At 36.2% G+C, this 72,089-nt stretch overlaps 2 protein-coding genes across 5 annotated transcripts; both read left to right on the forward strand.

Annotated features, from left to right (window-relative positions):
- Positions 1-18,478: 18,478 nt before the first annotated feature.
- On the forward strand, positions 18,479-25,940 carry LOC127127090 (acyl-CoA hydrolase 2). Its single transcript, XM_051056207.1, has 17 exons — positions 18,479-18,628; positions 18,745-18,837; positions 19,168-19,235; positions 19,485-19,566; positions 20,829-20,875; positions 20,987-21,112; positions 21,304-21,381; positions 21,461-21,548; positions 22,783-22,895; positions 23,949-24,011; positions 24,098-24,153; positions 24,287-24,391; positions 24,613-24,669; positions 25,084-25,185; positions 25,326-25,374; positions 25,591-25,659; positions 25,768-25,940. The coding sequence occupies exons 1-17, from the start codon at positions 18,613-18,615 to the stop codon at positions 25,843-25,845; spliced, it is 1,290 nt and encodes a 429-aa protein (XP_050912164.1). The 5' UTR covers positions 18,479-18,612; the 3' UTR covers positions 25,846-25,940.
- On the forward strand, positions 18,489-47,414 carry LOC127127088 (acyl-CoA hydrolase 2). Of its 4 annotated transcripts, none has more exons than XM_051056203.1 (17): positions 18,489-18,628; positions 35,871-35,963; positions 36,278-36,345; positions 36,595-36,676; positions 42,457-42,503; positions 42,615-42,740; positions 42,932-43,009; positions 43,089-43,176; positions 44,409-44,521; positions 45,579-45,641; positions 45,730-45,785; positions 45,927-46,031; positions 46,255-46,311; positions 46,567-46,668; positions 46,809-46,857; positions 46,961-47,029; positions 47,138-47,414. In XM_051056203.1, exons 1-17 carry the CDS (start codon positions 18,613-18,615, stop codon positions 47,213-47,215), a joined length of 1,290 nt encoding a protein of 429 aa, XP_050912160.1. In that variant the 5' UTR covers positions 18,489-18,612; the 3' UTR covers positions 47,216-47,414. The 4 variants fall into 4 exon arrangements, with proteins under 4 accessions (XP_050912160.1, XP_050912158.1, XP_050912161.1 ...); XM_051056201.1 differs by lacking the exon at positions 18,489-18,628 and adding an exon at positions 35,410-35,752 and having other exon boundaries at positions 36,580-36,676; XM_051056204.1 differs by lacking the exon at positions 18,489-18,628 and adding an exon at positions 35,411-35,752 and having other exon boundaries at positions 36,561-36,676.
- Positions 47,415-72,089: the final 24,675 nt, after the last annotated feature.

Below are 72,089 nucleotides of genomic sequence, written 5' to 3' on the forward strand. Positions count from 1 at the left end.
TGTAGAGTTTGTGGTTTTTGGATACCTGGTTGTTGAGATATGAATTTTTGAATAGAGGTGTGACAATTTGTGTCACACCAAGCTTGATGAAGTTCATGATTTTATTTGCCTGGCTTAGGGATGTTGAATTGAGCCAATTTTTTGCATGAATGATCATATGTATGTTGAGATAACATGTGAATTTCTCTGGAATTTTTGTTGGCATTTTCTAATTGATTGAGATTTTTCCCTCTGTTTGGTCATTTTGTTGATTGTTTGTGACACATGTTACCATTTGTTTTGTGAAATGCTGGTTATTGATTGTATGAGTGTGAAATTTGACATGGGGATTATAGACACATTATAGGTTATTGTGGTTTTGATCCCATTCATTTATCATGTATTGTCACTGTTTTATGATTTTTGGAAGTTGATGTTTGTTTGGATACCATGTGTTGGCTTGCTTGAATTTGTCTGAACTTTATGAATTTAATTTCCCTACTTCCTTTTGTCCAATTGAGCTGAAATTTGATATGCTATTCATTGGATATGTTCTGTTTAGACTTGAATTTTTGTGAAATTAATTGAATTGTTTTGGTATGCTTTTGATTGAGATCTTTCTGTTTGGTCTTTTGAAGTTGCAAATTGCATGTTTGATACTATTTTGTGCATAAAATGATAATGGTGATTGATATGAACCTGGGACCAATTGCATTGGTTTCTAAATTGTTTGATTGTGATTTTGGATAATTTTCACTTGCTGTTTTGAATTTTTCACCTCCTTTGGACCCTAGGCTTGGCCTAGTGGTCTTGTTTCTCACATTTGGTTTGGATTTTCAGGTTGAGATGCAAAAGCCTTAAGGAGAAAATTGCAAGTTGATTGAATTGACTTGTGAATTGTTTATGACTAACATTGGTTTTGTGTTGTAGGGTTTGATGCTTGAGTTTGAGCTCATGGCTTGCACTTATGTGCATTAACTTGTGTTGACTGTACAAATTGACTGTTTGACTTTTGCTGTTTACTGTTGGTTTGTCTGAGTACTGATGATACTTGATTGATTTCAGGTACCATAGTCGCTTTAGTTCTTTAAGAACTTGCTGTGCTGCTGCTTGGTTGTATAAACCAGTTGAGGTAGACTCTCTTGTCTCCATGTAGTCTGGAAGACCTGGCTTGTTATTTAGCCAGGCAACTGTCTGAAGTCCTCCTTAAGAGGCGATGTTTGTGATTGTTTACTTTTGTCCCCAAGCAGGTAAAGACCTCTATGAGGCAATTGGCGGAACCCAAGGGATATGCAATCTATCCCCCGCTATTCTGTTGAGTCGTCCCTCTGCTCACACCACTGTGTTGATGCATTGGGACACAAACCCAGGATCTTGTACTTTGTACAGTCGAGTCAGAGTCATGAGTGTAGAAGGGTTCCTCCTTTCTGGACCCACGCTCATTTGTCTGAAGCTCTCCCTGGTCAGGGATAAGAGCTGTGAAGTCTCATCTTCACTCACCTTTCATCTGCTTCACCCTGACTCTCAATGTCAGGGTTAAGAGCGAACACTACCTTGTACAGTTGACTTGCCTCGGCAGTCCACCCTTGTTTGAGCCTCACTTGACTGGATATAGTGTGTGCTATGTGAAATGTTTGTTTTATTTTGATTGATGCTTGCATGCTTGTTTTTCCTGGTTAGGATTAGCTTGCTGTGGTGCAAGTAGGTAGAAACCATAACATAGGGCAATGATGCATGATAACACTAGGCTCGAGTACAGCTCCCTGGTAGTGTGTCTTCCCTTTGTCTCTGGCTAGAATTTCTTTCCCTTTCAGGGGAACTACGCTGCCCTGATCCTCATACCAGATGAGGTACGTAGGCAGGAGACCGTGCGAGGTCTCTCCGGGCACTTTTCTTTCTTTTTGTGTGTGTGCTTGACAGTTATAGGCTCGAGTTCCCGACTCCCTATTAACTTGTTGGTTGTTGTGTGCTTGGAAGCTGATGTAAGTCCATCGAGTGGCATTCGGGTTCCAGTGTGCGTGTGTTTGGTTCGGATGCCGATGTAAGTCCAGTGATTGGCTTCCGGGCTCCACGTTTGCCTTTTTGTGTGTGTTTTGGTTCGGATGCTGATGTAAGTCCAGTGATTGGCATTCAGGCTCCCAGTTTGCCTGTGTCTGTGTTTGCTTGTTTGGCGTGCGTGAGCCGAACTACGGCAGCTCTGATTCTCGTTCCAGACGAGATACGTAGGCATAGGATGCGATGTCCTAGCGAGCCCTTTCCTCTTTTACCCCACTTGTGTGGTCTTCAGTGTGTGTGTGTGTGTGTGATGTTTGTTTAGCAACCTTTTCTTTCTTTTAGAGCGTGGATCCCGTCGAGTACGACGGACGTGAGGGGTGCTAATACCTTCCCCTTGCGTAATCGACTCCCGTACCCTTTCTCTTTGGTCGCGAGACCATGATTTTCCCAGCTTTACTCTGAGCGTTTCCTTTCCCTCTTTTGGGATAAATAACGCACGGTGGCGGCTCTGTGTTGTTTTTGTTTCAGCCCGCCGGTTGTTTTTCGCGGATGCGACACCAACGACTATGAATGTGAATATTATGTGATGAGACATATGTTTAATATTTTCACCAGAGGCACTATCAATTCAATGACTAAGGTATTAACTATACATTTAATTTATGTATATTTGTTAAGTTAATGTTGTTGTTGTTAGTTTATCATAATTTAAATTTTGTTCAAATTATAGGGGTTTAACGACAAAACACTATTCTCACGAGAAGATATATATGACATCCGATCACATTGGATCGGTGCCTTCATATCATATCATGAATCTCATAAACACTAGTCATTTTTATTTACATCTATACGCTAGTATTGTGTAGAGGTTTTATCATTATAGGTGCAAATATGTATAGGTTCTCTTGGTAGAGGTTTTGTGTATCCCAAATGTCATTATAAATATTGTAAGCATTGTATATTTGGTTTTGTAAACAATGTAAATTTTCTATTATGTGTTATGTTCTGTATAAAATACAAATGATATGATTCTATCATATTATTATGCAGGTTCTGTGTAAAAAAATGACCAAGGTCACTGAAAATGGATTTAAAATAAAAAAAATGGTTATACCCCTCGGTTATTTACAAAATCCGACGTAGATTGTAACACCCTTCTAAAATACCCCAAATATATAATTAAAATAATAAACATATAACAATCAGAGTAATTATGCCCTTCAAGGGTGTCACACACAATATTCCACAATATTCAACAATATAACGGTCATGCTCTTTTATTAATTCAAACATAAACATTTGCATAAAACGCAACGGATAGAGATCTCCTCAATCATGTAAAACATGTAACATTCACATGTAATTTATTCAACAACATAAAACATCCCATCCCGATGTTACATCTATCAGAGCACGACCCACTAAGGAGACTACACTAGACTCCAAGCATTCGCTTCTACTCAACTCATTTCTCGTTACCTGAAAAATAGTTGTAAGGGTGAGTTCCTCAATCAATATAATAAGCATTATAGAATATAATGTCATGTTAAGTAATTTAACACATTAATCACCCTAATCGCAACATACAATCAGTAACAGCACATCAGTTCAACATCATACTCAACACCAACATAAAGCACAAGTATAATCCCAAATCATACTCCACAACAACACAAACACACGTATAATATTGGAATACATCCATTCATATTACACGCCATACATACATTATGCAATGAGACTCCACACATGCGGTACCGACTATTCTTGAACATATAGTTCAACTTCACCGACCAATCCAGGTACGGCTACCAAGCTCACTAGTCCCACTCATTTGAGACCTAGTGACTCACATCACTAATTCCTCACTATGGGAATTAGCTACCACCCCAAGGGCCATGCTATGCACGCTAACTCACCTAGCATGCAAACATCAACAACAGTCCAAAATGACTAACATCACTAATTCCTCACCACGGGAATTAGCTACCACCATAAAGGCCACAATATGCATGCTAATCACCTAGCAATGCAACATCCACAACAATTCAGGAATAGACATATGCTCACACTCTAAGCCATAAAACAGTCTATTCACAAATGCATACACAACTGATACATTCACAGCATTATGCATACAATCATACATTCCTCAACACATGTATCAAAACATTATATCACGTCAAATAATTAATCACAGTATTAGCACACTCTACTAATACCTATACTGCTCAAAACAGCGGGATATAATCCCTATTACATCATACGCCAACATAGGCTAACTCTCAGTTATGTACACAACATTAAAAGCTAATTTTTCCACTCTGCAACAGTGTTAACCGGTTAACGCCCTGGGTTAACCGGTTAACGCAGGCAAAACATATTTTCTGGCAAAACGTAACAGTGTTAACCGGTTAACGCCCTGGGTTAACCGGTTAACGCAGGCAAAACAGCACATTTTCACAAATCATAACAGTGTTAACCGGTTAACACCCTGGGTTAACCGGTTAACGCAGACAAAACAGCAGTTCCTGCGCTAACACAAGGCAGAACGCAGAATTCTCCGCATTTTCCGCCGTTGGAGGACTTCCGGACCTCCGATTCCGATTCCGTAAAAAGCTATACGTTCGGAATTTCACAACTAACCCAAACACAGATTCAATTACAGTCTAAACACAATTTATCCAACATAATTCTTCAGCATCAACAATCCCAATTAGGGTCAAATTAACGGCTTATCACTACCCATCACATATTATCCCATAATACCCATTAATCAACGATCAACCCCCCTTACCTGATTAATCCGGCAAATCTTTGAGCTCCAAGCTTTTCTCTCTTCAACCTTCAGCCCTTGCTCTGTCTCTTTGCCCTTTTCCTCTTTCACGCTCGTTCTCTGTTTTCACGTGAAACTTCTTTTTACCAAATGGGATTCTTTCTCTTATTTCCAACATATATATATTTTCCGAATAATAATAATAATCCCAAAAATAATAATAATAAAATTTCCAATTATTTAACTAAATTAATAAATAAATTATTAACTCAATTTAAATAATTATTTTATTATTATCGGGGTGTTACAACTCTCCCCCACTAAAAGAGTTTTCGTCCTCGAAAACATACCTCAAACGAACAACTCTGGGTAAGATTCCTTCATCTTACTCTCCAGTTCCCAAGTCACATTGCCACCTGCTGGTCCTCCCCAAGCTACCTTCACCAAGGCAATCTCTTTACCCCGCAACTGCTTCAACTCTCGATCCTCGATCCTCATAGGTGATGTCTCAACAGTCAGGTTATCTCTCACCTGTACATCATCTACTTGGACTACATGCGACGGATCATGGATGTACCTCCTCAACTGAGACACATGAAAAACCTCATGCAAATTCGCAAGCGACGGCGGTAAAGCGACACGATAGGCTACCTCCCCTATCCTCTCCAAAATCTGATAAGGACCAATAAATCGAGGTGTCAACTTCTTCGACTTCAAGGCTCGACCAACACCAGTTATCGGAGTAACACGAAGAAACACATGATCTCCCTCTTGGAACTCAAGTGACTTCCTCCTCTTATCATGATAACTCTTCTGACGACTCTGAGCAATTCTCATCTTCTCCTGAATCATCTTAATCTTTTCTGTAGTCTGTTGAACAATCTCCGGTCCAACCACAGCGCCCTCACCGGACTCATACCAACATAACGGTGTCCGACATCTCCTACCATACAAAGCTTCAAACGGTGCCATACCAATGCTCGAATGAAAACTATTGTTGTAGGTAAACTCAATCAAAGGTAAATAACAATCCCAAGCACCTCTCTTTTCCAAAACACAAGCTCTCAAAAGATCCTCTAATGACTGAATCGTCCTCTCAGTCTGACCATCAGTCTGCGGATGATATGCAGAACTCAATCTCAGCTTAGTTCCCAAAGCCCTCTGCAAACCTTCCCAAAACTTCGATGTAAATCTAGGATCTCTGTCCGAAACAATACTAGACGGAATACCATGCAAAATTACAATCTTCTCAATATACAACTCGGCTAATCTCTCTAACGGATAATCCATTCTGATCGGAATGAAATGAGCCGACTTCGTCAATCTATCCACAATCACCCAAATAGCTTCAAAATTCTTACTTGTCCTCGGTAAACCAGAAACAAAATCCATACTGATACTATCCCACTTCCACTCTGGAATAGCCAACGGTTGCATTAGCCCAGACGACTTCTGATGCTCAATCTTTGACTTCTGACAAGTCAAACAGGAATAAACAAAACTCGCAATTTCTCTTTTCATTCCCGGCCACCAAAATAACTTCTTCAAGTCATGATACATCTTCGTAGCTCCAGGATGAATACTCAAGCCACTACGATGTCCTTCCTCCAGAATACTCTTCTTAAGTTCGGTAACATCCGAAATACACACCCGATTACCAAATTTCAAAACACCATTCTCATCAACTCTGAATTCACCACCTTGACCTTGATTCACTAAAGTCAACTTATCAACCAAAAGCACATCAGATTTCTGACCTTCTCTAATCTCATCCAGAATACTACTCGTTAACCTCAACATTCCCAATTTAACACTATTGTGAGTACTCTCACACACCAAACTCAAATCTCTAAACTGCTCAATTAAATCCAATTCCCTAACCATTAACATAGACATATGCAATGATTTCCGACTCAACGCATCAGCCACTACATTTGCTTTACCCGGATGGTAATTCAAACCAAAGTCATAATCCTTCAGAAATTCTAACCATCTCCTCTGTCTCATATTCAGCTCTTTCTGATCAAACAAATACTTTAAACTTTTATGGTCACTGAAAACCTCAAATCTTGACCCGTACAAATAATGTCTCCATAACTTCAGAACAAATACCACAGCTGCCAACTCTAAATCGTGCGTCGGATAGTTCCTCTCATGAATTCTCAGTTGTCTCGAAGCATAAGCTATAACCTGCTTATTCTGCATCAACACACCACCCAAACCCAACAATGAAGCATCACAGTAAACCTCAAATGGTTCCGACGAACTCGGTAATATCAGAATAGGAGCACTAGTCAACCTTCTCTTTAATTCTTGGAAACCTTCTTCACATTTTGAGTCCCAAACAAACGCTTGCCCCTTTCTAGTCAACATTGTCAGTGGTAACGCCAACTTAGAAAATCCCTCAATGAACTTCCTATAATAACCAGCCAAACCAAGAAAACTTCGAATCTCAGCAACAGACTTCGGAGCTTCCCACTTAGATACCGCTTCCATCTTAGAAGGATCAACAGCAACACCACCTCTTGAAATCACATGACCAAGAAAACTAACTTCTTCTAACCAAAATTCACACTTAGAGAGTTTAGCAAATAACTTCTTTTCTCGTAGAACTTCTAAAACCACTCTCAAATGCTCAGCATGCTCTTCTTCAGATTTCGAATACACCAAAATGTCATCAATAAACACCACAACAAACTGGTCTAGGTACGGATGGAAAATTCTATTCATATACTCCATGAATACTCCAGGCGCATTAGTCACACCAAAAGGCATTACAGAATACTCATAATGTCCATACCTTGTTCTGAAAGCAGTCTTCTGAATATCCTCAGTTTTTACACGTATCTGATGATACCCAGATCTCAAATCTATCTTGCTGAACACACTTGCACCCACCAACTGATCCATCAAATCATCAATCCTCGGCAAAGGATACCGATTCTTGATCGTCACTTTATTCAGTTGCCTGTAGTCCACACACAACCTCATAGTACTTTCTTTCTTCTTAACCAATAACACTGGTGCACCCCACGGTGACACACTCGGACGAATAAATTTCTTATCCAACAGATCTTCCAGCTGACTCTTCAATTCAGCTAACTCAACAGCAGACATACGATACGGAGCCATCGATATCGGTCTAGTACCAGGTACCAAATCAATCGAGAACTCAACTTCACGCTCTGGCGGCAATTCATTCACTTCTTCAGGAAACACATCAGGAAAATCACACACCACAGCTAGATCGCAAATCACCAGTTTATCTTTAGCTTCCAAGGTCGCTAACAGCATAAACAACTCTGCCCCATCTGCTACTTCCTCATTCACCTGCCTCGCTGATAGAAACAAATCCTTTCCTTCCTCAATCTCAGGAAAAATCACAGTCTTATCAAAACAGTTGATAGAAACTCGGTTAAACACCAACCAGTTCATTCCCAAGATAACATCAATCTGCACTAGTGGAAGACACACAAGGTCTATCCCAAAGTCTTTACCAAAAATACTCAAAGGACAATTCAAACAAACTGAAGTAGTAGTCACTGAACCCTTCGCAGGAGTATCAATCACCATACTTCCAAGCATCTCAGATATCTCTAACTTAAGTTTCACAGCACAATCCGAAGATATAAAAGAATGAGTAGCACCGGTGTCAATAATAGCTACAAGAGGGAAGCCATTAATATAACACGTACCTCGGATCAAACGATCATCTGCAGAAGTCTCAGAACCCGATAAAGCAAAGACCTTGCCTCCCGACTGATTCTCTCTCTTTGGCTTAGGACATTGTGGGCTAATATGACCCACCTCTCCACAGTTGAAACAAGTTACAGTCTTCAACCGGCACTCTGCAGCCAAATGACCACCTTTGCCACACTTGAAACACTTCATCTCAGCACTGGTACACTCATGGACACGATGTCCGGCCCGACCACATCTATAACACTTAGCAGGGGCACTAGAGTCTCCCCCACTAGGCCTCTTCATCCCACTCTGCTTCTGGAAACCTTTGCCAGCTGCATACGGTTTCCCACGATCATTCTGATTCTTGCCTTTCCTATCAACTCTCTGTTGATAATTCTCTGCTCTGGCTTTGGAATCCTGTTCAAAAATCCTGCAACAGTCAACCAAGTCAGAAAACACTCTGATCCGCTGATATCCAATAGCCTGTTTGATCTCAGGACGCAACCCGTTCTCAAACTTCACACATTTCGAAAATTCTCCAGCAGCCTCATTATAGGGAGTGTAATACTTTGACAGCTCTGTGAACTTAGCAGCATACTCAGTAACAGACCTGTTACCCTGCTTCAATTCCAAAAACTCTATCTCTTTCTTTCCTCTGACATCTTCTGGAAAATATTTCCTCAGAAATCTCTCTCTGAACACAGCCCAAGTGATCTCAGCATTCCCAGCATTTTCCAACTCAGTGCGGGTAGCAACCCACCAATCATCAGCTTCTTCTGACAGCATATGCGTACCGAACCTGACCTTCTGGTTATCGGCACACTCAGTTACTCGGAAGATCCTCTCGATCTCCTTCAACCACTTCTGAGCGCCATCTGGATCGTATGCTCCCTTGAACATTGGAGGATTGTTCTTCTGGAACTCACTCAGTTGACGAGCAGCTCCCATTCCCACAACATTCGGATTCCCTCCAAGTACTCCAGCTAGCATACCCAGAGCCTCAGCAATCGCAGCATCATCTCTACCTCTTCCAGCCATCTCTATTCTGAAACCCAAACAACTAAAACAATGAGTACTGATAGGGTTACACAACACCTATCCCGTACTGGGAAACAGAATAATTACGACTCGACTCGACCGACTATGCTCTGATACCACTAATGTAACACCCTTCTAAAATACCCCAAATATATAATTAAAATAATAAACATATAACAATCAGAGTAATTATGCCCTTCAAGGGTGTCGCACACAATATTCCACAATATTCAACAATATAACGGTCATGCTCTTTTATTAATTCAAACATAAACATTTGCATAAAACGCAACGGATAGAGATCTCCTCAATCATGTAAAACATGTAACATTCACATGTAATTTATTCAACAACATAAAACATCCCATCCCGATGTTACATCTATCAGAGCACGACCCACTAAGGAGACTACACTAGACTCCAAGCATTCGCTTCTACTCAACTCATTTCTCGTTACCTGAAAAATAGTTGTAAGGGTGAGTTCCTCAATCAATATAATAAGCATTATAGAATATAATGTCATGTTAAGTAATTTAACACATTAATCACCCTAATCGCAACATACAATCAGTAACAGCACATCAGTTCAACATCATACTCAACACCAACATAAAGCACAAGTATAATCCCAAATCATACTCCACAACAACACAAACACACGTATAATATTGGAATACATCCATTCATATTACACGCCATACATACATTATGCAATGAGACTCCACACATGCGGTACCGACTATTCTTGAACATATAGTTCAACTTCACCGACCAATCCAGGTACGGCTACCAAGCTCACTAGTCCCACTCATTTGAGACCTAGTGACTCACATCACTAATTCCTCACTATGGGAATTAGCTACCACCCCAAGGGCCATGCTATGCACGCTAACTCACCTAGCATGCAAACATCAACAACAGTCCAAAATGACTAACATCACTAATTCCTCACCACGGGAATTAGCTACCACCATAAAGGCCACAATATGCATGCTAATCACCTAGCAATGCAACATCCACAACAATTCAGGAATAGACATATGCTCACACTCTAAGCCATAAAACAGTCTATTCACAAATGCATACACAACTGATACATTCACAGCATTATGCATACAATCATACATTCCTCAACACATGTATCAAAACATTATATCACGTCAAATAATTAATCACAGTATTAGCATACTCTACTAATACCTATACTACTCAAAACAGCGGGATATAATCCCTATTACATCATACGCCAACATAGGCTAACTCTCAGTTATGTACACAACATTAAAAGCTAATTTTTCCACTCTGCAACAGTGTTAACCGGTTAACGCCCTGGGTTAACCGGTTAACGCAGGCAAAACATATTTTCTGGCAAAACGTAACAGTGTTAACCGGTTAACGCCCTGGGTTAACCGGTTAACGCAGGCAAAACAGCACATTTTCACAAATCATAACAGTGTTAACCGGTTAACACCCTGGGTTAACCGGTTAACGCAGACAAAACAGCAGTTCCTGCGCTAACACAAGGCAGAACGCAGAATTCTCCGCATTTTCCGCCGTTGGAGGACTTCCGGACCTCCGATTCCGATTCCGTAAAAAGCTATACGTTCGGAATTTCACAACTAACCCAAACACAGATTCAATTACAGTCTAAACACAATTTATCCAACATAATTCTTCAGCATCAACAATCCCAATTAGGGTCAAATTAACGGCTTATCACTACCCATCACATATTATCCCATAATACCCATTAATCAACGATCAATCCCCCTTACCTGATTAATCCGGCAAATCTTTGAGCTCCAAGCTTTTCTCTCTTCAACCTTCAGCCCTTGCTCTGTCTCTTTGCCCTTTTCCTCTTTCACGCTCGTTCTCTGTTTTCACGTGAAACTTCTTTTTACCAAATGGGATTCTTTCTCTTATTTCCAACATATATATATTTTCCGAATAATAATAATAATCCCAAAAATAATAATAATAAAATTTCCAATTATTTAACTAAATTAATAAATAAATTATTAACTCAATTTAAATAATTATTTTATTATTATCGGGGTGTTACATAGATAGTGGCATATTTCCCTCGATTATAAAAAATTGATAGGTATATGGCACGCACTACATTGTTTTGAAAATAAAAAAATATTTTTGTTGGGGATTGAGCCAATGATCTTTTCACCTATTCCCTCGGTTATTCATAACCGAGGAGTAAGGTGGAAGTTTAAGCTAAGCGGTGCACCGATTGATTGAAGCTCAAGAAAATAACTAGTTGTAGCTCTGTCATCATGTGAGGTTGAGTACATAATTGACTCTCTTTGTGCATGTCAAGCAACATGGATGGTGAATCTGATTAGGAGATTGCAGGTAAGAATCATGGAGCAATGATCATGAAGATTGATAACACGTCTGCTATCAATTTGGTAAAGAACCCGATAGCACATGAAAGAAGCAAACACATAAAGATAATATTCCATTATCTTAGAGAGCATTTAACAAATGAGAAGTTGAACTTGGAACACTGTAGAATTGAGAACTAGATTGCAAACATCATGGTAAAGGTTGTGCATGTGGAGTTTTTTAAGAGATTGTTAAATATGATGAATATAGATAGGTTAGACATAATGAATTAGGTTGTGTGTTAAATATATAATTCTTTGTGTTAAGCATGTTTGTAAAATGCAGGGTTCGACAGGGTCAAAGTTGTATATATTCGATAGAGTCAAATATAGTTTGTAGTAGTTGAATCTGCATGTATTCACTAGAAAGTCGAATACAATTTATAGTAGTCAAAACTATGTGTATTCGACAGAGTCGAATACATTCTGTCCAGGTTAGTTAGCTATTTTTTAGATTGTTTGATGTACAAGTAATTTCATTATAAATGGGAAGGCACCATGTGTTTGTAAAGTGGTGAAAAGTGAAAACACATAAAAAGTTTCAAAGAAGAGTTTTATTGACAGTTTGGTCTATAAACATTATTCCTTTTACTTCCATACATTCTTCTTATTTTCTATTTCAAAATTATTACTTTCTCAATTTTTTTTATTTTACAAATCGTTGTGCAATGAGAATCATCTTACAATCTATATGTGGTTGGTTTACTCGAGTGAAGAGTTAAGAACAAAGATCTTGAATCAATAAAAAAAGTGATTGAATCTTGTTCTATCAAAAGCGGTTTTAACATTTTGATTATTGAAGATATTATATTAAAATCATCAACTGTGTTTTAAATTGTCTTCCTTTCCACTATTAAATCTTTGAACATTGTATATTCCTTATTTGTTGGGACCCTGTCATTCAGTGTCCAACCATCTGACATGTACTTATTTTTTTTCTCAATCATGTGATGTTTGGTTACCTTGCTAAATAAGAATTATCTATCTTTGAGTGTTCTAGTGAAAAATTCTTTCAAGAATACAGAGAAGTTGTTGATGTTCGTCTTGCTTCATATGAGGATGGGAGGTTTAAAGGATTTAGACATGTTGAGTTTGCGATTGCAGAGGCAGCCCAACATGTATGCTTTTAACATTTTGTCTAATTTGTGTAATTGATGAGAACTACTATTCATGGGTTTTATGATGGTTTATATACTATCTCAATCTAAGTTAGATTATTAGCAAATTTGACGATGTTTTAACATATCTTTATGACAATGCAGGATAATGTCAAGAGTATGGTTGGAAAGTTTCTTGAATATACCATGAAAAATTACATGATATGTATAGAACACATATCAATATTACAGGCTTTTCAATCATCTTTGGTGAGAATGTTTTCTTTGTTTTTCTTATTCAGTTTTCTCCCCCCTGTATGGTGACACATATTTTTATTACAATCCCCCTATTTATGTGATTGTTGGTAATTCAATGTAAATTGTATAAGTTGATTGTGTTTGTGGTCATGTTTTCTTGATTGTTTTCATGTCATGTAAGAGTTGTTCATTGACAACTTTGCTGCATTTTGTTTTGCATCTTTTGGAACTTGATTTGAATGGTTGCCTCCCCTCTAGAATCCTACCAAATTATAAAGTGTATTATGCTTTGTTGGTTTGATGTTGCATAAGGGGAATTAGATATGAAACTGTTCATGTCCCTCCATCTAATATCTTAACCTGTAAGGAAAGTTGACCATTAACTATAATAATAAGCTTTGTTTTAAATCTCTTATTATTTTCAGGATTTGTACTTATGCTATTATTGTGTGTATTTACTTGTATATTGTTTACTCAATTTTGAATGAAGTAAGTTTCTTGGAAGTTAGATCTATTTCACTATTTGGATGACTTAATCATTTTTGAACTTTATCGGGTTGATTTTAATTTTCCCAAACTTTTCGACATCACATATGTTGATTCAAACTCTGGAAAAAAGAGAGACCTATAGTGGTTCATAGAGCAATGCTTGGATCATTGAAAAGATTCTTTGGTGTTCTTATAAAGCATTATACTGGGGATTTCTCATTATGGCTTTCTCCGAACTTTAACTGTTACTGATGCACAGGTAACCTTTGATTACTTAAGAAATGTTTGCAGATTTGTTTTGTATAATGGGTAGTGACTTAATGAGAATTATTTGTGCATTTGAAATTAGCTTGAATACTGCAAATATGTGATGAACAAATGGCATCCGAGCTGAGGTTTGTCATGGAGAGCGTCTTCGAAAGCTTATAAGAAATGCAGAAAAGTAGAAAATTCCGTTAATGGTTGTTGTTGGGTCAAAGGAAGTTGAAACACAAACATTTACCGTTAGGTATATGTCCGGTGGGGAGCTTGGAACCATGCCAATTGATGAATTTATTAGCAGAATAAAGTTTGCGATAGAAAATCGAACATCACTATGATACTCATTTAGTATCTCACATGTGTATTAGTTTGAAAAAGGTCGAGGGTACCTTTGGAAAACTATGTATTTATATTAAATAATAATTATTCATTCAGTGCCTATGTTCTTCTGGTGATCGTTCATCTATAATAATTATGAGTTTTTTTAAAGAGAGTTTCTATCTCACTCTCTATTTTTCCACTTCTGATTTTGCAGCATTTTCCAATAAAATTTTAATATGTAAAATTCAACATTAATTAAAGGTTTTAACTATAATTTATGCCACTTTATGACATAATAGTACAATCAAATTATCTAATTTATAGACATTATTTAAAAGAAATCAATTTTTAATATAATTTATGCCACTTTATGAAATAACAATACAAACAAATCCTCAACTTTATGGACATTGTTTAGAAAATAAATCAGATTTCAATATTAAAAATCAGATTTGCATTAACGTGTCAAATCCACACCTATTAATTATCATAGTGACATGCTTATCCTCATCTCCTTCCACTAAGTTCACCCTTAAATATAATTTTTGTAGGAATACAAAATAATTAAAATATACTTTTTACTAATATATTTAAGACAATTACTATCTTTATGACCTTTCTAAGTTTTTATGTGTAGAAAGTGAAAAGTTAATAAAAATTATATATTTGTAGAGTTAAATAAAAAATAAATGTTTTTATCAAATAATTTAAATTTTTTAGTACTAGTTTATTCCTAAGTACATTATTAATATAATTATTAATCATACTAATATAACTATTAATATTATTGATATGTTACTATTATAACTTTTATAAACAATGCTAAAACAAAAATAATATGTATATACAAGAAAAAAATATATTGACGGAAAAAATTGTAAATCATTCAAATATTATTCTTAACAAATGTATTGTGAGATATTGTATCGATTTCAAGTATGATCGAATAATAGCTTCTTGATTCGACAATCCGACAAGATCATTAGCATGTCGTCGAAGTCCGTTCACATGTTGTAGTCGAAGTATGATAGGATTGTTAGCATGTCGAATTTGGCCTGTTTGTTATGCCCAATTGTTTAAGTTAGCTTGTTCTCTAAGTTAACTTCTGTAATGGGTCTGTATGTAAAAGTCCACTAGTTTAATATGTTAGTTTTCTTATAAATAGCATACTGAGAAAGTAAAGAATAACACTTTATAACCACAATTTCATTGTGTTCTTATTGTTTTCTTTTTTTATACCCTCGTGAGTTTCTTACCGATCAAGAAACCAATTATACTTTATAATTTCGGTATCGTTTTCACAACAAATTGGTGCGGTGAGCGTGGAGAAGATGTCGTCAATAAAGTATGAGATTGAAAAGTTCACTGGAGTGAAAGATTTCGGTATGTGACGCTTGAAGATGAAAGTCCAACTGGTTTAACAGGGTTATTTAAAAGCGTTGAAGGGAGGCGAAGCTATGGACAATGCATTAACAAACATATAAAAAAGAAAGCTAGTTTTTCCATTGATGTTATAGAGTTTGTTCCAATGTGGAGATTTATGAGATATTGGATCGAACTCTAGTATATTCGAAGGGTAACTTCTTGGTTTGACAATCCGACTGGATCTTTAGCATGTCGTCGAAATTTGTTCAGATGTTGTAGTTGAAGTATGCTAGGATTGTTAGCATGTCGTATTGAGCCTGTTTGTTATGCTCAATTATTTAAGTTAGCATGTTCTCTAAATTAACTTGTGTAATGAAACTTGTGTAATGAGTCTGTGTGTAAAAGCTCATTAGTTTATTATGTTAATTTTCTTATAAATAACATACTAGTCTCTCATCATTATATAATGCAGATCCTAATTAGGGTGAGAGAAATTATTTGCTATTCTGTAACACTTGTAATCTTGTTTCAAAGAGAAGATAAAGAATAACCGTTTATAACCAATTTCACTGTGTTCGTATTGTTTTTTTCTTTTCTACCCTCGTGGGTTTCTTACCGATCAAGAAACTAATTATACCTTATAATTTCTGCATCATTTTCATAACAAATTGGTACGGTGAGCGTGGAGAAGATGTCGTCAATAAAGTATGAGATTGAAAAGTTCACCGGAGTGAACGATTTCAGCAGGGTTGTTTAAAAGCATTGAAGGGAGCCAAAACGCGTAGAAAAAAAAAGTTAGTTTATTCCCTTGATGTTATAGAGTTTGGTCCAAGATGGAGATTTGTGAGATATTGGATCGAACTCTAGTATGGTCGAAGGGTAACTTCTTGGTTCAACAATCCGACAGGATCATTAGCATGCCATCGAAGTCTGTTCACATGCTGTAGTTGAAGTATGTAGTTGAAGTATGCTAGGATTGTTAGCATGTTGATTTGAGCCCGTTTGTTATGCATAATTGTTAAAGTTAACTCTTTAAGTTAACTCGTGTAATGGGTCTGTGTGTAAAAGCTCATTAGTTTAGTATGTTAGTTTTCTTATAAATAGCATACTAGTCTCCCATCATTCTATAATGCAAATCCTAATTAGAGTGAGACAAGTTATTTGCTATTATGTAACACTTTTAATCTTGTTTTAAAGAGAAAGTAAAGAATAACCATTTATAATCAATTTCATTGTGTTCTTATTGTTTTCTTCTTTTTTATCCTTGTGAGTTTCTTACCGATCAAAAAACCAATTATACTTTGTAATTTCGTCATAATTTTTGCAACATGTATTGTTAATCCAAATATATTTATAAAAAATGTTATTGTTATAAATGAGAACAACTTTACTATTGATTCAAATTTTTTATAAATATTTAAAATAAAATATATTTATATACGGAAAAAATATATCGTTGATTCAAATATTTTTATATACGCAACAATTTGACTATTGATTCAAATATTTTTATAAATAATATAAAAAGAAAAATAATATTTATACACGAGAAAAAATTCATTATTGATCAAATTTTTTTTATATACTGAAAAAAAATACTATTGTTATAAATGGGAATCACTTTACTACTGATCCAAATATTGAATAACAAAAAATTATTGATATTTTTTTTAAATATGTGACAATGATTAAAGAAACTTATTAAAAAAAATGGAGAGGTATTTAAAAATTGGATTATCTCTTATAACATAATGTCTTATTTCTAAAAAAATAAAATGATAATTTATCTAATACAAATTTTAATAATTTTTATTTTTAATTATATTATTCTTGATATTATTGTTTAACTTTCATCCTCTACACGAATTCTATTTCAACTTAAATTTACTTTATTCTTAAGTTTTTTTTCTTCCAATTTTATATTTTTATTATAGTTTGCAAACAAATTAGCGTCCATAAACATTATATCTTAATGAAATGTTGTTTGAATTTCATCCTCATTTATTAAAATACATTATTTTTTAATAAATTAAATTTTATTTATGTTATTATTATTATTAAGTTTCATCTTTATTTCAATAAAATTGTAATAATTTTTTTCTCATATTGTAAAAATTATTAGAAACAGAAAAAATGAAACTTTTAATCAAATTATTTTTATACACGATAACAACTTTATTATTGATTTAAATTTTTTTATAAATATTTTTAAAACTAAAATAATATTTATATATGAAAAAAAATATGTTATATATTCAAATATTTTTTATATACATGAACAATTTTACTATTGGTTCAAATATTTTTATAAATAATATCAAAATAAAAATAATATTTATAGAGTTTAATGGTAGTGCATTTTCAGTGTAAAAAGTATTACACATGCAGTGTAAAAATATTTTACACTGTCAACCAATAACAATCCTGTAAAAATATTTTACACCCTCAATGCACCATCCTTTTTCTCATATTTATATATGAGAAAAAACACATTGTTGATTAAAATATTTTTATTTTAGAAAAAAATTACTATTGTTATAAACGCAAACAATTTTACTACATGTACAAATATTGAATAATAAAAATTTATTAATCATTCTTTTCAAATATGTGAAAAAGATTAAAAGAATTTATTAAAAAAGATTAAATAAATATTTAAAAATTATATTCTTTTTTATGAAATAATTTATATAATATAAATTTCAATAATTTTTATTTTTAATTATATTTTTGATATTTTTATTTAACTTTCATTTTTTACTTTTATTATTATTTCAATTTTTTTTCTTCCAATTTTCAATTTTTATGACACTTTACAAATGCATCAATACCGGGACGTCCGCAGTGGTGTGTTACTAGTTTTAATAGTAATAGCTTATTCTGCTTTCACTTGCTTTGTGTGTGGAATCTTTCATTTTGTTCTAAATCTTAAACCCCTTCTCATAGTGTAATGGCGAGGGAAGAAGGTGAGTTTCGTAAATTCATTTTTATTGTCATGATTTTTTATTTTTTTATTTTTTTTTGAGTTTGAATTTGCGTTAGGGTTATTTGATTTGGTTCACTCTGTTTGATCTTGTTTCAGTCTTCGAGTTCCTCGGTTGCGTTCCTTTGCTTCAGAGGCTTCCTAGATCGTCGTTACAAAACTTATCTCAGCTTGTGATTATCAAAAACTATGGTAATTAAATTAATCACTAATCAATTTTAATTTTGATTATTTTGTATTTTTTCGTTGTTTAATCAAACATTAGGATTTGGAAGTTTTGTTCTTTAAATCTCCTGAAGGAGGAGAAAAAAGCAATGTTTGATTATGCAGTGGTAGCTTTTTTTTTTCTTCTTTTTTTTTTTTATTTTGTTATTGTGTTTGATATATTTTAGAAAATTTCTATTTGTTTAAAGAATTTTGAAAATTTATTGGAAGTGATGTTCGATTTAAGGGAAGGATGGTTGATGAAATATATTGCATGCATTCATGTTTTCTGTTATTGAATGGTTGGTTGTTGTGTAGAACCGGGAGATTATGTTGTTCGCGAGGGAGAGGCTGGAGAGGGTCTTTACTTCATTTGGGAAGGAGAGGTATGCTCTTTTTTTTTCTCTTTCTTTCTTATGGTCTTAAATGTAAGCAAAATAAATTAAACAAAACTCTTTTTTTCTTTCCTTATATTTAAGGCCAGAGAGTAGTGTACAAGTATTATTGGATTGTTTGTAGTGATGTAGAGGTCGAATGATCATGACGGAGAATGGGGTGTTAAGATTTTGTTTATGCAATTTTATTCTTTAAAATTTTACAGTTTTGTTCGTAAAGTTCAGTTTCTTGGTTTGCAGGCTGAGGTTATTGGATCTGGCATTTCTGATGATGAAAAGGATCTTGAGTTTCAACTGAAGAGATATGACTATTTTGGTTTTGGTAATACCTTCTTGTGTATGCAGCTATGTTCAAAACTGCTCTTTAATTTTTAAATATTTTCCCATCATTTCCAAAGCTATAGGCTTGGTTTGGGTAATCAAGGCCTAACAGAATATCTAGAAACTATCTTGTAAGGTCAAAGCTTTCTAAGTTTTAGCTTGGGCAGAAATGTTAGAATCTAGAAAGCAAGGACACAATATGAGGTATGGCATGGGTAAAATACATTGTGAGCATTAGCATATGGCAGAATTTATAAATAACAATAGACCCTAGAATACAACAAATAAAATTAGTTAAAATATGAATAGTGTATACAAATCTGAATTAAGAAAAGATGATAAATATTTTGAAAAGTTAGCATGGGTAATTGTAAACAAAACAAAAGGCTGATATTTCTCTAAGAGGAGGGCTAGCATTAGCATCACACTTTTTAATAGTATTTCTCTAAGAGGAGTACGTTCCATTTTTCTAAAAGTCAACGTGCCCTTTAAGATGTTATCAAGTTATGAGGCAAGCATCCTATTTTTTCTCTTAGAAATGGATCGATCATAAAGATTGTGTCAAAGAGTGTTTGAAATATTCTATTGCTGCCATTCTTCTTTGTCTACTTAGTGCAGTTTTCTAGCTTTTAATATGTTAGTATTAGTTTTCACTTTTCAAAGATTGTCGGCCTATGTAGAGCACCAACACCTCTGACTAAAGGCGTATCAGTGTCCATGTCAATGTCGGTCACATGCACCAACACTTGTTATTACGTTTAATTTATTCATTTTTAAAATTATTACCGGTGTCTCTATATCAGTGTCGGGCTCTTGTTCGGGGTGTCCGTGCTTCATAGTTGTCGGCCCGTTTCCTTATGGCCTCTAGATTAGTATTTATGAGCTCAAAGATTGCCTAACCCATTTCCTTATGTCCTCTAGATTTCGTAACATTGCTAACCTGTATCAGAAGTCTATTACTATTTACTAGTATAAATATGTTTTGGTACTCTGTACTTTGACACATCATTACACACAAGAGAAAGTAGTTTAACATACCCGCCCCTCTATTTTCAACAATATTCTGCACTGGAAATATGGAATTAGTTAGAATTTTTCTAGCTATACACACAAGGTTTTATTAGTCTAAAACAGGTAGGTTTTGTTTGATTTTTGTGAATGAGCTTTTTGTTTAGAGTTTCCTTGTTACATTAAATGCACCAGAGACTATTATTACTTCATAACTATAATTACAGAAGACTAATGTGAACTTGCGGCTTGCAGGTTTATCAAATGCAGTTCACCATGCTGATGTCGTAGCTTTGACCAAGGTTCCCCTTTTTGGTTTATTGTCCTACACTCCTACTACTTTCCAATATCAACATGATATGATTGTAAATAAAATGTTTTTTCAATCCTGTAACAACTTTTTTTTTATGCAGCTATCCTGTCTAGTGCTGCCTCATGAGCACTCGGCACTGCTGCAGCCAGAGTCTATCTGGAGTGCAGAAAAATCTCTCGAGACATGCTCACCTGTAGAGCATATATTGCATTTGGAACCAATAGAGGTGCTCAATAATACACATGATATGCTATAATTGATTGATATATGTTACTAGAGAATGAAGAATTATTGTCCTGGTTTATCTTCGATAATAAATAGTAATACACTAAATTTCCTATAATTATGCTTTATATTTTATTTGATTTTGCAAAAGCATTAAGCGTTTTATATCTTTCTGCTCTTTCTCTTTGGAAGGTAGATATTTTTCAAGGTATAACTCTTCCAGATGCCCCAAAGTTTGGGAACGTGTTTGGGGGACAATTAGTTGGACAGGTATGATAAAATTACTTTATTTTCTTCATATAGTACTTTCTAAGGGTAGACTTCTTATGAGGTAATGTGTAATCCCCAGGCACTGGCTGCAGTATCAAAGTCTGTTGATTGTCTAAAGGTTGTTCATAGCTTGCATGCATATTTTCTTCTTGCGGGGGATGTTAACAGTAAGCACATTTGAACTTTGGTGACAGTGCTCTGGTGTAATTTACCTTTGATCAATTTTTCTTTTCTCTATCCGCCAGTTAAATTTGATTTGTATAAGCAAGTCTTTTTTTAATATTTTGTTTATAAATTACATTTGTAAATGGCTGCCATTTTATTTTTAGTTGGCAGTTTATAATTTTTATTCTTGACAAATCCAACTCCTTGATTTTCATCACCAGCTTCCCTTTACCATTGTCCATGTTTGTTAAGGTGTAATAGCTTCAAATTGTTCATATTTTGCTTAATTGGCACTGAGACAAGAGAAACCCATAGATAGTCTTAGAGAACCAAATCTTGAGCGAAGTTGTGAATCAAACAGCTGATTGAGTTATATATCATTATTTATATAACGATCTAAAGGCAGGGGTGGCAAAATAATCCATGTATCAACTGTCCAAACCATCCCATCCATACATAAATCCATCCCAGCCCATGCAAGTGTAAAAATAAAAATACATGGATTGAATTGGTTAAATTCTTTTTATTGATGGCTGATTAATGATCTCTCTCAAATCCATTGGATTGTGATATTATTAGTCTTAGGTTTTATATTGGGTCTAAGTGATCTTTGCAAAACTGGTTTGTAAGGTGAGGGTGCCCAAACTTTATAAATACTACACCGGCCATATCTCGAGACAATTTGAGACTAAACCCACCCCTTCACACCCAATACAATGAAGGTGTTGGAGGCTTCAATGAAGACAACTCAAATGCCACAATCACACAGCTAGGGGCTGACACCAATAGAAGTTTCAACATTAATTGCTGCAAATAGATTCATAATGGCTTTGATCCTTCTATGGACTTCACCTTGGAAGGATTTTAGACGACTTGTTTTCCTTCTCGGTCGATCTAACCATCTTACGTGGAAGTAATTTCAAATTCTTTTTGTTGATAGCCAAATTCAGTGCTATCAAATAACTTCAATGTTTTGTTGTCAAAATAGTTGGTGTCTCAATAATCCTCGAATTTGGTTTATGTTGACTTCTATAGGTTCTTCTAATAAAGGTTGTGTTTTTAAGATGATAGATCATGTTTAAGAAAATCAAGCAATATTTTCTTCAAAATAGAAAATTTATAGCATGCAATTCATTGTCATCATTCACATAAAATGTGTGTTATGAGTACGGCTAAATCATTTGCTTGTTTAAAATAGTGAAAATTTTATACATTGTGTGCTCTTTCCTATTCCAGTACCAATTTTATATAAAGTTAAGCGCCTGCGTGATGGGAAGAGCTTTGCTACAAGGAAAGTGGATGCCATTCAAAAGGGAAATGTTATATTCACTTTGCTAGCTTCATTCCAGGTAATCCTCATTCTTCTTGACTTGGAGTAAGGATAAATTTTCAGTCATTTCTATTTATTTATTTTGCTGTAAATCAGGTCAAGTTATACGCTCTTTTTTGTTCATATATGCATTTTCTTATCATTCTTAAATGAATAGTGCATAATAACATATGAAATGCCATTTGGGAACACCAGATGGTGCAACCAAGCAGTTTAACTTAATATTTCTTAGCTCAGACTAGTTACTGCTGAGAATTAAAAGATGAAATGCCATTTGGGAACACCCAGATAGTGCAACTATATAAAAGGAGGATGAACGGAGGGAGCGACATGCTTGAAGCCTTGAGCGAAACCGACGGCTAGGTTAAAATAGCTTACAACTAAAAAAAAGCTAAAAGCCCAAATTACCCTTAAAATATTTTAATTTTAAGTAATTTTGATTTTTCAAGTGAAAAACAGGAAAGTGGCCCAGAATCCGCTCCGGGCTGCGACCCATGAAAAACCGTAGGAGCGCCTGCGACCCCATTCCGCACCGCCACCGACCTTGCCTCCGCGGATAGCCTTGGCGTGGCTCCGCATCGCCAAGATAGCGGCGCTCCAGGTCGCTATTGACTACCTAGATCCTTGATTGGATTTAGTTCTGCCAGGAATAGGAGTTTCAATGCAATATCCACAATTAGTAAATGAGATGCTGTCTAGCATTGTCAATCCAACCAGAATAAATATAAACCCAGGAGTTTCTGTTTTTTGTATCAATATTTTGAGAAAAAAAACTACTGTTCAAACCATTGAGAGATATTTAGAGGTGAACAATCTATCTTTAAACTTTATTGGTGATAGGGAGTCATATTACCAACCCTTCTACTGAGATATGGGCTCATTGTAGGTGCAGTTTCAGTTTTTCATGATTTAAAAGTTTAACATGGTTGATGTTGCATATATGCAAAGATTCCGATCTTTGTCTTTAGTCGATTGGCACGTATTCTTTGAGCATATATACTCAAAGACTAGTTGATGGTTTCTACTTTATATTTGAGGTACATTTATTTATGTTATAACCTTAATTCTACAGAAGGAGGAATTAGGGTTTCAACACCAGGAAGTGCCTATGCCATCAGTCCCTACCCCAGATGAGGCAAGTAACAATTTTTATTCAATAAAAAAAGGCCAAATGCTGCTATCAATGAAGTTTGGACTAATAGATTTTGCTCTCTTTTATAGCTTGTATCAATGGAGGAGTTACGAGAGCAACGTCTTACTGATCCTCGTCTTCCAAGGTACAATTTGTTATCCTACATATCCTGTTTGATGCAATAGTTTTCTATATATTTTTCATTTAAATCAATTCCAGATAAGTGTGTGTCTATATGATGATTTTCTATGCTGTATTTACATATTTGGTTGCTTCAGAACTTACCGGAACAAAGTTGCTACAGCTAAATTCATTCCCTGGCCTATAGAGATACGGTTCTGTGAACCTAGTCCTTCAACAAATCAGACCAAGTCTCCTCCTAGGTTAGCTGGATGCTCTCCTAATTTTTGCTTACATTTATACCAGCATTATATGCTATTTTTTATGGAAGATTTGGAAAGAGGACAAAGGAAAGCTTCAGTGTACCTTTAGGAATGCAGCAAATCCTTTGCTTTCCTTCCTTTGTAAATCATTTTCTCATAGCGTCTTTGGGATTCTTTATGGTACTGCATATCTACTAAACTTGTTTAAAATTTGAATGCAGTTTGAAATTCTGGTTTAGAGCAAAGGGAAAGCTGTCAGATGATGAGGCCTTGCATAGGTACATATCTTTTTGTTGTTGGATACTCCGTTTTCAAACAGTTTAGTTAAATTGGCAATTGCATGGAAAACTTTTGTTATGAGAAAGATTTTGATAGAAGAATTTGTAAAAATATAGATTGCGGAAAATTCTTTTTTATTGTACATATGCATCTAAGCTGAACCTATGTCAAGATCCAATTCTCAAAAGCTTAAGTTGGGAGTTATTAGGTGAATGCGCATGACTGATTTTTATATCTAACAAGTTCCTTTAACAAGAACCCTTTTGAGCTTATGGCTTACCAATGCATTGGTCCATTTTACTTTGCTGAAATTCAATTGTCATGTCAAATCCAAACCAACTATCTCATAAATTCAAACAATTGGCTTATCAATGGTCTTATATTAACCAATCTATGTAAGGTTTGCATTTCAGGTGTGTGGCTGCATTTGCTTCTGATCTAGTATTTCTTCATGTAAGTATGAATCCCCACCGTCGGAGGGGTTTAAAGATTGGTGTCTTGAGTTTGGACCACTCGTAAGTATCATTGTCCTTTTGGTTGTATAATAGGCTATTTATATATTAAAATGATAAAATGTGAGGCATGCCTAGCAAGTTTTCGAGCTTTCTAGCTTATTATTAGTATTTGACGTTTTCAATTTTTATTTTTATTTCAGCATGTGGTTTCACAGACCTATAAGAGCTGATGACTGGGTGCTATATGTGGTAAGTGTTTTTCGTTATTTTGGGAAAGTCAACCTACAACACCAAAATTCTTGGTAAAAACACATTTTTAACAAAAATTAAACTATCCAAGTATAGATTATTATGATTACTTAACTAGTTGAGTGGTTCACTTTTCCTAAATTTAAATTATTTTCACATAATTGTGTGGAATGTGTTGTAAAGTTGTTAATGCCCTGAAACGTATTTGTTCTGCAGATCTTTAGTCCAACCGCCTCTAATGCACGTGGCTTTGTTACGGGCCAAATGTTCGATCAGAACGGGGAGGTAGATGATTACATCACCTCATCTATTACCTCTATCTTCCTTTTCATGTGTTTGTGTATTCTTTTCCTTGGTTCAGCTTGTTTAAGTTTATCCATTGTTGAATTGCAGCTTCTTATTTCATTGGTTCAAGAAGGCCTTGCTAGGAAGCGTATTCCCAAAAGATCAGCCACCGACTCTAAGTTATGAACTACTACCTCCGTTTTTTATTATATGTCATTTTGGAAATATATTTTGTACCACATTATAAGTCATTTTATAATACCAATGAATCATTAATGTTATTTTTTCTATTATACCCTTAAATATTTATTATTCTTTTTTTTTTAATCATGTCAATTTGTCTTTTCAATACCATTAATGAAAGATAATTTTGTAAAATCCTTCATAATTTATCTTTGAAAGATAATTTTGTAAAATCCTTTATAATTTGTCAAAAACGACGTATAATAAAAAACGGAGGAAGTATTATCAAAAAGATATTAGAATTGCAAGTTTGGTCCCTTTATTTTTTATTAGTTTTGATCGATTTTGGTTTATTTTTGAAGTATTTTTTGAGGTTTTGTCCCCCACTCCATTTAAGTATTAATTTACATTTGAAATGATGATGCGGCATAAATTAATAGGCAAAAAGCAATTTCTACTTCATTTAAAATTATTTTTTATTGGATTAAATATGTTTGTGATTATTATAAATATCTCAAATTTTGTTTTTAGTTTGGCAAAATATTTCCTTCAAAAAATGGTTTTCATCAATTTTTTCATCCACACTCTTGATTTCTTCTACAACTCAGCAATGATTTTTACAATTTAGCGATTGAATTAGCTACGGTTTTAGTGATAGTTTATTATTTAATGATTGAATTAAGGACAATTTTAACGACGGTCTTAGTATTAAAGATTAAAAGTGTGTATTAAAGTTTTTAGGAGAATTGTTCTTTTAAAGAAATATTTTGAGCCACTAAAAATAAAATTTGAAATATTTTATAGGATTACAAACATATTTAATTTTTTTTATTTCAATATATAAAAATATTAAATTAGAAAATATTAAATTATTCTTTATTTTTTTAATAATATAAATTATTATATTATTTAAAAAATATAAATTAAATTATTATAAATTTGTAATGATTTATTTATTTTTTCAGAATAACTTTGTTTTATAATTATATTGTTTTTTAGAAGATTTTTAGGAGTAATTAATTGTAATGTGTAAAAGTAAGGAAAAAAGATTAGTCAACCAAAGTTAAACAGATCACTTAACATTATAATCTAATATGCAACACACTAATTCATTGGGCCAATCTCTTTTTATATTTGGAGAAATATTCTTTCCATCCTTATGAATGCTCCCATACTATTGTGAAAATTTCATAATGTCTTTAGTGTTCAGAGATTCATCTCCAAACACATCTATTTTAACTATTTCTCAGACCAAATTGAATATTACGTTAAAGTTTAATTCGGAGACGCATCTTTGTATGTAAAAAGTGCGTATGAAAATACATCTTTCTAAATATCATTTATTCAAATGTTAGTGAGTGGTTTAGAGATGCATCTCCGGACATTTTTATTTCATATTCTACGCCAGACCCTTCCCTCTTACTCCTTCATTTTCTCAAAAGTTTTAAAAAAACACATTTCACATTTCCCTCTCCTAACCATTGAAGCATCAATGAAGCTATTTCTCTTTCTTTTCAGCATCTCATAACATCTAAACGTCTCCCTCTCATCAATCAAGTTCATTTGGTAAGTTTTTCATTTTTTTTTTGTTTTGATTTGTAGTTAGCTTTTTAGGATACACATTTGATGTTTTAGGCACTTTATGTGGTAGTGTAAACGAAATAGGTAGGTTAGAACAAAATGCAATGAGGTGTTTTGGGGATTCGTAGGGCAAAAAATGGCATATATGCCATGAGACAATCATAGGTTTGTCCGGAGATGCATCTCCAGATTTACTCTACATTGTTTTCGGAGATACATCTCTGAATTTGTCTCAGTCAAAAGATTGAGACATTTTGTGAATTTCTCTGGGCATGCTGTTTATATTTGTCTATGTTTTATAATGCAGATGCAATGGCTGAAGATAACACTGATCGATTTGGCTCAAGCGTGTGTCCTAAACCGTGTCGGTATGATATGAGAGGCCAACAACGAGGACCATGAGGCCACGAGTTACTGATAACTCGTTTGATGATGCATCTAATTTGTATGCCCGACCGTCTGGTTCTTGTAGTCGACTCTCTCAAGCATTTTATGCATATGATATAAGAGAACTTGATGATCATGGGGCTCATATTGACCTTGAAGCCCACGAGGAAGCCGATCAGGATACCACATTAGAGAGTTATCTAGGAGGGTCGTATGACACCTCATTACTTTATAATAATGTAGAGCATGCTGCTAGACAAGTCAAGAATGAAAGATACATTTCTTGTCTTTTGAAATACATATGTTGTCAACTAATTAATCCATACTAATTACATTTTCTTTTTTCATGAGAGTGAGTGTTTGGAAATTATTAACCACTACAGAAAGATACTAGTATTGCCACAACCCACTGATTGTTGGTTTGATGATGTTATTCAGTATTTCGGTCTTGATGGCTTATGTTCATCTACATTCTTGACCATAAACCATGACATGCATGGGGCTTTTGCAGAGATGTGACACTCAAATACATCATATTTCCACCTACCTATAGGAGAGATGACCATCACTTTTGGATGACATCTTTTGCCTTCTGCATATTTCCATCAGGGGAAAATTACTGGACCACGGGTGGATCGGGCGACAGGAAGGGGTCGATCTGACAGTCACCCTGTTAGGGGATGACCCTGGTAAGGCATCAGAGGAGGTAACTCGCACTAGAGGTGCTCATGCACGATTTAGCTTTTTGGAAACCCTTTTTCAATGATCATGTGAAGAGGGCTACAGATGCCATATGAGATGATGTGTAGGTTGAGTACCACCGACATTGTGCATTGATGTGTTACCTCTTGTTTTTGGTTGGCACGTCCATATTTGTGGACAAAATTGCAACATGTTTCAATGTTGTATACCTCAAGTACTTCACAGACCTGAGTGCGATTCACAAGTACAACTGGGGGTCGTCTGTTTGGTATACCTATACTCGAAGCTCGACGAGACTTGTCCTTGGAAAACAAAGTAGATGACAGGGTGTTGCACGTTGCTTACGATAATTTCTTGTTACTAATATTTTCATAATTCATTTGTTACACTTGTTATTAATATTGTATGCGAACCATTTTTCCTGGACGATCATGTCCCACTTCCTTCGCATCACCCGCTTTTGTTTCGTTAAGGGGAAATAATACGATCGAGCCATTCAGAGTCTTCCTGACTGTATGGTACCAGGTAACGTTTGCTTCTGCCCGTACGAGGGTCACCGCCAGATACGTCAGTTTGACGTTATTTCCTTATACATCGACTGGCTAGGATGTGGCGCATCTCTTATGCATCCCTATCTCCCCGAGCTAGTGATGCACTAGTTTGACTACTTGTAGATTATTATGAGACCTCCCCATGAGTCTGTTCCTCCCGACGTGCGCCGCAGAGATCTTGATTCAATATTGGAGGATTTTGAGAGTCACTTGGTATAAGAGGAGCACAAGGAGCCAACTCATGTACACTGGGCTTGTGCTAAGGGCTACATGACATGGTTCTATAGGGTGTCACACTCTATCATGACACCAACCACTTCTGAAGAACCACCTAGGCCAACTAACCAGGAGGTACTTGAGGTTCGGGATGAGCAAGCAGAGAGCATGGCAGCGGTATGTTAGCGTGTTGCGGAGATGTGTAGAACAACCATAAAGTCAATGAGTCTTTGTGGATGGCAGTCCTCAATTGTCCCTAGTGGAGCGCATAGTTTTTAAGTTACGAAATATTGTACAATACATGTGGAGGAGGAGGCATGCGATTAGACATATCCAATAGTTTATATTGGGATGTATCATCTTTTGGGTATTTTCAATGTATTTTCAGACAAATGTTATGTATGAGTTATCTTAATTTTTTTATTTATGTATGAATTTTCACTCTCCTTTAACTTTAATATAACTGAATTTTAGTTTGATTTTACGTTAATATATACTATATGATAGATAGGTTTGGTCTTCAGAATTTAACATCTCTTAGGCATAACACTTATTAGAGGTTAACACTTGAATTTTTGAGTTCATATGAATACTCATCGGTACCGCGCACAAGATACTTTGTTTCCACAGTCACATTCTGCATGTTTAATCGCGAGTACTATTTGACTTTAGCCAAAGTAGCGGAACTATTACAGTGTTTGCGCGATCCTGAGATCCCTTGTGATGACCAAGATGATCTCTTCCAGAGAGATTTTTGTGACTTATAGCATCACATTACTGATGAGATTATTGCCGATATGGATGAAAAGAAAAGTTCACATATCCATAACCCGCGATCCGCTATTTTCAAAAGATTCTATGTAATACTATTTTCGGTCGTGGGGATAGTGAAAGTGTCAGTAAAAGAGAACTATTTTTCATTCATTGTGCTTTTAGGCCTAGTCGGGTAAATGCGGTGGCATTTCTGCTCCCCCACCCGATGACTGTATCTAGATCTTCCTCGGGATCCATTGTTGTAGGAGATTTGATAACCTCCCTTGTTGTTTCCTTGGGCTTAGAGCATGAGCTTCATCCTTATAGTGCCTTTTTAGGCTATTTTGCCCTCGACATTGCTGCATGTCGTTCACAGTATATTGTTAGGGCCAAAAGGCCCGGTAGATATACCCTCATGATCGCTCATCGTGAGATTTATAGCATTGTGCCGCTTGACCCTAGACGCATTGATGTACACGATAACCATAACTAGATCTTTGATATAGGAGATAACAAGGATGAGGGTGTTAACCAGCTTCTTCCTGAGGATGGTGCATATATTGATATGGAACTGATAAGGGACGACCCACCACCAGACGACCCACCACCACCATCGAATCACTCGCCCCATATTCCTGTATCTCCTACACACACCACACATTTCTCTGCTGACCATTTTGCAGGTACCTCCTTCGGACATCAGTCCCGCGAGGAATATCACTATGTGGGCATCTTGACCTCACTAGACGGCGTCCTCTGCAGCTGTGTGTCCGTCACGATGCATATGTGGAACGTGACCAACAACTTAGGGATATGCAGGTGCAACAGGCTGAATTGCAGAGGCAGCAGATCAAGATGATGTCCACCATCTAGCAGATACAGACACAACAATTCGATTCGTGGAGCACACAAAGCATAACATGGCAGAACTGATAGAACAAATGGAAGGAGTGCGGGTTGGGATGGGCGATTTTCAAGAATACATGCAGCATGTAGGCATGCCACACCCTTAACATGGTAGGGGTGAATTTAGAGGCCGAGGTCGTGGCCGTTACTGAGCATTACACGCACGTTTTCTCTTTCCTTCTTCACCTTATATTGAAACATTAGGGACAATGTTTGATTTAAGTGTGGGGGATGAACTTTACTAGCTTTCATTTATCGCTTTCTAGTTAGATTTATATTTATGTTATTTGTTTCATATTGTTAGGATTTCAATTTAATCGTTAGTTGAGTCATTGCATGTGTTGTCGAGTCATTTATGCGTGGTTTTCCACTTATTATTGAATTTCCGGATTTCTTTAGTCATACAAAAAATATTGCAAAGACTTAGGAAACTCAGTTTGATTCGAAAGTACATAGGCGATGAAGAGAACTTGGGAAAATCCGACAAAATCGGTATTGCCCTACACCTCATGACTCTCAATTATGCACATTAGTTTAAGTCTCCATTGAATTTTAGTCTTAAGTTTGTATTTGTTGAAAATATCCTCAAAGTAGTTTCTCTATCCAGTCAGGCACCATATGTAGTCACTGAGTAAGACAATCAACGAATAATAAGTGAATGGTCTTTTATGCAGAAAAAATAAATAAAAAGGAAAAGTCGCATTTTAGTAAATTAGGTGGCTCTCACCCGATCATTTAATCCAAAGAAATGTGGTTGAATCCTTTAAAAGAAAGAAGAATTCACATTTGTAAAAGAAATAAATTTTTTTAAAGTCGAAACGAGAAAAAAGGGTTTTGACCATAATCACTAACAGACTGTCTACCATGTTGTATGAGAGATAAATGGTCTTAATGTGACAGTCATGAATGAAAGATGATTAAGACGAATAGGGGAATTAGACTTTTATTCAATGGTATGATTATAACTAGTTTGCATAGGAGGAAGACTTGTGTCCATGAGAGTGGTTTGTGTTGTTGCAATATCCTTAATGTTGCATTAGTGCCTATTAAGTAAATCATGGATAAACTAATTCTCATCAGTCATATATGAGTAATTTCGATGCTTTGTTGAGAACCTGTCATTCAGTGTCCAACCATCTGACATGTATTTATTTTCTCTCTCAATCATGTGATGTTTGGTTACCTTGCTAAATAAGAACTATCTAACTTTGAATGTTCCAGTGAAAAATTCTTTCAAGAATACAGAGAAGTTGTTGATGTTCATCCTGCTTCAGATGAGGATGGGAGGTTTAAAGGATTTGGACATGTTGAGTTTGCGATTGCATAGGCAACTCAACGTGTATGCTTTTAACATTTTGTCTAATTTGTGTAATTGATGAGAACTGTTGTTCACGGGTTTTGTGATGGTTTATATACTATCTCAATCTAAGTCATATTATCAGTAAATTTGACGATGTTTTAATATATCTTTGTGACAATGCACGATAATGTCAAGAGTATGGTTGGAAAGTTTCTTGAATATACCATGAAAAATTACATGATATGTATAGAACCAATATCAATATTACAGGCTTTTTAATTATCTCTAGTGAGAATGTTTTCTTGATTTTTCTTATTCAGTTTTCTCCCCCTGCATGGTGACACACATTTTAAATTACAATCCCCCCTATTTATGTGATTGTTGGTAATCCAATATAAATTGTATAAGTTGATTGTTTTGTGGTCATGTTTTCTTGATTGTTTTCATATCATGTAAGAGTTGTTCATTGACAACTTTGCTGCATTTTGTTTTGTATCGTTTGGAACTTGATTTGAATGGTTGTCTCCCTCTAGAATCCTACAAAATTATAAAGTGTATTATGCTTTGTTGGTTTGGTGTTGCAGAAGAGGAATTAGATATGAAACTATTCATGTCCCTCCATCTAATAACTTAAGCTGTAAGGAACGTTGACCATTAACTATAATAAACTTTGTCTTAAATCTCTTACTATTTTTAGGGTTTGTACTTATGTTGTTATTATTATGTGTATTTACTTGTATATTGTTTACTCGATTTTGAATGAAGTAAGTTTCTTGGAAGTTAGAGCTATTTCACTATTTGGATGACTTAATCATTTTTGAACTTTATCATGTTGATTTTAATTTACTTGAACGTTTCGACATCACATATGTTGATTCAAACTCTAAAAAAAAAAAGACCTATAATGATTCATAGAGAAGTGCTTGGATCCTTGGAAATATTCTTCGATGTTCTTATAGAGCATTATGATAGGGATTTCTCGTTATGGCTTTCTCCAATACAAGCCCGAACTTTATCTGTTACTGATGCCCAGGTAACCTTTGACTACTTAAGAAATGTTTGTAGATTTGTTTTGTATAATGGGCAGTGAATTAATGAGAATTATTTGTGCATTTGCAATTAGCTTGAATACTGCAAAGATGTGACAGACAAACTGAAAAAACATGGCATCTGAGCTAAGGCTTGTCATGGAGAGCATCTTCGAAAGCTTATAAAAAATGCAGAAATGCAGAAAAGTAGAAAATTCCATTAATGGTTGTTGTTGGGTCAAAGGAAATTGAAACACAAACATTTACCGTTAGATATATGTTCGGTGGGGAGCTTGGAACCATGCCAGTTGATGAATTTATTAGCAGAATAAAGTTTGCGATAGAAAATCGAACATCACTATGATACTCATTTAGTATCTCACATGTATTAGCTTGGAAAAGATTGAGGGTACCTTTGAAACACTATATTTATATTAAACAATAATTATTCATTCAGTGCCTCATGCCTATTTTCTTCGGGTGACCGTTCACCTATAATAGTTGTGAGTTTTTTCAAAGAGAGTTTCTATCTCACTCTCTATTTTTTCACTTCTGTTTTTTAAGCATTTTCCAATAAAATTCTAATATGTAATTCAATTAAAGGTTTAACTATAATTTATGACACTTTATGACATAACAGTACAATCAAATTATCTAATTTATAGATATTGTTTAAAAAAAACAGTTTTTAATATATTTATGTCACTTTATGAAATAACAATACAAACAAATCCTTAGTTTTATGGACATTGTTTAGAAAATAAATTAGGTTTTAATACTAAAAATCAGATTTGCATTGATCTGTCAAATCCACATCTCTTAATATGCATAATCCTCTGATTTATCTCATCTCCTTCCGCTAAGTTCACTTTATATTGTTCATCCTTAAATACAGTTTTTATACGAATACGGAATAATTAAAATATATTCTTTTACTAGCATATTTGAGACAATTATTTATGATCTTTTAAAGTTTTTAATGTGTAGAAAGTGAAAAGTTAATAAAAATTACATATTTATAGAGTTAAATAGAAAATAAACATTTTTATAAAATAATTTAAATTTTTTAGTAATAGTTTATTCCTAAGTAGATTATTAATATAATTATTAATCCTATTAATATAACTATTAATAGTATTGATATTTCTTGATTTGACAATCTGACATGATTATTAACCTGCCGTCAAAGTCTGCTCACATGTTGTAGTCGAAGTATGCTAGGATTGTTAGCATGTAGAATTGAATCTGTTTGTTATGATCAATTGTTTAAGTTTATGTAATAAATCTGTGTGTAAAAGTCCATTAGTTTGATAGGTTAGTTTTTTTTATAAATAACTTATTAATCTCTCATTCTTGTATAATGCAAATCCTAATTAAGATGGAAGAGATTATTTGCTATTATTTTTATTGTTTTCTTTTTTTCTATCCTTGTGAGTTTTTTACCAATCAAGAAATCAATTATACTTTGTAATTTTGGGATCGTTTTCACACCAAATTGGTGCGGTGAGAAGATGCCATCAATTTGGATGGAAGAGTGAAGTCGTCTTTGTTCGCTTTTATTTGGTCTTTGGTTTGTTGGAGCATTTGCAATGCTAGGAATAATTTGGTTTCTAAACATTCCATTTAGAATGTGGTAGAGATTTTATTGATTATTAAATCAATTGGGTGGGATTGGTTTTCTATATTGTCTAAAGGGAGTATAGATATTAATAGAGAATTATGGTTTGTTAATCCTTCTTATTTCATTGGATTGTAACTTGTGTCCCTTTGTATTGGGTTGCACCCCTTGTGCGTATTAATACAAGTGCTTATAAAAAAAATAAAGTATGAGATTGAAAAGTTCATTGGAGTTAACGATTTTGGTCTGTGACGTTTGAAGATGAAAGCCCAAGAGTTTGTTCCCTTAATGTTATAGAGTTTGTTCAAAGGTTGTTCTCTAAGTTAATTTGTGTAATGAATCACTGGGTAAAAATTCATTAGTTTAGTATCTTAGTTTTTTTATAAATAACATACTAATCTCTAATGCAAATCATAATTAGGATGAGAGAGATTATTTGCTATTGCTTAGGAATATCACTTTATAACCAAATTCATTTTATTTTTATTGCTTTATTGCTTTCTTCTTTTTTATCCTTCAGAGTTTTCACACCAAATTGGTATTTTGTAATTTCGACATGGTTTTCAGAACAAATTGATACGGTGAATATGGAGAAGATGCCGTCAATAAAGTATGGGATTGAAAAGTTAACTAAAATGAATAATTTCGATCAGTGGCGCTTGAAGATGAAAATCTTATTAGTTCACCTGGTTTTTCTAATTTTCAATTTTTATGACAATTTAAAAAATGTATTAAGAACCATATCCGAAAGAACATACCAGTTTTAATAGTGATAGGTTATTCTCCTTTCACTTGCTTTGTGTGTGGAATCTTTCATTTTGTTCTAAATCTTAAACCCCTTCTCATAGTGTAATGGCGAGGGAAGAAGGTGAGTTCCGTAGATTCATTTTCTCTGTTACGATTATTTATTTATTTTTTGATTTTTTTGAGTTTGAATTTGCGTTAGCATTATTTGAGTTGGTTCACTCTGTTTGATCTTGTTTCAGTCTTCGAGTTCCTCAATTGCGTTCCTTTGCTTCAGAGGCTTCCTAGGTCGTCGTTACAAAACTTATCTCAGCTTGTGATTATCAAAAACTATGGTAATTAAATTAATCACTAATCAATTTTAATTTTGATTATTTTGTATTTTTTCGTTGTTTAATCAAACATTGGGATTTGGAAGTTTTGTTCTTTAAATCTCCTGAAGGAGGAGAAAAAAACAATGTTTGATTATGCAGTGGTAGTTTTTTTTTAAAAATTGTTATTGAGTTTGATGTATTTTAGAAAATTTCTATTTGTTTAAAGAATTTTGAAAATTTATGGGAAGTGATGTTTGGTTTAATGGAAGGATGGTTGATAAAATATCTTACATGCATTCATGTTTTCTGTTATTGAATGGTTGGTTGTTGTGTAGAGCCAGGAGATTGTGTTGTTCGCGAGGGAGAGGCTGGAGAGGGTCTTTACTTCATTTGGGAAGGAGAGGTATGCTCTTTTTTTTTTTTCTCTTTCTTTCTTATGGTCTTAAATGTAAGCAAAATAAATTAAACAAAACTCTTTTTTTTGCTTATATTTAAGGCCAGAGAGTAATGTACAAGTATTATTGGATTGTTTGTAGTGATGTAGAGGTCGAATGATTATGATGGAGAATAGGGTGTTAAGATTTTGCTTATGCAATTTTATTCTTTAAAATTTTACAGTTTTGTGCGGAAAGTTCAGTTTCTTGGTTTGCAGGCTGAGGTTATTCGATCTGGCATTTCTGATGATGAAAAGGATCTTGAGTTTCAACTGAAGAGATATGACTATTTTGGTTTTGGTAATAACTTCTTGCGTATGCAGCTATGTTCAAAACTGCTCTTTAATTTGTAAATATTTTCCCATCATTTCCAAAGCTATAGGCTTGGTTTGGGTAATCAAGGCCTAACAGAATATCTAGAAACTATCTTGTAAGGTCAAAGCTTTCTAAGTTTTAGCTTGGGCAGAAATGTTAGAATCTAGAAAGCAAGGACACAATATGAGGTATGGGTAAAATACATTGTGAGCATGAGCATATGGCAGAATTTATAAATTACAAGAGACCCTAGAATACAACAAATAAAATTAGTTAAAATATGAATAATGTATACAAATCTGAATTAAGAAAAGATGAAAAATATTTTGAAAAGTTAGCATGGGTAATTGTAAACAGAACAAAAGGCTAATATTTCTGTAAGAGGAGTGCTAGCATTAGCATCACACTTTTTAATAGTATTTCTCTAAGAGGAGTACGTTCCATTTTTCTAAAAGTCAACGTGCCCTTTAAGATGTTATCAAGTTATGAGGCAAGCATCCTATTTTTTCTCTTAGAAATGGATCGATCATAAAGATTGTGTTAAAGAGTGTTTGAAATATTCTATTGCTGCGATTCTTCTTTATCTACTTAGTTCAGTTTTCTAGCTTTTAATATGTTAGTATTAGTTTTCACTTTTCAAAGATTGTCGGCCTATGTAGAGCACCGACATCTCTGAAAAAAGGCGTGTCAGTGTCCATGTCAATGTCGGTCATATGCACCGACACTTATTATTACGTTTAATTTATTCATTTTTTAAAATTATTACCGGTATCTCTATGTCAGTGACGGGATCTTGTTCGGGGTGTCCGTGCTTCATAGTTGTCGGCCCGTTTCCTTATGGCCTCTAGATTAGCGTTTATGAGCTCAAAGATTGCCTAACCCGTTTCCTTATTTCCTCTAGATTTCTTAACATTGCTAACATGTATCAGAAGTCTATTACTATTTACTAGTATAAATTTGTTTTGGTACTCTGTATTTTGACACATCATTACACACAAGAGAAAGTAGTTTAACATAGCCGCCCTCTATTTTCAACAATATTCTGCACTGGAAATATGGAATTAGTTAGAATTTTTGTAGCTATACAAACCAGGTTTTATTAGTCGAAAACAGGTAGGTGTTAGGATCAAAACAGTAGTCTAGCAACAATAGAAATGGAACAGTGACACAAGTAAGTCAATTGATGAATATTATTGATGAAATAAGGCTAGAGTTCATATGGGATCTAGCAGAATACAGTAAACTAGCATGAAAATGGAAAGAAAAGATGAAGAAAAGGGTCAAGCTCTTCGAGAGGCCTTATCTCTCCTATGAAAATGAGACTCAAATCATGCAGACTAACAAAGGAACATTCTCTTTGCATATATTCCCTCAGATCTGGATTTCTCTCTCTTCCTGCCACCTGGCACCTCTCCCATGTGCTGCTAACAGAATTAGTTTTGAGTGGGAGTAACACTATTCCTCATCTCTCTCTTCTTACGTGTCCTACTATACACCTATTGACCACCTCAGTTTGCCCATCTGACTGAGGATGGTAAGCACTGCTGTATTTCAAACTCGTACCTGCCTATTTAAACAACTCAGACCAGAAATTACTTAAAAAAACCTTATCTCTATCAGAGATTATTAAGCTAGGGAAACCATGCAGCCTGACCACTTCTTTTATGAATAAATCAACAATGTCCTTAGCAGTATAAGGATGGCTCACAGGAAGAAAATGAGCATATTTTGTCAATCTATCCACCACTACCATCACAGTATCCACTCCATGCACCTTAGGCAACCCTCCTATGAAGTCCATGGAAATGTCACTCCATGTCTGTGTTGGTATAGGCAAAGGTTGTAACAATCCTCTAGGACTCAAGGTTTGATACTTATTCCTTTGACACACTTCACAAGCTTGCACATACTCTTGTATCCTCTTTCTCATACCCTCCCAATACACCACACTAGCAATTTTTTTGTAAGTCCTTAGGTATCCTGAGTGTCCTCCCACAGCAGTATCATGGAATTCATGTAAGAACCAAGCAATTCTGGGTGATTGCTTGGGAACCACTATTCTGCCTTCATGATACAACCTACCACCTTTGAGCTGAAAACCAGTTTGACTAGTAGGATCTGCTAACAACGCTTGCACTATAGCCTTTAGTTTTTCATCACCTTGGACTTCTTCCTCCAATCCTTCCCAAGCTTCACACTGAACTGTTGTGATATGAACATACTGCATCTGTCTTGATAAGGAATCAGCTGCATTGTTCTCCTTCCCTGGTTTGTATTTAACCTCAAAGTCAAATCCCAACAATTTTGAAATCCATTTCTGTTGTTCCTCCCCCATTGTTTTCTGCTCAGTAATGAACTTCAAGCTCTTCTGGTCAGTGTGGACTTTGAAGTGTCTCCCTAGCAAATAGGGTCTCCACTTTTGAATAGCAATCACAATTGCCATGAGCTCCCTCTCATATGCAGACTTTTTCTGAGCCCTGTCAGACAAGGTCTGACTCATGTATGAAATAGGCCTCCCTTCTTGCATTAAAACAGCTCCTATTCCTTTTCCTGAGGCATCTGTTTCTAGGATGAATTCCCTTCCAAAATCCGGCATAGCTAGCACTGGTATGGTGGTCATGGCCTCCTTAAGCTTCTCAAAAGCCTCTTGAGCCTCACCACTCCAAACAAAACTATCCTTCTTGAGTAATTGAGTTAAAGGCCAAGCAATCCTTCCATAATTTTCACAAATTTCCTGTAGTACCCTGTTAATCCCAAACACCCTCTCAATCCTTTCAACTCTTTAGGCCTGGGCCATTTTAACATGTCTGCTATTTTCTTTGGGTCAGCTGATACACCCTTTCCCGAAATGATGTGTCCCAGATACTCAATCTCCTCCTGTGCAAATGAACACTTTTTCCTGTTGGCAAACAGTCTGTTGCTTTTCAGCACTTGTAAAATCTCAGTCAAATGTTGTTGGTGTTCCTCCCTACCCTTACTGTAGATTAGTATATCATCAAAAAACACTAGGCAGAACTTCCTCAGAAAAGGCCTCAACACTTCATTCATGAGTGCTTGAAATGTGGAAGGAGCATTTGTTAGCCCGAAAGGCATAACCAAATACTCATAGTGGCCTTCATGAGTCCTAAAAGCTGTCTTGGCTACATCAGCTTCCTTCATCCTGATTTGGTGATAGCCAGATTTTAAATCTAACTTAGAGAATATCACTGCACCCCCCAATTCATCTAGTAGCTCTTCAATAACCGGTATAGGAAATTTGTTAGGTATTGTGACCTTATTCAAAGCCCTATAATCAGTACAAAATCTCCATCCTCCATCTTTCTTTTTCACCAATAAAACTGGACTTGAGAAAGGGCTAGTGCTATGCCTTATGATTCCAGCCTGCAACATATCTTTTACTATCTTCTCAATCTCATTTTTTTGATAAAAAGGGTACCTATATGGTCGGAGATTTGGAATAGCAGCGTCATGTTTGAGTAGGATAGCATGGTCATGTTCTCGGGGAGGAGGTAACCCTGAGGGGAGATTAAATACTTCTTCAAATAGTTCCAGGATTCTCTCCCATTCCGGTGTCTTGGTGTTATTCCCAGCCTGTTTGGCCTCCATGGAGTGCAAATAAAATCCCATCCCTTCATCTGTCAAAGCTTTGAGCATAGCTTTCCATGAAGCTTGTCGGGTACACAAAGCAGGGTCACCTTGTATACTGTATTTCTGTCTTCCTTGCTTCCATTTCAGGCATAACTCTCCAAAATTTGCCTCAATATTACCCAAGTTGGCCAACCAATCCATTCCTAGCACCATATCAGACCCTCCTAACTCCATTAGAAAAAAATGTTGACTAAATTCCACCCCTTGCACCTGAAACTGTAACCCCTCACACACCCCTTGATTCCTTACCCTTTCACCATTTCCAACTTCAATCACATATACTGGAGTATCTACCACCTTCAATTTCAATTCTGTTACTAACTTGGAATCAATGAAATTGCTGGTAGCCCCAGAATCAATCAATGTTAACACCTTTCTTTCATTCACAGTGACCCACACCTTGAAGGATTTGTTAGAAGTAAACCCTTCCCTACTCTGCAGGGACAATTGCAAAGTCTTCAGCTCAGCTATCATTTCCCTCTCCTCTAATGACTCCTTCACTCCTTCTTCTTCCTCACTACTACTTTCACATAGCCTCAAACTCATGTGAACTTACAAGTATGGTCCCTATTCCACTTGTCTCCACACTTGAAACATAACCCTTTTTTACTCCTTTCTTCCAATTCTGCTGGGTTCTTCCCCTGTATCTGTCAGTGGGTCCAGCTCCTTTTTTTCCACTTTCTGTTTTAGCACCACACACTTCTCCAGGATCTTTGAATTTATAAGTCCCTCCCCTATCCTTCCACCCAGTACTCTTTCTCTCCATTACTTCATTTTTTCCTTCAATTAGCAACGCATGATCCATCACATCTGCCAGATCGTGATTGTCATAGAGCTTCAACTCTGCCTGAATTTCTTCCTTTAAACCATTCAGGAAAATAGACCCCAGCATACCTCTTTCTTCCCTTCGTAACGGAGCTACCAAGAGTTCAAACTTGTCTCTATATTCCATGACTGTTGTCTTCTGTTTCAAGCTCAACAATGGTCCTAATGGATTATGCAGCAATCCAGGTTGAAACCTTCTAATCACAGCTAGTTTGAACTCCTCCCAGTTCCTCAACGGTGTTTGTTCTTCCCACCATTGAAACCAATTCAACGCCCTGTCCTCCATCGCTAACACCACCGTGTCCACCTTATCTTGCGTACGAATTTCGTGGAGTCGAAAACAACGTTCCACCCGCACCAACCACCCATACGCATCCTCTCCCTTGAATATCGGAATCTCCAATCGCCTCCTTCCTCCAAAAATTCCGCCTCTCTGGTTATTGTTATGATAATGGTGTCGTGGTCGCGATTCCCCTGATTCTGAGCTGAAAGCGCTTCCCTCGCCGTCGTCGTCTCGCCGGTCCTCATGCCCTTTACGTCTTTGACGCCGCGTTTGTTGTTCTTGAATGAGTTGACGTATCTGATCAACGGTGACTTGAGGTCGTGACTGTTGATCTAAAACGAGTTGACGAATCTGTTCCATGGACGCTTCCATGTTACCCATCCACTGTTCTATCAGTTCAACACGATTTTCCATAACGCTTCTCGTAACGACCATCCACAGGAAAAACGAAACCAAGGCTCTAGATACCAAATTGTTAGGATCAAAACAGTAGTCTAGCAACAATAGAAATGGAACAGTGACACAAGTAAGTCAATTGATGAATATTATTGATGAAATAAGGCTAGAGTTCATATGGGATCTAGCAGAATACAGTAAACTAGCATGAAAATGGAAAGAAAAGATGAAGAAAAGGGTCAAGCTCTTCGAGAGGCCTTATCTCTCTTATGAAAATGAGACTCAAATCATGCATACTGACAAAGGAACATTCTCTTTGCACATATTCCCTCAGATCTGGATTTCTCTCTCTTCCTGCCACCTGACACCTCTCCCATGTGCTGCTAACAGAATTAGTTTTGAGTGGGAGTAACACTATTCCTCATCTCTCTCTTCTTACGTGTCCTACTATACACCTTGCCATATCTATCAGTAGGTTTTGTTAGATTTTTGTGAATGAGCTTTTTGGTTAGAGCTTCCTTGTTACATTAAATGCACCAGAGACTATTATTACTTCATAACTAAGGTTCATAACTATAATTACAGAAGACTAATGTGAACTTGCGACTTGCAGGTTTATCAAATGCAGTTCACCATGCTGATGTCGTAGCTTTGACCAAGGTTCCCCTTTTTGGTTTATTGTCCTACACTCCTACTACTTTCCAATATCAACATGATATGATTGTAAATAAAATGTTTTTTCAATCCTGTAACAACTTTTTTTTTATGCAGCTATCCTGTCTAGTGCTGCCTCATGAGCACTCGGCACTGCTGCAGCCAGAGTCTATCTGGAGTGCAGAAAAATCTCTCGAGACATGCTCACCTGTAGAGCATATATTGCATTTGGAACCAATAGAGGTGCCCAATAATACACATGATATGCTATAATTGATTGATATATGTTACTAGAGAATGAAGAATTATTGTCCTGGTTTATCTTCGATAATAAATAGTAATACACTAAATTTCCTATAATTATGCTTTATATTTTATTTTATTTTGCAAAAGCATTAAGCCTTTTATATCTTTCTGCTCTTTCTCTTTGTAAGGTTGATACTTTTCAAGGTATAACTCTTCCAGATGCTCCAAAGTTTGGGCACGTGTTTGGGGGACAATTAGTTGGACAGGTATGATAAAATTACTTTATTTTCTTCATATAGTACTTTCTAAGGGTAGACTTCTTATGATTTAATGTGTAATCCCCAGGCACTGGCTGCTGTATCAAAGTCTGTTGATTGTCTAAAGGTTGTTCATAGCTCGCATGCATATTTTCTTCTTGCGGGGGATGTTAACAGTAAGCACGTTTAATCCTGAACTTTGTTGACAGTGCTCTGGTGTAATTTACCTTTGATCCATTTTTCTTTTCTCTATCCGCCAGTTAAATTTGATTTGTATAAGCAAGTTTTTTTTAAATATTTTGTTTATAAATTACATTTGTAAATGGCTGCCATTTTATTTTTAGTTGGCAGTTTACAATTTTTATTCTTGACAAATCCAACTCCTTGATTTTCATCACCAAGTTCCCTTTACTGTTGTCCATGTTTGTTAAGGTGTAATAGCTTCAAATTGTTTATATTTTGCTTAAATCGCACTGAGACAAGAGAAACCCATAGATAGTCTTAGAGAACCAAATCTTGAGCGAAGTTGTGAATCAAACAGCTGATTGAGTTATATATCATTATTCATATAACGATCTAAAGGAAGGGGTATCCATGTATCAACTGTCCAACCATCCCATCCATACATAAATCCATCCCAGCCCATGCAAGTGTCAAAATAAAAATACATGGATTGAATTGGTTAAGTTCTTTTTATTGATGGCTGATTAATGATCTCTCTCAAATCCATTGGATTGTGATATTATTAGTCTTAGGTTTTATATTGGGTCTAACTCATCTTTGCAAAACCGGTTTGTAAGGTGAGGGTGCCCAAACTTTATAAATACTACACGGGCCATATCTCGAGACAACTTGAGACTAAATCTACCCCTTCACACCCAATAAAGTGAAGGTGTTGGAGGCTTCAATGAAGACAACTCAAATGCCACAATTACACAGCTAGGGGCTGACACCAATAGAGGTTTCAACATTAATTGCTGCAAATAGATTCATAATGGGGTTGATCCTTCTATCGAGTTCACCTTGGAAGGATTTTAGACGACTTGTTTTCCTTCTCGATCAATCTAACCATCTTACGTGGAAGTAATTTCGAGTTCTTTTTGTTGATAGTCAAACTCAGTGCTATCAAATAACTTCAATGTTTTGTTGTCAAAATAGTTGGTGTCTCAATAATCCTCGAGTTTGGTTTATGTTGACTTCTATAGGTTCTTCTAATAAAGGTTCTGCCTTTTTAAGATAATAGATCATGTTTAAGAAAATCAAGCAATATTTTCTTCAAAATAGAAAATTTATAGCATGCGATTCATTGTCATCATTCACATAAAATGTGTGTTATGAGTACGGATAAATCATTTGCTTGTTTAAAATAGTGAAAATGTTATACATTGTGTGCTCTTTCCTATTCCAGTACCAATTATATATAAAGTTAAGCGTCTGCGTGATGGGAAAAGCTTTGCTACAAGGAAAGTGGATGCCATTCAAAAGGGAAATGTTATATTCACTTTGCTGGCTTCATTCCAGGTAATCCTCATTCTTCTTGACTTGGAGTAGGATAAATTTTCAGTCATTTCTATTTATTTATTTTGCTGTAAATCAGGTCAAGTTATGCGCTCTTTTTTCTTCATATATGCATTTTCTTATCATTCTTAAATGAATAGTGCATAATAACATATGAAATGCCATTTGGGAACACCAGATAGTGCAACCAAGCAGTTTAACTTAATATTTCTTAGTTCAGTCTAGTTACTGCTGGGAATTAAAAAATGAAATGCCATTTGGGAACACCCAGATAGTGCAACTATATAAAAGGAGGATGAACGGAGGGAACGGCATGCTTGAAGCCTTGAACGAAACGGACGGCTAGGTTAAAACAGCTTACAACTCAAAGGAAAGCCAAAAGCCCAAATTACCCTTAAAATATTCTAATTTTAAGGAGTAATTTTGAATTTTCAAGTGAAAAACAAGAAAGTGGCCCAGAATCCGCTCCGGGCTGCGACCCATGAAAAATCGTAGGAGCGCCTGCGACCCCATTCCGCGCCGCCACCGACCTTGCCTCCGCGGATAGCCTTGGCGTGGCTCCGCATCGCCAAGATAGCGGCGATCCAGGTCGCTATTGATTATCTAGATCCTTGATTGGATTTAGTTCTGCCAGGAATAGGAGTTTCAATGCAATATCCACAATTAGTAAATAAGATGCTGTCTAGAATTGTCAATCCAACCAGAAAAAATATAAACCCAGGAGTTTCTGTTTTTTGTATCAATATTTTAAGAAAGAAAACTACCGGTCAAACCATTGAGAGATATTTAGAGGTGAACAATCTATCTTTAAACTTTATTGGTGATAGGGAGTCATATTACCGACCCTATCTTCTGAGATATGGGCTCATTGTAGGTGCAGTTTCAGTTTTTCATGATTTAAAAATTTAACATGGTTGATGTTGCATATATGCAAAGATGCCAATCTTTGTCTTTAGTCGATTGGCACGTGTTCTTTCAGCATATATGCTCAAAGACTAGTTGATGGTTTCTACTTTATATTTGAGGTACATTTATTTATGTTATAACCTTAATTCTACAGAAGGAGGAATTAGGGTTTCAACACCAGGAAGTGCCTATGCCATCAGTCCCTACCCCAGATGAGGCAAGTAACACAATTTTTATTCAATAAAAAAAGGCCAAATGCTGCTATCAACGAAGTTTGGACTAATAGATTTTCCTCTCTTTGATAGCTTTTATCAATGGAGGAGTTACGAGAGCAACGTCTTACTGATCCTCGTCTTCCAAGGTACAATTTATTATCCTTCATATCCGGTTTGATGCAATAGTTTTCTATATTTGTTTATTTTTCATTTAAATCAATTCCAGATAAGGGTATGTGTCTATACGATGATTTTCTATGCTGTATTTACAAATTTGGTTGCTTCAGAACTTACCGGAACAAAGTTGCTACAGCTAAATTCATTCCCTGGCCTATAGAGATACGGTTCTGTGAACCTAGTCCTTCAACAAATCAGACCAAGTCTCCTCCTAGGTTAGCTGGGTGCTCTCTCCTAATATTTGCTTACATTTATACCAGTATTATATGCTATTTTTTATGGAAGATTTGGAAAGAGGACAAAGGAAAGCTTCAGTGGACCTTTAGGAATGCAGCAAATCTTTTGCTTTCCTTCCTTTGTAAATCATTTTCTCATAGCCTCTTTGGGATTCTTTATGGTACTGCATATCTACTAAACTTGTTTAAAATTTGAATGCAGTTTGAAATTCTGGTTTAGAGCAAAGGGAAAGTTGTCAGATGATGAGGCCTTGCATAGGTACATATCTTTTTGTTGTTGGATACTGTGTTTTCAAACAGTTTAGTGAAATTGGCAATTGCATGGAAAACTTGTTATGAGAAAGATTTTGATGGAAGAATTTGTTAAAATATAGATTGCGGAAAATTCGTTTTTATTGTACATATGCATCTAAGCTGAACCTATGTCAAATCCAAACCAACTATCTCATAAATTCAAACAATTGGCTTATCAATGGTCTTATATGAAACAATCTATGTATGGTTTGCATTGCAGGTGTGTGGCTGCATTTACTGCTGATCTAGTATCTGTTCATGCAAGTATGAATCCCCACCGCCAGAGGGGTTTAAAGATTGATGTCATGAGTTTGGACCACTCGTAAGTATCATTGTCCTTTTGGTTGTATAATAGGCTATTTATATATTAAAATGATAAAATGTGAGGCATGCATAGCAAGTTTTCGAGCTTTCTAGCTTATTATTAGTATTTGACGTTTTCAATTTTTATTTTTCTTTCAGCATGTGGTTTCACAGACCTATAAGAGCTGATGACTGGGTGCTATTTGTGGTGAGTGTCTTCATTATTTTAAGAAACTAAACCTGCAACAACAAAATTGTGTGTGGTATGTGTTGTAAAGTTGTTAATGCCCTGAAACGATTTTGTTCTACAGATCTTTAGTCCTACCGCCTTTAATGCACGCGGCTTTGTTACAGGCCAAATGTTCAATCAGAAGGGAGAGGTAGAGGATTACATCACTTCATCTATTACCTCTATCTTTCTTTTCATGTGTTTGTGTGTTCTTTTCCTTGGTTCAGCTTGTTTAAGTTTATCCATTGTTGAATTGCAGCTTCTTATTTCATTCTTTCAAGAAGGCCTGGGTAGGAAGCGTATTCCCAAAAGATCAGCCACCAACTCTAAGTTATGAACTATTACCAAAAAAAGTATTAGAATTGCAAGTTTGGTCCCTTTATTTTTTTTATTAGTTTTGATCGATTTTGGTCTATTTTTGAAGTATTTTTTGGGGTTTTGTCCCCCACTCCATTTAAGTATTAATTTACATGACATTTGAAATTTGAAATGATGACGTGGCGTAAATTAATAGGCAAAAAGCAATTTCTACATCATTTTAATTTTTTTTATTGAATTAAATATGTTTGTGATTATCATAAATATCTCAAATTTTGTTTTTAGTTTGGCAAAATATTTTCTTCAAAGAATTATCTTCATAAATTTTTTTATCCACACTTTTGATTTTTCCTGCAACTCAGCGACGATTTTTACTACTTAACGATCGAATTAGTTACAATTTTAGCGATAGTTTATTACTTAACGACTGAATTAAGGACAATTTTAATGACTGTTTTAGTATTTAAGACAAAAAGTGTGTATTAAAGTTTTTAGGAGAATTGTTCTTTTAAAGTCTATAATGTCTATAATGTCTTTAGTGTTTAGAGATTCATCTCCAAACACATCTATTTTAGCTATTTCTCAGACCAAATTGAATATATATCCTTTTTACGTTAAAATTTAATTCGGAGATGCAACTTTGTATGTGAAAAAGTGCGTATGAAAATGCATCTTTCTAAACATCATTTATTCAAATGTTAGTGGATGGTCTAGAGATGCATCTCCGAACGTTTTTCTTTTATGTTCTGCGTCAGACCCTTCCCTCTTACTCCTTCATTTTCTCAAAAGTTTTAAAAAAACACATTTCACATTTCCCTCTCCCAACCATTGAAGCATCAATGGAGCTATTTCTCTTTCTTTCCAGCATCTCATAACATCTAAACTTCTCCCTCTCATTAATCAAATTCATTTGGTAAGTTTTTCAAATTTTATTTTCTTTTTTTGTTTTGATTTGTAGTTGTAAAGACAAAGTGTCATACAACATACGATATCAAGTTTCGATGATGACAACACGTCTACGAACAAATGCAACACATTACCCACCATATCCTTTTTCTCGTTATCCTAAAGCTACTATAATCATCAAAAACATATAGACAAAGTGTGATCATGACCAAATACATGAAAATCACTAATCACAGCTTTTTTGCAGATTTGAAGGCTTTGAGTCGACCATAGGGGTCAGCTCAAAGCTCACGGGTCGGCGCAAAGGCTCTGCCCAAACTGGAGGGAGTCAGCACAAAAACCCCTTGCGTCGACGCATAGGGTCGACGCTTAACTCACGGGTCGGCGCAAAAATCCCTGCGTCGACGCATGCAGTCGGCGCGTGCCCCACGGGTCAGCGCACGCCGACCCTATGGTCGACCGTTCGCGCGCAAACTCAGCCTTCTGAGTTATTTCAAAGTTTAAATTTCTGTTATGTTTGTTCGGTTTTGTCTGTTACTATAAATAGAAGTCAAAACACTTCTATTAACCAACATTTTGCTATTTTTGAGTACAAGTGTTCAAGGAAACAAGAAAGAGTGAAATAGTTGTCAAAGATTCATCATCTTCATCTTCAACAGTCCACAATACATCAACTGCACACAATAACTTTTGATGCGATTTGTGATAGTTTGAAGGTGATAAGGTTCGAGGTAGCGATTGAAGAATCGGGTTCGAGTTGAAGTCTTGGCAGGTTCTTTCTTGAATAAAACCATTAAGGTTTTATCCTCCAATACCGGTTTGTGTTTGGGGGTTTTTGGACGGGTTGCTTCATTATCTTTCAGCTGAGCGAAGGTAACTGATAAGAGAAAGTCTTCATCAGTTTAGTAGCGGAGTCGGTGTTTGAGTAGTGAAGTATCCGGGTTTGATTCGTTCGTGTTCGTGATCAGCCGGGCCAAGGGGTTGAAGAACGGAAGGTTCATCAACAAGTGGCAGGAAACGGAGGTCAAGCATCAACAATCAAAGGTCTTGATTCATCTTGAATCAAGGGGCAAGGAAAAGAAGTATCATTCAACATAGTGAAAATTCTGTTGTTTACATACTTTGCACTCCTTGTAAAAACGAATAAATCTCACAGGTGATATCTAATTAATCATCTCAATTCTATTTTTAGGATTGAGGGCAGACGTACCCCGAAGCGAGGACGGCGGGGGAACTGCCTCACCAAATCTCTGTCTCCTTTAATTTTCTGCATAATCTGTTTTTCAGCTTAAAATTTAAGTGATTTTAGTTTAAGCAATTTTTGCCAAACTTTGATATAAGTTGAGTAAGTAATTAAAACAGCTGTTGGAATACTAAGTACAATAACATATTGTACTAGGATAAATTGACTTACTTACTCAACTCAAATATCACTTGGAGTGTTTATGCACACCAAGTGTTTGTAAAATTGCCTAAGCCAAAGTTGCCTTAAGTTTGCACTGAGTTTCAATTTGGTATTTTGGTTCATTGGAACTGGGCTTGCTAGTAAGTGAACTCTATCATTGATTGTGATACTAGTGTAGCGAATTGTATCTCGTTTTATCTCTTATCCATTAGCTTAACGCATATCCGGTCTTCCAATAACGGTTCGTTTTTAGACTAAATTTTCCTCGGTCGCTTCCGCACCTAAAACATTTTTAAAACCAATTTTTCGTTTAAATTGGTAGCGCCGACTCAAGTTTTTAACTGGGATCTATTCAACCCCCCCTTCTAGATCCGTGCCATAGTCTAACAAGTGGTATCAGGAGCTCCGGTTCACGCCGTGCTTCAAAATACAACGTTGATAGAAAATGGCTAACGAACCTAAAGGGGCTTACAATAGAGCTCCCGTTTTCAATGGTGAAAATTATAGTTATTGGAAAGACTGTATGCGGGTGCACATAAATTCCATAGATAGAAAAATATGGAATGTTATTCTCAATGGTCCAATTGAAATAACCATGACCAATGAGAATAATGAAATAGTGCCTAAGCCCGAAGCACAATGGACCGATGATGATGAAAAGAAATACAACTATGATTGGAAAGCCAAAAACATCTTAATCTCCTCATTAGGGGTAGACGAATACTATCGTGTATCCCATTGTCCTACTGCTAAGGCCATGTGGGATTCACTTCAAATTGCCCATGAGGGGACGAACGATGTTAAATTGGCTAGAATCAATACACTAACGCAAGAGTTTGATCTCTTTTTCATGGAGCAAGGGGAAACCATTGCCGACATGCAAAAGAGATTCACTCATCTAATCAATCGATTACATTCACTAGGTAAACCTATTTCCAATGATGTTGCTACTAATAAAATCTTAAGATGTCTTAACAGGGAATGGCAGCCGAAAGTGACCGCCATCAAAGAGGCAAACGATCTTACCATATTGGACTTAACAACATTGTTCGGCAAACTACAAGAGCACGAACAAGTTCTATTAAGCTTGGAACAACATGAAAAGAAAGATAAGAAAGACAAAGCCAAGGTGAGCGAAAAGAAATCAATAGCTCTAAAGACTTCCTCCTCAAAGTCTCAAGCAAAAGAGCAAAGTGATTATTCATCAAGTGACGAAGAAGAAGAGGACAAGAGTGAAGATATGGGGCTGTTCGTCAAACGCTACAACCGTTACGTGAGAAAGAACGACATCCAACATTCCGAGAAGAACTTAGTTAACTTCCGGAAGCAATCTAGGTTCTCCAAAAATGATGACTCCAAAGGAAAAACAACTAGAGGGTCGTGCTACAAGTGTGGAAAGCCGGGTCACTACAAACCGGACTGTCCGATGAACAAAAAGACAAAAGAAAAAGATTCATACAAATCACATAAGAAACCATCAAAGCCAAGGAGGGCATACATTGCTTGGGAAAGCGATAGCGACTCCTCCGATGATGAAAGCTCCAGTGATGAAGATGAAAATGCAAATCTATGTCTCTCTGCTCATCAAATGAATAAGAAGAAACAGGTACGACATGCTAAATATGAAAATTCCTCTAGTATGTCTCATCATGAATTGCAAACTGTTTTTGAAACTTTACACTGTGAAGCAAAAGAGGCCTTTAAAAGGCTTGCCTCAAATAAGAAATTTTTTTCTCATTTAGAACAAAAAATTCAAGAATCCGAAAGGAAACTTGAGGCACTTAAGGCTTCTATAGTGGAAAGCACAAAAACTAGTTATGAGGACCTTAAAAGTAGAATGATGAACTTTGGGTGTGATACTTGTTACATTTGGCAAAGTGAAGTAAGGAACCTAAAAGCCAAACTTAACAAGGCTCTCGAGCCCAAGATTACTTTTGCTATTGATAAATCTAATTTTCGATCAAGTATGGTTAATCCATATCAAAAATATAAATATGTTATAAAGGATGAAGACAGCAAAAGTAATCAAAATGAAAAGTTCTCTTGTCTTTATTGTTGCAAGAAAGGTCATTCCATTGCTAAGTGCAGATTTAGGAGATTTTTGGTTCCTAAAGGCATTTATCAATGGGTGCCCAAATGCAACCATCTTGTTCCTCAACACTCAGGACCCAATAAGCCATTGGGTACCTTCTTTTGTTAATTATCTTATCACAGGTACAATGCCTCGAGACTACCGAGAGAAGATGGGTTCTCGATAGTGGATGCTCAAGGCATATGTCAGGAGACATATCTCTCTTCATTGACTTCGTGGCTAAGAAGAAGGGGTATGTAACTTATGGTGACAACAACCGAGGAGCAATACTTGGTAAAGGTAGTGTAGGTAATCCCTCTTCCACTACTATTTCTGACGTATTGCTTGTCGAAGGTCTTAAACATAACCTACTTAGCATCAGCCAGTTATGTGACAAAGGATTCAATGTATCGTTCTCAAAAGATTGTTGCAAAATTGTGCATACTGATGATAAGAAGAGCATGTTTAATGGTCTTCGTGTGAACAATGTCTATATGCTTGACTTAAATGAAGTATCTTTAACAAGTGACAAATGTCTTGTAACAATGAATGAAGATTCATGGTTATGGCATAGACGTTTAGCACATGTTAATTTCGACTTACTTAACAAAATAGTCTCAAAAGATCTAGTCCTAGGTCTCCCCAAAATTAAGTTCACCAAGGATCACCTTTGTGATGCTTGTCAAAAGGGGAAGCAAACGAGGATCTCTTTTAAATCCAAAAACATCGTTTCAACAACGAGACCTCTCGAGCTTCTCCATATGGATTTATTCGGGCCATCTAGGATTAAGAGTCTAGGAGGAAACTATTACGGTTTCGTAATAGTGGACGACTTTTCTCGATTTTGTTGGACTATTTTCTTAGTAAGTAAGAGTGACACATTCGCCGCCTTTGAACGATTTGCTAAGCTTTCCCAAAATAAACTAAATACAAACATAGTTGCGATTAGAAGCGATCATGGAGGTGAATTTGAAAATCACCTATTTGAAGAATATTGCGGTAACCATGGTATTGATCATAACTTCTCCGCTCCACGTACTCCTCAACAAAATGGGGTTGTGGAGCGTAAAAATCGAATTTTGGAAGAATTGGGAAGAACAATGATCAATGAAAGTGGCTTACCAAAATATTTTTGGGCTGACGCCATTAGTACGGCTTGTTACGTTTTGAATAGGGTGCTCATTCGCCCCATTCTAAAGAAAACACCGTATGAACTTTTAAAAGGGCGAAAGCCAAATGTTTCTCACCTGCATGTCTTTGGTTGCAAATGTTTTGTGTTAAACAATGGAAAGGAAAGCTTAGGGAAATTCGATTCTAAGGCCGACGAAGGTATCTTCCTCGGATACTCTCAATCTAGCAAAGCATATAGAATATACAACAAGCGATTACTTACTGTAGAAGAGTCTGTACACGTTACTTTTGATGAATCCAATCCGAGAAATGTCGGAAAGGGTAGTGTTTTTCATGGTGCAGGTACATCTACCGAAGACATACTCAAAGGTGACGAGCCGGGGATTGATCAAACCGACATAGTCAAAATTGAGGAGGACAAAGATGTACACCATGATGAAACAGAAGTAGATCATCCGCCTTCAAACGATGATCTTCCTCAAGCTTGGAAGTCCTCCAAAGACCATCCAATCGACAACATTATCGGAGATATCTCAAAGGGTGTAACAACTCGATCTAAGATAAGTAATTTCTGTTATCACTTCGCTTTCGTTTCGCAGATGGAACCTAAAAACCCTAAAGAAGCCCTACTCGATGAACACTGGTTTTTATCAATGCAGGAGGAACTTAATCAGTTCACCAGAAATGAGGTTTGGGACCTTGTCCCTCCTCCGCGAGATCATCGAGTAATCGGCACCCGATGGGTGTTTAGGAACAAGCTGGACGAAAACGGGGTAATAACCCGTAATAAGGCGTGTTTAGTCGCGCAAGGGTATAACCAAGAGGAAGGCATCGACTATGAGGAAACTTATGCGCCGGTTGCCCGACTCGAGGCTATACGCCTTCTCCTTGCCTTCGCCTGTGCAAAGGATTTTAAGCTATTCCAAATGGATGTTAAGAGCGCTTTCCTTAACGGTCACATTAATGAAGAAGTTTACGTCGCACAACCTCCGGGTTTCGAATCCCATGAGTATCCTGATCATGTTTATAAACTGAAAAGGGCCTTGTATGGTCTCAAACAAGCTCCTAGAGCTTGGTATGAGAGACTAAGCAAGTTCCTACTAGATCAAGGTTACTCAAGAGGAAAGGTTGACACAACCCTCTTCATTAAACGTCAAGGAAAGCACTTGATATTAGTGCAAATTTATGTAGATGATATCATTTTTGGATCTACTAACATGAATCTTGTGAGAGAGTTTTCTGACCTTATGCAGGGCGAGTTCGAAATGAGCATGATGGGGGAGCTCACATACTTCCTCGGTCTGCAAATCAAACAGCTCAAAGAAGGAACCTTCGTGAGCCAGACAAAGTATTGTTTGGACCTTATCAAGAGATTTGACATGGCAAAAGCTAAGGCCATAGACACCCCCATGCCTACGTGTACCAACTTGAACAAAGATGAAGACGGTAAGGAAGTAGATGTGAAACGGTATAGAGGTATGATTGGTTCACTCCTTTATCTTACTGCTTCCCGTCCCGATATTATGTTTAGCGTATGCATGTGTGCAAGATATCAATCATGTCCCAAGGAATCCCATTTAAAAGCCGTTAAACGGATACTTCGATATTTATCCGGTACTCCGAAGTATGGTCTATGGTATTCCAAAGGAAATGATTGTTCCTTGGTAGGTTTTTCCGATTCCGACTTTGCTGGTTGCAAATCGGATAGGAAAAGCACAAGTGGCACTTGTCACCTATTTTCAAACTCTTTGGTTAGTTGGCATAGCAAGAAACAAGTTTCTGTTGCCTTGTCAACCGCCAAAGCGGAATACGTTGCCGCCGGTAGTTGTTGTGCCCAAATCCTATGGATTAAGCAACAACTATTGGATTTCAACCTCAAACTTGATCGTATTCCCATCTTTTGTGACAACACGAGTGCTATTAACCTGACCAAGAATCCTGTGCTACATTCCCGCACCAAACATATCGAAATTCGACACCACTTTCTTCGGGATCATGTAGAGAAAGGTGACATCGTGTTTGAACACGTAAATACTGAAAATCAACTAGCGGACATTTTCACAAAGCCGCTAGCCACTGAACCTTTCTTTCATATTCGCCGAGAACTTGGCATTCTCGATATTTCGGAACGGACACTATAATCTGCTGTTTACATTACTACACTTAAAACCTTAATACTGTACTTCTGACAATTCTATGTTGTTGTAAGCACATGTCTACTGTTCACTAAGTTACTACGGCATTAAGGTGATATTGTTCCTCTTCCCCTCTCTGCAAAATCTCATGACTGCAATAATTCTATCTCAAAATGATAGTGTTTATATATATACGCCTGATATATCTCTTTGGTTGTGTATTGCTGTATGTGGTGTTAATTATGCATCAAACTGGTCATTGCATGTGCTGAGTAGTGAAAAATGAAAATTTTAAACTGTATGAGTCGACCGCAGCAGGGCTATGGTCGACGCATGATTAAATAACTTTTGCAATTTCTTTAAAATCAAACAGTATGCGTCGACGCATACAGGGGTATGGTCGACGCATCGCTCAAAGATTTCGTTTTTTTGCAGAAAAATTTTAAATCATCTCTCATGCATTCACATCATTAAATGTGAAATTACATTCCATTATCTTTCAAACTACCCACTACTTTGTAACTTGCATCTACCTAGTGGCTATTGCTCTTTGATCTTCCATCTTCCCAAAACCCTAACCTTTCCACTATAAATTGGGAAAAACCCCTCTTTAGAGGAATCACTCTCAAAACCCTCATTAAATCCTCTCTCTGTATCCAAACACTAAATCTCAAACCCACTCAAATGGCTTCCTCATCACGCAGACCCTCCGGCAAAAGACCCCGAGAATCATCCGGTGCATCTCTTCCCGTATCTGCTGTATCACTCGTTCCACCTGCTCGTGTCGAAATGTTCAACAAAGACATCGGTAAACGAGGAGTTGTGCAACAACACGCGTTCTATAGACTTGAAGCTGAACGCATGCACTTACCGGAAGTCCTGTCTCTGCTGCAGCATCAAGGACTCATCAACTTCTTGGAGTGCAACACTCAATACAGTGAAGACCTTGTCCGAGTCTTCTACTCCGGTCTTCATGAGAACTTTCGCGGACACAAGCTTTCCTCCAAAGTTGGCTCTACAAAGGTATCAATTAAATCAAATTTCTGGAACAAATATTTTGATTTGTCTGAAGATGATGCTGGAAATCCCCTGCCTGAGGTGACTGATTCTCACCACATAGATGGCTATGAGTTTAAGAGTGCATTAAATGACATGTTGGAACGGCCATATTCTGATGATTTTGTGCAGAGTGACTTGTTCCCACGAACCGTCACTGCGGGCAAACTGAGCGCCGGGGAAAGAATTCTCCAATGGATTGTCTCACGCATCCTGCGGCCCAAGAAGGGCGGTCTCTCCAGAGTCGAACAGTCGGAGGTGCATTTGATCTACATTCTGAAAAATAAGATAAAAATCAACTGGCCATACTACATTGCTAGTAGAATGTATAATCTTCGGGATTCCGGACGAGGAACTGCTCTCGCCTACGGATCCTTCATCCAAGAAGCCCTTACAACAGCCAATGTTAGTCATCCGTCTTTCCCGTTAACATCAATCACACCTGACAAAGAATTTAGCACAAAAACCATGTCTATGATGGGATATATATGGTGCAAGGAGCGGAAGAAATATAAGTTTGTTAGAAGAGGATACGTTCCTCCAAGGGCTGACAGTGATGAAAGCGAAGAACAGGACGATGAAGTGGAAAATGAAGAAGAAGAAGAAGAAGAAGAAGAAGAAGCAAGGCACGATAATGCTCACAATGGTGGAGACGACAGTCCTTCACCCATTGGCACACACGACTACTCCGGCTCTGCTTGGGTACAGCAGCCGGATACATATGAAGAAGCTGTTCCACGATGGGGTGGCTGGGGTGAATGGCAACATACGGGTTGGACAACTCGACGTGAATCTTACCAACCGTATCACCATCCTGAGGAAGAATTTCTTCCATCCCCTCCACATCCTGTTGACTCTTCAGACCTGTTGGAGATGATGCAAAGCATGCAACTTGCCCAACAAACCTTCATGGAATCCCAGGATGACCGACTTGCTCAAATTACCAGTCAACTTCAAACCCAAAATGAGCGGATCGAAAACTTCTCCACAAGCCTAAATGAACGATATGCAGATTTGGATAGGCAGGTCACAGGGAGTCTTAGGCATCTGGAAGGTGTTTGTGATTACCTAGAAACTCTGGCTGACCCTAGCAGAAACCCAGGCGTATGCTACCATCCCGGCCACCGTCACTTAAGACAATAGCCATTCATATGCACTTACATGTTGCTTGTTGTTTTTGCATGTATTTTGTTTTGCTTTGCCCGTTTATGCACCACAACTTCCTTATGTATTTTCTCCTTCTTAATTAATGACTATTGTTAAGAAATGATATTTGTGTGATATTATTTCGTTGGTATCTATATTTCTACTACTGCCTGTGAATTTATCGTTGCAATCTTGAATAATTACTCTGTCTCTCTTTTTGATGTTGTCAAAGGGGGAGAAAAATGCTGACATGCTGACAAACTAATAGTCTGACAAACTGCAAATGGCCTTATCTGACAAACTGCAAATGGCCTTATCTGACAAACTACAAATGGCCTTAGATTACAAAAGAAAGGGGGAGTGTGCAAAATGTGTCAATACGGCATGATGTTCGTCACGCTGAGCTATACGGGTTGTCATCATCAAAAAGGGGGAGTATGTAAAGACAAAGTGTCATACAACATACGATATCAAGTTTCGATGATGACAACACGTCTACGAACAAATGCAACACATTACCCACCATATCCTTTTTCTCGTTATCCTAAAGCTACTATAATCATCAAAAACATATAAACAAAGTGTGATCATGACCAAATACATGAAAATCACTAATCACAGCTTTTTTGCAGATTTGAAGGCTTTGAGTCGACCATAGGGGTCAGCTCAAAGCTCACGGGTCGGCGCAAAGGCTCTGCCCAAACTGGAGGGAGTCAGCGCAAAAACCCCTTGCGTCGACGCATAGGGTCGACGCTTAACTCACGGGTCGGCGCAAAAATCCCTGCGTCGACGCATGCAGTCGGCGCGTGCCCCACGGGTCAGCGCACGCCGACCCTATGATCGATCGTTCGCGCGCAAACTCAGCCTTCTGAGTTATTTCAAAGTTTAAATTTCTGTTATGTTTGTTCGGTTTTGTCTGTTACTATAAATAGAAGTCAAAACACTTCTATTAACCAACATTTTGCTATTTTTGAGTACAAGTGTTCAAGGAAACAAGAAAGAGTGAAATAGTTGTCAAAGATTCATCATCTTCATCTTCAACAGTCCACAATACATCAACTGCACACAATAACTTTTGATGCGATTTGTGATAGTTTGAAGGTGATAAGGTTCGAGGTAGCGATTGAAGAATCGGGTTCGAGTTGAAGTCTTGGCAGGTTCTTTCTTGAATAAAACCATTAAGGTTTTATCCTCCAATACCGGTTTGCGTTTGGGGGTTTTTGGACGGGTTGCTTCATTATCTTTCAGCTGAGCGAAGGTAACTGATAAGAGAAAGTCTTCATCAGTTTAGTAGCGGAGTCGGTGTTTGAGTAGTGAAGTATCCGGGTTTGATTCGTTCGTGTTCGTGATCAGCCGGGCCAAGGGGTTGAAGAACGGAAGGTTCATCAACAAGTGGCAGGAAACGGAGGTCAAGCATCAACAATCAAAGGTCTTGATTCATCTTGAATCAAGGGGCAAGGAAAAGAAGTATCATTCAACATAGTGAAAATTCTGTTGTTTACATACTTTGCACTCCTTGTAAAAACGAATAAATCTCACAGGTGATATCTAATTAATCATCTCAATTCTATTTTTAGGATTGAGGGCAGACGTACCCCGAAGCGAGGACGGCGGGGGAACTGCCTCACCAAATCTCTGTCTCCTTTAATTTTCTGCATAATCTGTTTTTCAGCTTAAAATTTAAGTGATTTTAGTTTAAGCAATTTTTGCCAAACTTTGATATAAGTTGAGTAAGTAATTAAAACAGCTGTTGGAATACTAAGTACAATAACATATTGTACTAGGATAAATTGACTTACTTACTCAACTCAAATATCACTTGGAGTGTTTATGCACACCAAGTGTTTGTAAAATTGCCTAAGCCAAAGTTGCCTTAAGTTTGCACTGAGTTTCAATTTGGTATTTTGGTTCATTGGAACTGGGCTTGCTAGTAAGTGAACTCTATCATTGATTGTGATACTAGTGTAGCGAATTGTATCTCGTTTTATCTCTTATCCATTAGCTTAACGCATATCCGGTCTTCCAATAACGGTTCGTTTTTAGACTAAATTTTCCTCGGTCGCTTCCGCACCTAAAACATTTTTAAAACCAATTTTTCGTTTAAATTGGTAGCGCCGACTCAAGTTTTTAACTGGGATCTATTCAACCCCCCCTTCTAGATCCGTGCCATAGTCTAACAGTAGTTAGCTTTTTAGGATACACATTTGATGTTTTAGACACTTTAGGTGGTAGTGTAAACGAAATAGGTAGGTTAGAACAACATGCAATGAGGTGTTTTTGGGACTCGTGGGGCAAAAAATGACGTGTATGCCATGGGACAATCACAAGTTTGTCTGGAGATGCATCTCCAGATTTGCTCTACATTATTTTCGGAGATACATCTCCTAATTTGTCTCAGTCAAAAAGATTGAGACATTTTGTGAATTTCTCTGGGCATGCTGTTTATATTTGTCTATGTTTTATAACGCAGATGCAATGGTTGAAGATAACACTGATCGATTTGGCTCAAGCATGTGTCCTAAACCGTGTCGGTACGATATGAGAGGCCGACAACGAGGACAATGAGGCCACGATTTACTGATAACTGACTCTCTCAAGCATCTCATGCATATGATGCAACAGAATTTGAGGATCTTGGGGCCCCTATTTACCTTGAAGCCCAGGAGGAAGCCGATCAGGATACCTCATTAGAGAGTTATCTAGGAGGGTCGTATGACACCTCCTTACTTTATAATAATGCAGAGCATGTTGCTAGACATGTCAAGAATGAAGAGATATGTTTCTTGTCTTTTGAAATACATATATTGTCAACAAATTAATCCATACTAATTACATTTTCTTTTTTCATGAGAGTGAGTGTTTGAAAATTATTAACCACTGCAAAAAGATACTAGTATTGCCACAACCCACTGATCGTTGGTTTGATAATGTTATTCGGTATTTCGGTCTTGATTGCTTATGTTCATCAACATTCTTGACCATAAACCATGACATGCATGCGGCTTTTGCAGAGATGTGGCACTCAGAGACGTCATATTTCCACCTACCTATAGGCGATATGACCATCACTTTGGATGACATCTTTTACCTCCTGCATATTTCCATCAGGGGAAAATTATTGGACCACGGGAGGATCGGACGGCAGCAAGGGGTCGATCTGACGGTCACCCTGTTGAGGGCTAACCCTGGTAATGAATCAGAGGAGGTAACTCTCACTAGAGGTGCTCATGCACGATTTAGCTTTTTGGAAACCCTTTATAATGATCATGTGAAGGGGGTTATGGATGCCGTAGGAGATGATGTGCAGGTTGAGTACCACCGACATTGCGCATTGATGTGTTACCTCTTGTTTTTGGTTGGCACGACCATGTTTGTGGATAAAAGTACAACATGTGTCAATGTGTATACCTTAAGTACTTCACAGACCTGAGTGTGATTCACAAGTACAACTGGGGGCCGTCTGTTTGGTCTACCTATACTCGAAGATGGACGAGACTTGTCTTTGGAAAACAAAGTAGATGACAGGGTGCTGCACACTGCTTACGGTAATTTCTTGTTACTAATATTTTCATAATTCATTTGTTACACTTGTTATTAATATTGTATTCAAACCATTTTTCCAGGATGATCATGTCCCACTTCCTTCGCATCACCCACTTTTGTTTTGTTAAGAGGAAATAGTGCGATCGAGCCATTTAGAGTCTTCCTGACTGTATGGTACCAGGTAACATTTGCTTCTTCCCATACGAGGGTCACCGCCATATACGTCAGTTTGACGTTATTTCCTTATACTTCGACTGGCTGGGATGTGGCGCATCTCTTATGTATGATTTTTCACTCTCCTTTAACTTTAATATAACTGAATTTTAGTTTGATTTTACGTTAATATAAGTTAATATAAGTTGACCTCACAAAAATTGATTTTTGGACAATGGTGTTGTTCTGATATGATTTAGGGAGGATTATGGAGATGCATCCCCAAAATAAATTTCACTTTGTATTTACCACTTTTTCAAAAACTTTCAAGAGATGCATCTCCGAATACACCAAATACCCATACAGAGATGCATCTTAGGATCACAATTTGGTAAAAAATACAGTGGATCCCAGAATAACGCACTTTGATTGTGATTTGCGTGCATTTTGAAGATGTATTTCCAGAGTGTGGTATACACATGTAAGAGTAAAAGAGTATTCCGTTATATTTGTAGTGGTCAACAATAATATATAATTCATATTAAATGTTTTGCATCAACACCCTTATCCAATATATACCAACTTAATTTTAGCTTGACTTAAATGCACTTTTGATCTTCTACTTTGATCTTTCTAATCTTTTAATCCCATTTAAAAAAAAAGCTTTTTAATCCCTATATTGAATATTTATAGAACTTTTTTGCCCCCTTCAGATATGCAGAGGTGGCAGTGATGTGTCAATGTTAGTTGGTGCTATGTCACATATTTTTGCCATGTCACATTAAAAAATAATTAATTTAAAAATATGATTTAATATAACTAATCAATTAAATATTATTTATTAAATAATTATTAGGTGCCACATGTCAAACATAATTGGAAAATGAATATTGAGTAAAAAATTTCTTTCCACGCTCTTAAAAAATGCTGAAGTCTTTTGCCATTGATTCATTGACACATGTCGCTCTTAATAATTGAATAAACATTTCTCAAATTAATAATTATATTAAATAGTTATAAAATTATTTTTATAAAAAAAATGACGTGACAAAATTTAGTGATGTGACACCACGTAGGATCTCTAGGTGCCACCTATATAAAATTGGAAGGGGTAAAAAAATCATAAAATATAAAAAAAGACCAAAAAAGTGATTTTTTTAAAAAAGAAGACTAAAAAATTATAAAAATTAAAATATGGGGACTAAAACTGCATTTAAGCCTATTGACTGGGATTTTAACTTGTCACCCCCCAATTATACATAGCACCCCCATACTTTCAAATTGCCAAACCTGCATTTGATTGAAAATTGAATGAAATTTTCGTTTAAAAATTTCAGTAGGCAAAAACGAAATTTTCGGTACAAACAATATTTTCGGTAGTGTATTGTAAATTTCCGGTAAGTACCAATTAATTCCGGAAATTTGAAATTTGAAATTTACTTGTTGATACCGAAAATTTTAACCAAAGTGAAATTTCCAATAGTGTTATTTGTTTGAATTTTTAAGCGCTTGGGATTTTATCGATAATTTTGGAGGGTTGTGATTGCACTAACAGTTTTGTATGGTCCGGAGTAAATGCAAAGTTGTATAAATAGGGGGGGTTACCTGTTGTTTGATAACTACATCTCAAAAAATGTCTCTTCCTCAAGTTTTGATTAAGGCAGAAGGGTACTTCAACGGAGCTTCACCTCCTGTAGAGTTCCAGCTTTCGGATGACACCACATCTTTCGTCGGTCTGACTTCCAAGTTGAATGAATTGTTGCCTTATACCGAAAACCGAAAGGTGAGAAAGATCGAGTTTCGTGCATATTGGATTGATACTAACGGGAGAGTGAAATACAATCTTATTGAGTTGAAGACCCATGAAAATGTGAAGGATATGTGGAGATCATTTTGCCGTAGGATAACAAAGGGGGCGATCGAGTTAGATGCTAAGATTTCAAGGTCTACCGACAACATAATGAAGATGATGAAACATCCAGAATCATTTGATAGTGTATATGTTTTCTTATTTATCACCGTTTTTTAAAGTTATGTTTAAGTTATGTAATCGATTATCAAATGTTAGTTTATGTTGGTGTTACATGAATGGAAGATCAAAAACATTATCTAATAAAAAAGTTTAAGATGAAGATGTTTGAGTAATATACATATAATAAATAATATGCAAAACATGTCGAAATAGTCCCCCACATACTATGTCTGCAGCCCGAGATAATCCAGTATAAACCTCGCCATTTGGGTTTACCAAACCCACGAGGTTATCCATAATAACTGCAATCATCTGGAGGTGCTGTCGGTCATCGACATCAACTGTAAGAGGCGGCAGCGGGACGTCATCAACATGTAATCCAACATTAGAAGGCCTAACATAATTTGTATCCTTAATAGGTGGGATGATGCGATGGTGTGATACAGTGAGGTATCACTCTAAGTAACCATCCTCACATTATGAGGGGTGCTGAACCGTAACTGCTCGATCTCTAATGGCACAACCAGAGTTGGTGAAGTTACTCTGAAACCACCAATCAATGCACGCAAGTGATATATCTGGAATTGGTCTTGGGATATTCTAAACATAACCATACTATCGCAGACACCTCTCCAGCAAATGCCTAACAACCATGGTCCCCCACTGCATATAACCTGAATATAATGAAGACTCCTCAAACTCACGGTGGAATCTATGATTAGTGTATGATGTCCATATGATATAATCTACAGTTAGCGCATCGAGCCTCCTCCTATACTCAGTAACACCATCAAGATGTGACTGCCTGTCCTTCCATCTCCTCGCCCGTGGGGCCCCTCACTGGGGAACACTACACCTTCCTGTCACATATGGTGGGAAAATGCTCATATATCCAGTATTGATATCAAAACACAGACACAACAAATAATAAATAAGACATGTTATTCGTAACAATTAAATAAGAAATCAACAACAAATAATAATTTCAAGTATATTTGTAATAAACTCAAATAACCAACAAGCTATTTGGTCTCAAATACTGTCGCCACTCCAAGTGTTGTATACAAAATGGTCAACACATCACACTCCCAAGCCTAACTGGTAACTTCGAGGCTACTAAACAGGCATACGTACCAGGCGTCGATATAAACACCTTACTTGTCCACAAATAGAGTACATGCTCCTAGATGTAGCATGTACTCCCTAACGACAACCTCATAACTCCCAACCGCTACAAGCTCGTCGTACGTCTTCCGCAGCCAAGACATACGAATGTGAGCGCCCCTGTTGATGCCAAACTCCTTCTGCACGGCCGCCTCAGAAACTCCCAAATCTCGTGCAACAGTCATACATGCAAGCGATATGCTAAGAACATGAGCCCTCCAGAATCTGCCGCCGATGGGGAGATAGAACAATGAGGAGACATAATCCAGAGTGATAATCATCTCCCCAAATGGAAGATGAAATAAAGATGTCTCCTTGTGTCGAGCATGGTTAGAGAGTAGTGGACAAAATCAAGGAGCAGTGGACGGTCCCGTGACAAACAAATATAAAATTTTTAGCATTTAGATTTAATGACACAATAATAAACAAATTAAAGTTAAACATAAAAGACATATATCTCTCCCCATCATAGTCGTAACGCCACATGGCCAACATACTCAGTAAGCACCAACCGGTCAATGGATCCTCCAGGGAATTCTCCGTTAGTGTGCATAGAGGGCTCGGTCGAGGGAGATGTAACCTCTGTGTCAGCAATAACATATGGGACCAGATCAACAACAATAACATCTGGCTGGACCACCTTAGTATCCACCTCATCAACAACCATCTCATCAACATCAACCTCCTTAGCAACAACCTCATCTGCAACAACAACATTTGACACTCCCACCTCACCTGCCACCTCATATCTGGGCTGATCAATTGACCGTACCTGTCGACATCTAGTGCTACGAGGTGCGCAGAACTGACCCTACTCAGCCAACCGTTTCCGGTGTGAACTAGTTGGAACCACTTGTCCAGTCCGTATTTGGGAAGACTCAGCCTCAACAGCCATAGCTTGATCTACCGCACAATCAATAACTTTGCATGCAATAATGACATCCTTGCCTCTACATTTCACTGCAAAAGAAGAAGAAAGAAAAATTAGCAACTACGGAAAATTTCAGAATTTCAAGTAAAAAACAAAGTTTTTATAACTATCGGAAATTATAAAATTTACGGTAAAAAATACAATATTTATTACTATCGAAAATTTCAGAATTTTCAGTAAAAAACTAAGTTTTTATAACTACCGAAAATTCTAAATTTTTTGGGAATTTCCATGGAATTTTGTACCAGAAATTTTGAAGTTTTTGGTTAAAATATTAGAATTAATATTAGAAAATTTGAAATTTCCGGTATAAAATCCCGGAAGTTATGACATTTACGGTAATAAACATATTATTTTTTTAAATTTTCGGTAGGATAATTCAAACCGCCCCAATCGCGCGTGGATCTTGTTAATTTAGAAATTAAGTGAAATAATTTTTCAAGGACATGAGGGTGTAAAGTGGGGGTGTCAAATTAAATACTTCTTTTAGCTTTTTATTTATAGAGTTCTTTTTAATTATTTTTAATGTATGACTTTTCTTGTCTTAATGGTGTTATTCCTTTTTTTTTCTTTCATTTTTTATTATTTTTTATTTAAAAATTAATTAAATCAATTATCACTTATAATTATTTATTAAATTAATAATAAATTAATTTTAATTTAAAGGTAAGAAAAATTCAATTCGATAAAAATTTATTCCTTCAACTTCTAGATATTATAAATAAATCTTGCCGGTACTAATTTATTTATTTTAAAATTTTCAAGTCTTCATAATTTATTTAAAATTTATTCTTAAAACCAGTTTTTAACAATTGATTTGTAAAAAATTATTTAAAAATTAAAAACCAAATTCAAAAACAGTTAACCTGTATGTTGTTGTTAACTATTGTAGACACGTTGACGAGTTGGTTCAGATGGTAGAAATGCTTCATTATCCATTCTAATGCTTTATTAAAAAGATTGGTTATTGGTTATTTCATATTTGGATAAAAATTTGACGATCAAGTAAGAGAAAATCATGTTACAATCTTGTTGCATGCTCAGCAGTTTTAATGAAACAAAATTGAAATTTAAGAGAAAAATTTCTTACATGGTTTTATATGTTCTCATTTGTATGCTTTCTTATTTTATATAATGATTTATATTATTAATAAATTTTAATTTATTTTAATTTATTATTTTTATATAATTTTAAATAAAAAATAATTTTAAATAATGTGAAAATTATTTTTTGCCACTTAATTTTCGTTACATCATCAATTCAAATGTCACCTGATACAAATTAACACTTTCATTGAATGAGAGATTAAAATCCAAAAAAACAAATTAAAAAAAGGATCAAAATCGCATATTTTAAAATAAGAAAATCAAAATAAAAAAAATTATAAAATTAAAAGACTAAAGTTGCAATTAAGCTAAAATATTATTGAAAAAGTTTTGAGTTAAATATAAGTAATAGAAGAAATCACCATTCTGGATGTGTTAGTAGTATTTGATACACATAATAGTTCGACCTTTATATCTTGAATAACTCAGACAATATTATTATTCATTTAATATATTAAATAATGACAATATTAGTGTGATGACCGCACTTAGTCTACCATTCAAATACTCGTCACCATTTAAAGAAACACGACTTGATTTGTAACAATTTTTTTATATATAATTCGATTGAAAATGATTGGGGCGGAAGTAATTTTCTCCTCCTTTCCCGAATATTCATGTGATGGCCGCTCTAGCATACCGTTTGAATATTCTTCAATCACTAAAAATTATTCAAACATATCAAACTTGTTTTCTCACCCTTGCGCGACTTCGAAAAACTTTTCATAAACGAGTATGCTTTATCCACATCGACATGAAATAAATAAAGGCTTCTGCCTCGAAGAGTGGGCAACAAGCTAGTTACTCGATATGTCTAAAGGATCATTCATTAAAAGCAATTAACCTGGAAATACGTAGGAGCAAGATTTTGAAATCTTGTCAGGCACACCTTTAATAAAAAAATTCTCTTTTCTCGCTCTATAAGTCGAAGAAAAAAATTAAATCACGCGAACATTCAATCACAAATTTAACTAAGAGGTTCCCGTTGAATATAACAGACGTAAATGGTGTTAATATCCCCCCATGCGTAATCGGCTCCCGAACCCGAATTCGGTTGCGACGACCATTTTATTTTTCTTTTAAGGGTTTTATCGATGTTTTCCATTTCCTACTTTGGAATAAATAAAGTTCGGTGGGGACACTGTTCGAACCAGGTTTCTGAGAGCATGCGAACGCTTCATGAATGATCGTGTTTTTCGAGATGCGACAGTCATGACTATTGTATTTGATTCGAATCATTTTTTGTACATGATTCGAATCACCTGACTCGTGATTCGAATCACGTGGCTCAAGATTCAAATCACACTTTCATTTGATTCGAATCAACTGACATAATTTCAAAATTTTATTTCCTTTTATTCCACTTCACTTGCTCATTTGATTCAAATCATAGATTGCTCTTGATTCAAATCTAACTGACATTTTCAACCATTTTTCTGTGCTTAATCTCAAGCACATATAAAACCTTTTTGTCACCATTTCTCATATAATATCTATCATTCTGATCATAAATTTTTCAGTGTAATTTTAGTGAAAAATCAATTTCCTCTATTTTGAATGTTCAAAGTGTTGAATTGTAATTCCTTGTGTCGAAGCAGGTTGCTCGACAGAACAAGGAAGTGCCGAACCACCTAGTGTGTTGAGTAGTGTTGGCTATTTTGGGCTTTTATAGTTTTGGGCTTTGACTTGAGGTCCAAGTTAAACTAAATTTATAAATAGAGGGAATAACCCTTATTTTTGTAATATAGGTGAATAGAGTATTCATAACACATTGTATTCACAGTATTTTACAGTTGCAAAGTGAATAACAAGTTTTCCACAGTTTGTGGGCAGAGAGAAACTCTGCAGAATTTAATTCTTCTTCTCCTTCATCGTTCTATACACTCTTTCTTTCTCCATTGTTCTTTCTTTTCATTGCTATTGTGTGGGTGATAACAATCTTGTTCATCAAGATTGATTGAAATTCTCCATAGATTTTGGGGTATTTCCAACATTTGGTATCAGGAGCTCCGGTTGAAATGATTTGTGGGAAGAAAATCACCATGGCGACGAATCATCCAAACAGACATTTTCCAGCAAATCTTCTGATTCTCAAGAACAACAATTATGAGAATTGGTGAAAGCAGATAAAGGTTGTGTTCTGTTATCAAGATCTTTGGGATCTTGTGAAGGAAGGAGTAACAACGCTTGCAAAATTCGTGACATATCAAGAAAAGGTTGCACATAAAGAATTGAAGAAGAAAGATTATAAAGCTCTCTTTATAATCCATCAATGTGTTGATGCAGATAACTTTGAAAAGGTTATGGATGCAGAGTCAGCGAAAGAAGCATGGGAAATTCTGAAGAAATCGTTTGGAGGCGCGGAGAAGGTGAAAGAGGTGAGGTTACAAACTCATAAAAGAACGTATGAATTGCTTCAGATGGAAGACAATGAAAGCATAACTGATTTTTTCACCAAGGTTACAGAATTGGTGAATCAAATGAAGGTATGTGGAGAAGTGTTAACATCAAGGTCTGTTGTTGGAAAGATCTTGAGTTCGTTGACTCCAAAGTTAGACCACGTGGTAGTAGCCATAGAAGAGTCAAAATATTTGTTAAAATTGACAAAGGAAGAGCTTCAAGGGACGCTTGAATCTCATGAACAAAGAATGGCTGAAAGATTTGCAGAAAAGTCGACGAGTGATATGGCTTTGCAGGCTCTATCAGCAAAAGAAGCTGGAATGGCAACAAAGGCAGAGGAGGTTACAACAATTCGAGTGGTCGAAATCAGCAAGAAGGAAACTGGTCGAAGCAGAGAAAACCCTGGAACCAAGTGTAGCACCTCAAATTTGCACCCTACCTTTTGTACATTCATTTCATATTAGGTCATTAACATAACATGGTCCACTGCATAACATTGCATTGTCCATTTGCCCAAGTGCAAGCTGTAACACCCCGAATAAAATAAGAGAATTATTTAAATTAAGTTGATAATATATTTATTAATTTAATTAAATAAATTGAATTATTGGATTATTATTATTATTATTATTTGGAATAATAATTAGTGGAAAATATATAAGTTGGAATAAGAGAAAAGGGTTTTCATTGTTGGTAAAGAGTTTTCACGTGAAACAGAGAAGCGGCTGAAAAGTGGAAAGTGGAGAAAGGGCAAAGAGGAAGAGCTAGAGAGCAAAGGTTGAAGAACGGAAAAGCTTGAAGCTTAGAGATTGCCGGATTATCTCAGGTAAGGGGGGGTTTATCGTCGTTTAATGGGTATTATAGATTAACATGTCATGGGTAGTGATAAACCGTTGAAGTGACCCTAATTGGGATGTTGAATGCTGAAATATTGTGATGAATAAGTTGTATTAAAACTGAAATTGAATCGATAATTGTATGTGTCGTGATTTTCCGATAATGTAGCTTTTTACGGGAGTTGAATCGGAGGTCCGGAAGTCCTCCAACGGCGGAAAATGCGGAGAACTCTGCATTCTGCCTTGTGTTAGCGCAGGAACTGCTGTTTTGTCTGCGTTAACCGGTTAACCCAGGGCGTTAACCGGTTAACACTGTTATATTTTGTGGAAATGTGCTGTTTTGCCTGCGTTAACCGGTTAACCCAGGGCGTTAACCGGTTAACACTGTTGCGTTTTGCCAGAAAGTGTGTTTTGTCCTGCGTTAACCGGTTAACCCAGGGCGTTAACCGGTTAACACTGTTGGAAATTTGAAAAATTGATATTTTAATGTTGTGAACCTAATTGGTGATTGGCCTACTATAGTTAATTGTGATAAGTAATTTTGTTGGATTTATGTTATGAAGTGTTGATACAAGTATGTTGCTGAGTTGTTCCGTGTACGGAAAGTTGTTGAAAATACTGAGTTGTAGGCTTGGTGAGCCAAAGTGATTATAAGTTGATGTTGTTGAAAACATTGTTGTATTGCTATTATTATTATGTTGTCGACAGTTAAAGTCGTGTATGCCATGTACATTCATATGCATTAAGTCGGAGCTTTGCTCACACCACGTTGGCCTGGATTGGCAATTTTTAAGTTGAAAGTTGAAGGCTTATGCCTTGATGCCCACTAAAATGGCAATGATTTTAAGTTGGGAGTTTTACTCCGAATGGTACCACATGCATGACGAGTCGAGTCTCATTAGAGTTGCATTATGTTGGTTTGTTGTATGTGTATCAGTGGTATTGATCTTGAGTATGTATATGAGTTGTGTTGATATTGGGTGATTAATGAGTTAAATTACTTAACATAACATGATAATTTATAATGCTTGTTATATCGATTGAGGAACTCACCCTTACAACTATTTTTCAGGTAACGAGCAATGAGTTGAGTAGAAGCTAATGCTTGGAGTCTAGTGTAGTCGCTTTAGTGGGTCATGCTCTGATAGATGTAACATCGGGACGGAACATTTTTAATATTGTTGTTGATGATTGTTGAACCAGTTTACATGTAGTATGTTGCATGTTTTGAATGATCGATTTGATCTCTATCCGCTGCGTATTGTGCAAATGTTTTATGTTTTGAGTTAATGAAAGAGCATGACAGTTATTATGGTGTGATGTAGTTGTGTGACACCCTTGAATGCATATTTACTCTGATTGATATATTGTTATTTTAATTAAATATTTGGGGTATTTTAGAAGGGTGTTACACAAGCCCACTGACAAATTAGGTCAAACTTGTCAGGAGAATCAGTTAAACAAGCAAGCATGTGCTATTTTCATTGGAACAAAGCCCTATGGTTGATTTATCAAGTTCATATGGTCTAAGGATCATTGTGAAGTGGTTTGGCCAAAGATTGGATGATCAAAGCTCATCAGTCAAGCTGAATTTCAGCTGGAACCCTAGAAAGTCAACTGTGGTCAACTGTGCCAGATTTTATGGATTGGAAGGTGTGAGATGGTTTGAAAGGCCTCATTCATGTCCATATAAGTCTCATTTGACATACCAAAGACCAAGGTTGAAGAATTGGAGGTCAGACAAGAAGTTTCCTAAAATGGCAGGTGACCTGTAATTTCAACTGCCCAAAATGGAAAATTTTTCTCCCCAAAATTACTTCATCATACAAGATTCAAATGGAATTTTGTCCAACATGAAAGTTGAAGATCTTGATCTCACCATTCCAAAAAGTCCAAGAACTTGAAATTCCCATGTGGGGTTAACAAGATATGGTCCATTCATTTTCCAAAAATGCCCAAATTCAAAGTGGCATAACTTTCACATGGAATGGCCAAATTGGATGGTTTTTCTTTGAGCAAACCATATTTGATGTGTACTTTCATAATTCATCATCACATTTTGCCAAAAGCCTTCACATAAAAAGGTCAATTTTCAAGTGTACCAATTAAAAAGCAAGGGCAAAATGGTCCAAATCTCAAAATACTTGGAATTTTCACATGGGATTTTTTCCAACACTTCCAAAATATCATTTAGAACTTGCTTGAACCAAGTTTGGACAGAAAAATTAGTTGCATCATGAAAGGGCATATTGGACCTAACACTTGAAAATGCACTTAATACTAATCATCTCCATTTTGCTAATCATGATTAATTTTGGATTAAGGCATTGGTATATATTGTTAATTGTAACTGTATTCCAAAATCCCTAATCACTTTTTCAGATCCAATCCAAAATCTCAGAAATTCTCTCACTTTTTCTCCATTTTCACATTCACTTTTTTGATCAATTCTCCAAGAATTCACCGTTGTTTTTGCTAGTTCTTTGTTGATTCATCTCTTGCAGGTAATTTGCAAGCTCTGTTTGTGAAGAGTGAAGCAAAAATCGTGCAAGAACACCAACTGTCCAAGCATCACTCATCAATGGCAATTCGCGATTTCTCCACCTCCAAGACTTCTTGAGCTGAAAGATCATCACCATACACCTTCCTAATCAACATTCTTCACCTGTTTCATTGAATTGGAGCTAAATACACAAGGATTTCGCACTGTGATCTTCAAGAGGTGAGATTTCGAAATCTTTAATTCGTGCAATTGTCGTGTGGATTCGATAGTGCGTTGAACGTAGAGTGTATTGATGCTTGAATCGTTTGATTTCGTCCACTAATCATCGAGATATCATAGATTAAAGATTGTATGCCCAAACTTCTTTTGATTTCGTCCACTAATCATCGAGATATCATCGAGATATCATGTCTGTCACTGATTATGCTGCGAAA

Source organism: Lathyrus oleraceus, chromosome 3 (genome assembly GCF_024323335.1).
Source record: "Lathyrus oleraceus cultivar Zhongwan6 chromosome 3, CAAS_Psat_ZW6_1.0, whole genome shotgun sequence".
Lineage (NCBI taxonomy): Eukaryota > Viridiplantae > Streptophyta > Magnoliopsida > Fabales > Fabaceae > Lathyrus > Lathyrus oleraceus.

Bases quoted from the DNA above. Each gene is read 5' to 3' on its own strand.
- LOC127127088 (XM_051056201.1), top strand. The intron at 45,786-45,926 runs GTACAATTTATT...TGGTTGCTTCAG, and splicing joins ACTGATCCTCGTCTTCCAAG to AACTTACCGGAACAAAGTTG. The intron at 46,312-46,566 runs GTACATATCTTT...TTTGCATTGCAG, and splicing joins GATGATGAGGCCTTGCATAG to GTGTGTGGCTGCATTTACTG.
- LOC127127090 (XM_051056207.1), top strand. The intron at 24,012-24,097 runs GCAAGTAACAAT...TCTCTTTTATAG, and splicing joins CAGTCCCTACCCCAGATGAG to CTTGTATCAATGGAGGAGTT. The intron at 25,375-25,590 runs GTAAGTGTTTTT...TTTGTTCTGCAG, and splicing joins ATGACTGGGTGCTATATGTG to ATCTTTAGTCCAACCGCCTC.